The sequence below is a fragment of the Astyanax mexicanus genome, chromosome 6 (genome assembly GCF_023375975.1).
Source record: "Astyanax mexicanus isolate ESR-SI-001 chromosome 6, AstMex3_surface, whole genome shotgun sequence".
In the NCBI taxonomy this organism is placed as follows: domain Eukaryota; kingdom Metazoa; phylum Chordata; class Actinopteri; order Characiformes; family Acestrorhamphidae; genus Astyanax; species Astyanax mexicanus.
In genome coordinates this window covers 12640136-12712224 of record NC_064413.1, presented here as the reverse complement: position 1 = coordinate 12712224, position 72089 = coordinate 12640136, and the positions used below count along the sequence as shown (strand labels likewise).

Genomic DNA, 72089 nt, shown 5'->3' with positions numbered 1-72089 from the left:
TTGCACTGACTACAAATAGTAATGACGTAAGCAGATATTTATAACTGTGGTTGGCATGCATCTGAAATGTTCCTCATATTTTTAAAGAAATGCCATATTATTTTGCTGTATCCTCCTAATTAATTTAAATAATGTGATTGTAGGAAATGTTACTGTGAAAAATTTCTATTTTTATTTTTTTAATCACGTCACTTATAGCAGACATCAGGTATTGCTTGGTCTCTGAACGCAGAGGATATGTAATCGTATTTTATTAATTTCCCTGTATTTCATTTAATAACCATAAAAACATAAAGATGAAGGAAACAAATCTAAACACTAAAGGGCTTTCTTCAGATATAAGCCCCTCTTGCCTGCTTGCTCAGCCTCAGTCTCATAAGTATAGAACTGGGTAAAAATGGAAGGTAGAAAGACCTGTTTACCAAAAGTTAAGAATCTTATTTTAATGAAACAAACCTCTTATTGTCATAAAGTCCAGTATCACTTTATTTGGATGGTCCATTATAGATGCCTCATAGATGCTCAACCAACATTCAAATAACACTCAACTAGATGTCTACTTTACTTTTAGTTGAATGTAAATTATTCTTTAAAGAACCTAATTTTACACCTAACCTTAACTCCCATGAATCAACCCTAAACACTTCCTAACCAAAACCTTAGGCTAAACTCTAAGCCTAAAAATGTTAAGAATCGAGTTAGGGTTAGAGTTAAGTGTAGGGTTACATTGAATAGAGAATAATTTACTTTGCATTTAATAAACGTGCAGTTAAATGTTAGTTGAATGTTAGCTGAGCATTTATAAGGCACCTATAATAAGACCATCCCTAGGCTCTGTTGGCCTTACCTCTAAACTAAGGCATGATTACACAGCCCAGGATGCCCTCTTCACATACAGATTGCATAAATAATGCTTGACTTATAGGTGTCAGACATATGTCCACTGCAGTGGACAAAGGTTAATTGCCAGGTTTCAGGAGGTTATAACATATCAAATTTGTATTTAATCTCAATGTAATACAAGATTCGTAAAAAACAAAAATAAAGGGAGCATCTTTATTCATACCACTGTTTTTTGGAAGAAATCATACTTGGCGTAGTTTTTTCGAAAGAGCAGTTTGGTGTCACCATCTTGTGGCCAAGAGGACTGCACTTGGACCAGCACTTCGTGGTCCTCCAGGCAGCGCTCTGGAACACCAAAACAACCACATGATAAGTATATATTGCCACACATTGTTTTACAGTTCTAACAGTTAATAGAACATTTAAGGCTATACCAATAGAAACTGTTATTCTTACCCAGCCCCAGTGTAGGGTGCTGTTCAATAAGAGCCCAGTTCTCCTGGTCCGTGCAGTGAGCTGCCTGTACCACAATATGGCACACGTCCCTCACCGTCGTCCCTGACGACACCAACACTGACCGACTGCGAGTGTCCTCCCCGAGCACTCTCACCACCTACACAAACACACACGCAGAAAGAGCTGTGTAAAACTGTCAAACTATCACAGAGAATGAAGACAGCATAGCGATCCTTTATAAAGAAAACCTGTAAAAAGCAACAGCTCCACATGCTGACACGTTTTACTACCTACACTGTTAATCCACAACTCAAAAAAAATGAAGTGGACACATTAACATTAAAATAAAGATCTTTTAAATTGAATTAATCGTCTGTTGCCAATGACCGCTTCCTTTCTATTGGCTTATGGCCCAATCTATTTGCAAACTGGGTGTATCCCTGTTCCTGACACTCACTGTCAATGTGTATTAATTACCTTCAGACTACCTTAGCTAAACTTGAATTTTATATATTTTGATTACCTGCCTGATCTCTGTGTTGTAGGCTGTAAGAGCAAGCAACATTTTCTGAGCTGCTAACTCTGTGTGTCAATGTGCGTTACTGTTAACTCTATAGCAGTAAATACATCTTTGTTCAACTGACCATAAAATAAAAATTAAAGTAGAATTATAGTGCAAAGCATTTGAAATGTTACAAAAACATCAATGAAGTTAATTTACAATTTAGGCCTAAAAACTTTTTTAAGATTTAAGTCTCATTAACTCAAGTTGTCAGTGAACATTACTTAAAAAAGTAAGGTTCATACGACAACTTATTTAGAGTCGATAGATTGTCGTATTCTTTACAATACACAGCGACTTGTCTTCTTATCTGGGATCTTTTAGTGGGTGTGTTTTGCAAACTGCATGAACAGGAGCCTGACTGCAAAAAAACTCACACATTAGTACTAATGTGATGTGCACGCATTGGCTGTAGCTAGTTGCTGTTTTAACTTTAGGTCACAACACTTTTCACACAACAATATATAGCGTCACCGACTGGTTATTCAACTTGTCATGTAAACACCATACTGTGAGATTGAGGCCTAGGAATCTGATTTACAAATGCAATTAAAGTCAGTAATCAGATGACTCAGCACATGTAAACACTTACTCTGATTACTTTCGCTTGTCTCAGTCTAAGCATGATAACACACGTAACCAGACAGCTACTATTAAATCCTTTAAATTCAATTAAAATTTATATTTGCCAATAAAGTGTTTGGACCGAGAAAGTGCAGAGGAAAAAATCCGGCCATATATCATGCATTGTGAACCCGGCCTAAGAAAAACTGCTAAATATAGCAAAGGCCAAGTTTCTGAATGTATCACTGACAGGTTGTTAGGTACTGCAAAGAGTCTCAACATGAATCATACAGAACTCACAGCTTTCATCTGTCACTCCTCACCCCACTCCCTTGTTCCCCCTGAGATTTATGAGAGGTAAAAATGTGTCATCCTCACAGTGTAACATAATGTATGCTCACAAAAGAATATAAAGAGCTGGATTGACAGGAGGTGATTTTTCTTTCTGTCAATACTAGTTTTGGACGCCTTTTACCTGTGTATGAAAGCATAAAGGTTTATCTTTGCTTTGGTGATTTAGAGCAAAGAAGTACTTAATTAGTAATTGTATAAAGTTATTATTATTTATTTATTTATTTTTGTAGTAGTAGCAGTAGTAGCAGTAGCAGTAGTAGCAGCTGTAGTTGGTGAAAGATTTAATGGGGAAAGAGAGAAAGAAGAACCTCTTTTCAAACTTGATGAACCAGTATTACTGAGCTGTCAATCAAACATGCAGCCAAACCATCGCAGAACACACAAAGAGACAATTAGTCAAAACACACACCTGCACACACACACACACACGCTTAATCACACACACACTCACACACACACACACGTGTCTGTCTGAGTCTGAGTGCAACTTTTGTGTGAGACCAAGGTCGTATACAGATTTAATGCGTTTCTGGGTGTGTTTTTGTGCGCACAAAGAGAAGTGACGACAAAAACAATGCCCCCAGGGGTGTGTGTGTGTGTGTGTGGGTGAGTGGAACACTTTTGCTAAAATGCACCATCTCACTATTGTATTGCCGTTGGCAACCACCAACTAACTTAAACCAGCATGTGAAATATTTCCACACTGGCTGGGGCCACTGGCATTAAAAACCACTGTTTTAATACAACATTAAACAATACAAAAAACACAGACACAGCTAATATTTTAGCATCAAGCTAACATATGTTCCTTATATTTTATCTTCAGTAAAGAAAATCAGTACTTTATTTGCTTCAGTATTTTGAATGTGTTGTTTAATATCCATTCACCCATCCACACACACACACACAGAGGGTGTCAACATACCCACTCATCCAACCATCCCTCTATTCTTCCACCAACCCTTCCATTCTCTTACACATCCATTCACCTATCCAACCACTCAATCACTCATCCACTGTCAATTCACCCATACACCCACCCATTAATCAATCAATCAATCCACCCACACATCTATCTGTCCACCCACCAATCACCCCATCCATTCACCCACCCACCTATTTGAAAACTAAAAAATAAAGATGAGTACATCCACCTTCACACCACACTTACATGGGTGTCGTCACCAGAAGGTGTGGTATTTCCCACCAGGGAGCCAATCCGAACTGGGGAGTTGGAGGGACTGCAGAGCTCTGGGAACGGATTGGGTATCGATGGCATAGATGACGGCCTATATTGTCCTCTAGAGCTGCAGAATAGAAAAATAATAATAATTTAAAATAATTTAAAAATCAAAAAGACTCTTGGATTTACAGGAATAATTTAGCCAAAACCTAATTTTCTTATGTTCACCTCCTTTCAAATATAATGTATTAGGCTAGACATGCTGCCAGCCATTGCATTATGATTCAGTGATGATAGAAGAAGTACCTGTGATTGAACCTGATATCCAGGGGCATTGATCGGGGTGTGGTTGGATGAATGGGCATTGGAGCATTCTTGGTCAGAGACGTCTTGTCTCTGGGATTGGATTCAGACTCTGTGTCTTTAAAAACCTCCGTCCAGCGGCGGTCCACCTGCATGGCTATACAGACTCTACAGAGAGACAGAGATACTAATTATTAGTAATTGAGTTCCTCCTTCCTGTGAGGAGTTTAATTACTCATACCTCACTGCCATTAATACAAATTGTGCTATGAGGTTATGGGCAGCTATACATGTGCATTTGTTGGCAAGCTGAGCTGAACAGAATGAGTATCTGAAGTGAAAGGGTAATGTTGAGAAGTGTTAGGACTATTACAGTGGAGTGATATTACAGAATGTTTTTCAGTGACACTGGATCAGGGCTGATCCAGGTATATTTTAATAGACTATTTAAATCCAAATCCATTACAGAGCTTTAACCACCATCAGAGCACCATCTGGTGTCCTCAGTGTGCCATTACTGGACATACTTGCCCTGCTGAGAGTTCTCAGAAAGTAAACGAATGTGGACCAGGTATTAAAACATTATTTAATATCTGCAACTATATAAAAATATATCAGAGCTGAATGGTCAGGTAAGTCTAATTAAGAATAATTAAGATATTACACACACTTTACTTATCTAAAGTTGATATTTAGCATTGAGAGACTCAGATCAGATCATGTTGAAGCATAACTTGATCAGGACATCCCTAGAGTTCAGCAGTTTAATAAACTGCAAGGTGTAGAAATGTTATCCCAATGTAGTACATCTCTATCTTGTTTCCTTAAAGGTTCAGCCAAAGTTAACCTTTCAATGTGTCATACTTCCCTACACCTGAATACAGATCAAAACAAGAACAGCAAAGTCTGTGCCAGGAGCCACTCAGCAGTCACACCTTCCTGGAGTGTTTGTCATTAATCCCACACGACTACACTACGGAAAATCACACACGCCATGCAGACAGTCCAATCAGGCCAGGTGACTGAGCAGTGCACCAGGAAACTGGCACACACACATACACACACAGAAGTGCAGTCATGTGTCAACATGTCATCTCACAAACACACACACACACTGTGTGCCAGGCGGATGTTAACCGACACACTGACTGAAGGAAGAGGAAAACAAATCCAGCATCCTCTTCAGTCTTGTCTTATTATTCATAACAAGGTCATTAAAGGATCATGTCTGCCGTGTCAAACTGCTTTTTCTAAAATTAAACCAGTTTAAAGTGGTGCTTAGCTGCACATTTGCTCAAAATATGGATATACAGCACTGGAAAAAAAATTAAGAGACCACTACAGTTTCTCTGATAGGTATATGTTTGAGTAAAATGAACACTGTTGTTTTATGGACAACATTCCAAACACAAATATTGTAATTTAGAGCATTTATTTACAGAAAGTGAAAAATTGCAGAAAACATGCACAATTTTCAAACCTCAAATAATGCAGAAGAAAACAAGTTCATATTCATAAAGTTTAAAGAGTTCAGAAATCAATATCTGGTGGAATAACTCTGGTTTTTAATCACAGTTTTTCATGCATCTTGGCATGTTTTCCTCCACCAGTCTTACACACTGATTTTGGACTTTATACCACTCCTGCTGCAAATATTCAAGCAGTTCAGTTTGGTTTGATGGCTTGTGATCATCCATCTTCCTCTTTATTATATTCCAGAGGTTTTCAATTTGATAAAATCAAAGAAACTCATCATTTTTAAGTGTCTCTTATTTTTCCAGAGCTGTATATCTATCTTAAGCTAAAATTGTCAGCCGCAATTTACACTGTGTGTACCCTTTGTTCAGAGGAATGGACCAATAGACATGCTCCAAAATTACTTGTAATACTTGGATATACTATAACTTGGATATACTATGCACTTTTGTTATGACAATAAAAATATGTTTTCTGATGATTACTTCTACCACTGCCTAGTTCACACTACACTAATAATGTGACCTACTAAAAAACTTGCCGAACAATCACCTATGTGAGGCACACAGGCGGCAAACATCTAGCAGGTTTAATATCTAGACATCTAAAGTCAAGAGCAGCAGCTACTTACAGCCAATGGGATTGCATAGAAAGAACCATCTGTTCAACCAACGTATCTTCTGCATTGCATCACTAGTTCTCAAGTGCATTTAGCTCTGCCTTGTTCTTATTTAAAAACATGATTCTGGAGAGCAGTCAGATAAGTCTGAAATATTTCCCAAGATAAAAAATAATGTAATTGGTAACCCTGTGTCACCAATCATCATGTAGTGTGAAAGCTGCAATCCCGATCATGCTGCTTGCCACCAGCAGCCAGAGAGCAAAGTTGGCATTGCCCTCTTTAATCCTTACACGCACACACAAATTCCTATCCCTATACAACAAGAAAACATATCACAGTTACAGTTGATGCTAAAATGAGGTGGGTGGTTGCAGGTCAAAACAACATAAATTTGCCATTGCTTTTCTGAGAATGGGTAGATGGTGCTCCTAAGGTGATGTTGATCAGCACAGGCATCTGTTACCTGATGTTATTCCTTCTAGTGTGCTGGATAACCAGTGATCCTATATCAGAGAGTTCATATCAGAGGGTGCTACACAAACTATGTCTTTTTACTGCAGCTTCACTGATGCCAGGGAAAGGGAAAGAAATGATGCTAGATAGAAGTAAAAGTGCAGAAAACAAGTGGGTTCCTGTGCTAGGCTTAAAGCTACTGTTACCAACAGTAACTAACCAGCTTTACCATCTTCTTGTGTCTAGTGCCCTTTTCCTCAAAAAGCAAACTACTTTAGAATATAGCTAACCACACAACATGAAATTAAGGTACAAAAAATATGTTTTAGCTGAGGCACATTTTCTCCAGCCATATATTGGGTCATATTTTAGAAATCTATTGGTGAGTCATCAACTGTTCAGCTTGATTTAGGGCGTCAGTGTATCTTTGCTATCGCAACGACGGAAAAAGTACGCCAAGCATAGCTTGAAACATGCAAACGGCTTTAACTCTTTTAATTACTCATGGGAGAGTTTTGGGTGTAATATAAAATAAACCAATCACATCTCACTTGCCATTACCTTTAAGAGCAGGTGCACTCTGACTTTGGCAGATTTGTATTTTAACAGCACAGAGCTTCTGCACTTCTCAGCAGAGAAAACTGACCTGCTCGTTCACGCTGTGAAGATGGAGCAAGCAGGTCATTTTACACTTGCGTTGCCAAGGTAGCAATGAACGTCTGACTTGTGTCTAGGTTTTTTTCAGTCACCTGGGCTTCCTATAACCTGTGTTTTCCATTGTCAAGATAGTAATATGCCAGAACACACCTCACTTTCAGACCACAACACCCATCAGCGTAGATATATATTTGTTAGCTCCGTGTTTATTTTAATGGAGTAGGCAGGAGGTGTGAAAATAGACTGTTTGCAGGATGTAAAATAGCAAGGAGCACTGCCGTGTCATGTGCAGGATATGGAAAGCTCCACTGGTGTGATATTTCCCATAAAATGTTCCATACAAATCATACTGAACTGAACTGCTGCCAGACAATTCTTTGTAAAGGTCAGAGGTTTATCAGCTTAAACCTGGTAGACAGACAGACTGGAATCACAGGATGATGTCATTTAGTCTGAAGAGTAAACAGAAAGTGCTAGACACCTGAAGCCATTGTCCTGGAACAAAACTGATACTAGCCTGCCTGGAACAATGAGGGGTAACTATAGGTGCTGCTCAGATGGTAAAAAACGATCAGCAACTTCAAAGAGGATTATTCAGATCTTCTCACCTGAGAGGCTGTCTCAAAAACACAACACTGCTGACAACATAAGCATCATAAGCACATCATGACAAGTTCAGCAAGTTCTCCCTGGAGATAATGAATCAGAAGCTACACGATGACAGTGCTCAGGATGAAACTATATTTCTGTATATTGTCATTTTCGAGACTTTCTATTGGTCCATTCATCAAGAAATGTTGACTGTGTAAGGGATAGTTTGTGAGTTTCAAATTATGTAGTAAATAAAAATCGAGAGAAATGGAGATACTTGTTTTTCACTGGACATTGATGATATACGCTACAGTTTATTTGTCATTGTTTTGGGTGAAGTACAATAAGATTTACACTCCTGAAATCTGAGAATTTAAAATCAGTATAAAAAATAAATTAAACAAATCTAGGAACTTAAAATTAAAGACATTTTCAATAATTTAAAATTTGGGAATTTAAACTTGAATCTTTCAAATAAGATTTAGGAATTTAAAATATGTGCATTTAAAAACAAAAAATTTATGACCTAAAATGTCTAAAGATATAATAAACTGAATTCAGTTATTTTATCAATTTAATTATTTTCTAAATAATCATAAATTGACCCTCTAGGTTTAGAGATAGAGATGTGTGAGTGTTAAGAATCGTATGAATGAATATCCAAAGAATTGTTCAGTTTTTTCATCCATTTGAAGGTTATTCACTTTTGCACATTCTTATTACAGACTTATTACTTCTTTGGGGACCCAAAAAAGATATAAATAAAATAATAATATTAATAATAATAATAATAATAATAATAATAATAATAATAATAATAATAATAATATAGAAAACATCTCATTTACACCATATCTGTAGAAAACAGTTGCCTCAGAAATACCAATCAATTTCTCTCAAGTCACAGACAGGCATGGCAGGTAAGTTATACATAAAGAAAAAAACATTTCAAAATCTCTACACTAGCTTTCAGTCTTTCACACCAACAAAGTTAAAGATGAATTAAAAATTAAATGCTAATATTTAATAATAAGCATGATTTTACACAGTAAAGTGAACATACCGTCAGAGCTTCAGTTCTGAATTCACACTGCTGCTGTTGTGAGGAGGATCCTGTTTGTTGTGCGTGAGATCACTGGTTTCGCTTGCCGGGAGCACACCTTGCCTGTAGGGGCGGGGCTAAGGCACGGGCAGGTAAACCGGTGAGAAGTTCCGGTGACTGGCTGTCATCACAGGTATATGTGGAAGTCTGTAAACAAGTGTGCTGCGGGGGCGTGAAGAAAAGAGCTGAAAAAATACCAGGTAAACTCAGGGTAAGCAGTATATGAATGTAAGTAGGATATCAGATAAAGTGGAACACTTAATCTTTACTGCCAGTGTACTTTGAATTGTTTTTTTTTTTTCAGCCAAAAAAATTTCTTTTTGTTTCTAAATTCTGTTCTGTTCTAAATATTAGGCATTACACTAATATTCAATAACAAGCATGATAATGGACCGATTCACTTTTTTGCAAAAAGTATTTAATCCCTTCTAATAAACAAACACCCAAACACTAATATTTTAAAAGGTTGGACCCACTATTTTTGACCCACAAAAGCTTAAAATAGAATAAATCCCTTTTGGTTGCAGATGCATTATATAATATATATTTAAAAATATCCTAACCCGACATACTTTCTCAGGTGCACCCCTTAACATGATAGGACTCAGGTTTTTCAAATGGCATGTTTAAAAGGTCACCCACTGCATGATTTGAAGCTATGCTTCTTCATGTGAGGAGAATCTAACCGGGCACATCTTGCTTTGACACTGTCTAGTAGAGAGTAGAGTACAGTAGTACAGAGCACTTCATAACAGCACCCTTTTCTATTGGAAAGACAGAAGAAGACAGAGATGGGCACTCATTAACATGTTCTAGAGGGCACTTTATCATTATTTTTTATTAATATCAGTATATTTTTATCAAAGAAACTTTATTGTCAGACAAATGTAAGCTAAGTAAATATAAAAAGCACATTTTTAAGGGGCAAAAACAATCTAGCCTTGTGTAAAAAGTGTTCACAAAGCTGAGTTTAATTTTACTGGCCATAACCAGACCTGGCCTGATTACTGCCAGACCTATAGAATCAAGAAATCAAACATGAAGCAGCTAAAAGATCTCAAAAATAACACATAATGCCTTAATCTGAAGAAATAAAAAAACAGAAGAGAAAACAATTTCAACGATCATCTATCAGCCTGAAAAAGTGGCACAGTGAGCGTTATTATTTATATATACAAGAATTGTATTATTTAAAAATGGTGAAAACATGGAAAACTGGTCAACCTTCCCAGGAGTGGCTGGCCAAAATTTTCCAAAAGGGCATGGACAACTCACCCAAGACTGCAGGTCTCACTTGCCTTGATGATCCCCAGAAGGAGAATGTCTGGTTATCTGTTAATGACCTCATTCTCAGGTGTATTTGGGTTCTGCAACAGGACAATGATCAAAAGCTCACCAGCAAGTCCACCTCTGAACTGCTTTAAAAAACTAAAGGTTTTGGAGGGGCCAAGTCAAAATGTGACTGACATGCTGTGGGATGATCTTGAAAAGATTGTGCATTCCCGAAAACCCTCTAACACGGCAGTTGTTGCCGCCAAGAATGGCACAATCAAGTTATAAGGTTTAGGGGGCAAACATTTTCACACAGGGCTAGATTGGTTTGGATAGTTTTTTCCCTTTAATAAATAAGATCATTTTAAAAGTGATTTTAATATTTACTTAGGTTATCTTTATCCAATAATAAAGTTTGTTTGATAATCTGAAAAACATCAGTATGACAAAAAATCAAAAGCCAAAGAAATCTGTAAGGAGGCAAATATTTTTCATGTCACTGTAGTTGGGTTTGTTTGTCCAAATTCTGAATTATATCTGCCACAGGGAAGGCACATTAAACTTCACCAATTATCACTAGCCAGCAACACTTTCTGAGACCTTGTTAGATCAGAATTAAAAACTAAATCTGCTTTAAAATAATTGCCAGAATAAACATTTATAAAATGTTATGTACAGTAGTATGTTTTATGTTATTTGCCACAAAAGATTTATGCATAGTCATATGCAAAATTTCAACTCCCTTTTTAATAATTAAGTGCTCCATAGCAAACAAACTTAAATCTGGTTAATTCTTTAATAATTTAGCAGTTTCTGGTTAACTAAAATTATTTCAATGCTTCATAATGCTTTTATCAATTTACTAGATTGAGCAAAGAAACAGTTCCTGTGCATTTAAATGTATTTCTACTTAGAAATACAGCCACACATATAATTCTAATGTAAATAGTTGTTGTTTTTTTTATTTATGCATACTGCCCTTCAACAACTGTTACCTGAGATTGTGACTGATCATCCTGCCAGAGGCCACTACTGACTCAGTGATGATGTTGAGGGAAGCAGAGCTGTACAGACAGATGAGGGGTTTGGTTCTGAAATCCAGCTGTTCTCAACATGACTATAAACAAAGTAGCACATTAACAAGCTAGAAAAAAAACAAGAGGGAAGCCGTTCATGTTTTAGAGTTTTTAATTTAAATCAAATCCAGCAGTTTGTGGTGGGGCTGGGAAGGGAATGTTGGGTGGTCTGTGGTTGAGCTTGAGGTCGTGCTGCCACTGGACGTGGGGGTTAGAGTAGAGTCATGAACCGAGAGTCAGATTAACTTCTCTACTTTTACACTCTCATGCAAATTTTTACACCAGAAGCAGGTAAAAAGCATAATTTCCCATTTTCAAAATGAGGCAGAGGACAAAGAAAGATGGAGCCTGATCTTCCCAACCTGATACAGGTTACAATGCCACTTTTCCAACACACCAGGGCAAATTCACCGTTCCTTGTTTATATACTAGTGCAATAGAAAATGCCGCATGTCCATAACACTAGTGGCAGGTTTTTGTTAGGGTTATTGCCTATAACAGACAACATGGAGGAACCTTCATTTACACTGTTCTTTAAAAGAAAAAACAAAATGGAGAACAAGGAGAAAATACTTGAGCAGAAACTGAAAGCTGTGTGAGCCACCTTACAGGTTTGACGGGTGATTTAAAGGAAGGATATGTATATAAAAGGCACACCAGAGTCATCCTCAATTCAAGCAGACAGACAGAAACCTTCATACATGGACACGCACACAAACACATTCTCTTTCACATGCATACTATAAGTAAACATACACTCAAAATCATACAGTGTGTGCATCCGTCTCCCAAACACATTGTGAGGCAGCAAAGTCTAAACCCATATGGTGGAGGACTCAGAGGTGAGGGAGGTGGAAATGTATCAAGATCAGTCAAGGTTTAGGCTAAAGCTGCCTCCATGTGTGTCTCACTCTGACACATACATGCAGCCAGACACTCAGAGGCCGGTGGAATGGCTCATTTCTGGTTTTTGAGCTGGTTGGAGAGCCAGTCAAGCCCCTCGTAGAGGCCGTCGCCGCTGGTTGCACACGTGGCCTGGATGTACCAGTTGCGATGGCGCAGTGCGTGAAGGCCCAGTTTATCCGTGATCTCGGCAGCATTCATTGCATTGGGCAGGTCCTGGAGGAACAACCCGGCAAGACGGCATGATCAGACAATGCAGCATTTTTAAAAATAATTTAATTCTCTTAACTTGCAATACATTTCAAGGGATTTACAACGACTTATAGAATACATTACTTAAGCACCTTAAGTCATACCTGTCAAGTCTCCCGTTTTGGCCGGGAAACTACCGTATTTTACTCCTCTTTCCCGCCGTCCTCCCGTATTAGTATTTTCCCGTAAATTTCCCGTATTATACTAAATAAAAAAATATATAGGCCACAGGCGACAATGCACTGACCGCTGTGTGTCTCTTAACCAATCGTGGTGCCGGTTCAAGGAGAAAGTCCCGCCTTTCAGGAGAAACAGCCAATCAGCTAGCTGGTTTTGCGGAGCGCAGTTTAGTGTGCGGGAAGCCCCGCCCCTCCCCTCGCTGTGAGTTCAGGCAGCTAGTCGGAGCAGCTATCGTTAAAACTAATCTGGATATACGGAGATTTTTCTAAAAGAAAGGTAACTAACCATGTAAACTGTGATGAGATTGTTTCTGATAGCTGGTTAAAAAGACTCTTCTCTGAATCAAAACATAAATTAAACCCACTGTGTGTTTAATAAAATACAGCTTGTGACTCAGTTAGCTTAACTTTAGAATTAGCTAGATAGATATTCAGGGTTTGAGAAAAATCTACATATATATATATATATAATGCCCTGCCCTGATGTGCCTGATCAGCCAATAACTATCATTTCCAAACTCTATTAGTTCAGGGCTAGTTTTAGGGTTTGTTAGAATTTGTTTAAATCTCAAGTATTGTGGTGTAATGTATTATAATGTAATGTAAGGTATTATTTAGAAGGGGTAGAAGAGATGGTTGAGCTGGAGAGAGAGAAAATGTGAAGAGGGCTGAAATTAACTGAACTGATCAGGAGTGGACTGAACGATAGAAAGAAGTATTAATGAAAGATTATTAATTGTGTAGGCCCCTTAGGACTATTATTTACTTATGGAATATATCTGATCCATGTCCTTTTTGTAAATTTGTGCACCCTTCAATTTCAATTTTAAATCTATTAAATAAATAAATAAATATATATATATATATATATATATATATATATATATATATATATATATATATATATATAATATATATATATATATATATATATATATATATATATATATATATATATATATATATATATATATATATATATATACATATATATATTATTTTTATTTATTTTATTTTTTTCCCTCGTTTGGGCTGTTGGGGCGGTGGAAAAAATCCCTTATTTTTAAGTCCAAAACTTGACAGGTATGCCTTAAGTTTACATTTTTGCACCTAATATCAATATTTGAAGCTTGATAAAGGATATCACTGTCGTATCAGCAAATCTGTGCTATTAGTTGTACCATCAAATTGCATTACAAAGCTTTTAGAAAGCAAACAATGTAACGTCAGAGTGAACTATATACAATATAGGCTTTAACTATGCAACTGAAAGCTTTATCATAAATCTGTTTCTGAGTCTAAAGATATTCCACATATGTATTTTAGCGACATTCAATAAAGACCACCTATGTATCATGAAGCTGCTAACATCAAGAAAATTCAGTTTCTGTGAAAAAATAATATTACCAGCAGTTACCTGCGTTCAAGCTACGTTGTTTAAGTAACCACAGTACTATATCTTAGACAAACTGATGAAAATTAAAAATGTCACTTTTTGGTTTAGTAGACTTGTATAACTTGGGTTCTATTTTTGACCTATGCAAGTAGTCAGCATTGTAAGATCAGATGTATTAATGCATTTGCACTGGCATTAACTCAGGCCCTGCTGCCACATAAACCATAAATGATGGTGAACGTACAGTGAACTCAAAGTAGGAAACTTGTACATTCTAATTCAGATCAAATGACCATGATACAAATATTTATCCAAATTAATACCATATCTAAAAGCAGCTCTGATCTGGAATTATCCGATTTATTTTAGAGCCGTGTTGACGCACTTGATCTGTGCAATGTTAAGTAGAGACTTATCCAATATTAATTTCATTTAATCAATTATTTTAAATTATTTTAATAAATCTAATTCCCTTTTGATGAACCTGACACTAAACTATTTATTTATAAGTAAATAAATAAAAAAGTAAATATTCATGTCATACATGTGTGGAAAAAAAACGACTGCTTGGCTACATCACTCTATATTTCAAAAAGTTGTTGGTGAGTGGAAATATCAAAATGCTAAAAATACATCAACACAAAAGAAAAAATTCAACTGCTAAATGGCATTTAACTTGAAACTGAAAGAAACCTCGTTTCAACAAAGCTGTTATTCAAATTTTCCATTCTCCTTTAACTAGCACAGGCTACAGAATGTAACAATACTATATAAACAGATTTTATAAAACAACTTCTATAAAAATGTTAAAACCTATTATTTATATATTAATTATATATTTATATATTACAGACTTATACAAGAAGCATGTAAAACACTAGTTCATAACAAAGCACATTAGCATATTAGTGCCCTGCGTTTGAGACCTGCCTTTACAATGAAGCACAGAGAGGCCAGCAGAGGGTACTGTAGGGCCTGAGAGACCAGAAATATCTAATATTGGTGATTATACACATCCCAGAGAATGTGAAACTATCATCTATAAATAAAATTAAAAAAGACACAAGGATAATTTTAATGAACCAATACTAACAATAGTGCTTTTATAATAACGCTTCTTTCTGTTAATTAGCAAACTCTAATGCCTACCTGTTTGTTTGCAAAAATCAGGAGAACAGCATCACGGAGCTCATCTTCTGCCAACATTCTTGTTAACTCCTCCCTCGCTTCATTTACTCGTTCTCTGTCGTTGCTGTCCACTACAAAGATCAGGCCTGAGAGAGAAACATGCAGTAACATAATGCTTTACGACACACAAGCCATTTTTCACTGTTATAGAAAATCAGACAGCATAAAGGAGTTTTGCAATTAGAGCACTAGGCACTCAATCAAAAGGTTATGGTTTCTTGTCGTTAGATTGTTGAATTGCATAGTAGATTAACAGTTCCTCTGGGGTAAGTAAGCCAAGTCTTACACAAATCGTTCGCACTTACAAGACCTACGCTTTGAACAACAAAGTAAAAAAAATATTAATAAATAAATAAAAATCACTGTTGTTGTTGAAAAATCTTCCTGCCATGAGATGTTGGCGCACCCTGCTGGGCTGACATGTTCTCACGAGAAACTTAAGTATGTTATCCTTTTACAAGTAGATTTTTTTTTAGAAAAGCTGCTGGAGATGAGGGAAAAAAAATATGTATATATGTTTACAAAAACATTCTGGAAGCAAGTGGCCTTAGTGTGTATAGAATATGGAAAGTCAATTATGGTTTTATTTCTAAATTTAACCAAAAATTTATTTTAGATTCAGCGCATATATATATTACTGTTGCCTTAATATCTGAGTATGTAAATAAGTAATGAAATAAATAAATGAATGCATGTAAGAATGAATTATTGAATGAAAAAATAAATGACTACAATCTTTTAAAGACATCTGTAATACATTGACAGGTTTTCGCAATATATACAAGGTCTGAAACAGTCCCTGAAATATTTGATATATAATGTTCAGACAGTTACTGGAAAAACAGGAAGAAAAAAAGGAAGAAAACAGGCTGATAAACACATTAAGGCTTAAGGAGATCCTCTCCCACACAGTAAAGTAGTTCCTGCTTATAAAAGAAAACTACCTTGAGATCCTACCTTGTGTGTTCTGAAAGTAGTGCCTCCACAACGGTCTGATTTTGTCCTGACCACCGACATCCCATACTGTAAAACTGATGTTCTTATACTCTACTGTCTCAACATTAAAACCTGGAAATTAAGCACACATACACAAACCTGTTAAACCTAGACTGTTACCTAAAATAACACAGTGTTTTAAAATCTGCATATAAACTGCCTTAATATCACATTGAAAAACAATTAAAACGACTCCTGCCTTTACATATTGTTTTTCTACAAATACACTTCCCTCCTCCTTTCCATAAATCCTCAGTCCACACACACATACAACCACACCCAAGATAAGGTCAAGATAAAGACAAAAGCATACTGTGCACTGTACAGGAAATTCAAAGCAAACAAGGACATGGCAAGAGGAGTGTGTGTGAGGGTGTGTCTTTCAACTTGAACTTGGAACAAAGACACTGAATCTTTGTGTCTCTAACCAAGAGACGTAATGCACACAAAAGACAAAACAGCAAATGGAGAGTGTGAAAGGTGCACATATACGGTCAGAGGAAACTAAATCCAGCCTCAAAGCATCTAAGCAAGTGTGAGCGCATACCGATTGTGGGGATGGTGGTGACAATCTCTCCCAGCTTGAGTTTGTATAAAATGGTGGTCTTTCCAGCTGCGTCCAGCCCCACCATCAGAATTCTCATCTCCTTCTTCCCAAACAAACTTTTAAAAAGATTGGCAAAGACATTCCCCATCTTCTCAACTCTGAGTGACAAACATGGGAGACAGAGACAGAAACTGAAAATTATAATAGAGAACCACACTTATCCTCTCTTTTAGGGAGGAACACTAAGATCAATAAAACATTTATTTTGTAATAATTTGTATAATAAAATGGATTATTTTCAGAGTGAAAAATCCTTCCATAAATTGAAATAAGAAGACCACTGATATAATTATTAAATTGTGACAAATAAAATAAGAACTTAAACAAAACACAATCACTGTTTTCAACAGTCATACCGACATCATATCGACTCATTAACATAACTTTAACAGTAACTTTTCAGGAAATTATAAAATATGTTGAAGACAGAAAAAAAGACTTAATAAGATATTTACATATTGTAGAATATGTTTTAAATGCTCTATGCTCTAAATATTATTTTTCTATCTAAATTCATGGTTTTTAATGGCTGAGCCTAAAAACAGCTTTAAAAATTCATTATAAAAGGTCATTATAGTAAAAAATGTTGATTATAGAAATTTGTCAACTCTGACTACTGCCGACTAAATCGCTACTTTGTAACAGCATCGCACTACACAAGTGCAGAGCACAGAAATATACTGGGATAATGGGCTCAATCACTGTTTACAATCAACTTGCTCCGTGTCTCCAACAGTGCCCAATTGAAACAGATTATATATTTTCTCACTAAATATCAGCACGTTTCCCATTTAAACATCTTCTGGGCACCTAAATCCATGTACAGTTGTGTCTTATTTAAAAGCAATAAAAAGCTTGACAAAAATAATTGTTTCCTAATCGAAAAACTAATCATCAGATTCGTTAACTACCAATATAATAGCTGCAGCCCTAACACTAGAGGTGTGCCATATCAAATCTTACGCAATATTATCGCCCAAATGTTTAAATCATAATAATAAAAATAATAATAATTATTATTATTATTGAAATATAGTGATATTATTTTAGGACCATTAGATACAACTTTGTTTTTAGAAAGTTTGTAGCAAAAAGAAAATTAACGCTGTTCTCATTACTCAATAGATATCTACTAAAAACTATACATTATATCCTGGATATATGGAGTAGTTATTAATATCATTACACGCTGAATCATTGACTTCTATGACTGTCACTATAATGACATTATCAATTTATTGTAAAGTAAATTGAAGTTATCTCTATAATATTTGATAATCGTGATATCATCTATCGTGTTTATTTGTATGTTTGTTCACACATATAACAATGAACAGTGCTTCCAATAACTGTGAGTACATACAGTGTGAACTGTAGTAGGTAAAAAAATAATTAGAAATGTGTTGTCCTTGAAACGATATATTTGCTTTGTTATTCTATTATCATTATGTCAGTGGCATTTAACGTTCTTAAAATAACTATAATATTGTTAAGCGCAATAATGTATGGGACAATATATCGTCCAAAACACACACATTACAATAATACTGTTTAAGGCAAAGATGCAAAATTTCACGGACGTTGCGATAATATAATAGCATAACAAAACAAGCATTCACACCCTTTTAAAAATACAACAATTCTGTAATTAATCATAGTTTAAGACATACATACAGAAATTATTACATTAATTGATATTGTCATTTTAAGGCCATTAATGTTTACGAACAATCTGACAATATAAACTGATTGATAAAATGAATTGATTTGTTTTCCCTAACTTTACAGCACAATCTGAGCAAACTCACAAACTGAAGCTTCTATCCTAATAATATTAGATAAGTTATCTACCCTGGAATATAAACTTGAACTAACTAATATAACTTACCATATAGTTACTTGACAAGACATTATTAGTTAACTAAGCTCGAAATGTTCATACAAACTATAAAGCTAGCTATCAGCTTACCCTAGAAAACGCCCATATTCTTCACAGGACTCAGAACTTCAACATGACTCTAACAGCTAGCTAAGCTAAGCTAACCTAACCTAACGCTAGATGGGTTAACCCATTTATTTAGCTAACTAGCTTGCTAACTAAATCACTCCTCTACTGTTAGCAAGCTCACATTATTTAGACATGACAGTGTTTTTACTATTTAAGTTGTGGTTTTATTCGGGTAACGGGGTTGGTTAGAGTGAGAAACAGCTGGTTATCCAGGTGTTTTCTACTCTTAAAGCGCGTTAGCGAGCGAAACTAACTGTTACCATATTAGCATTAGCGGCTAACCTATCCACATAAACAGGCTGGAGCTAACCGGGCTAACTGAGAGCGCGGTACTGTATTCAGAGTGGAGAAAAAGTTACAGGAACAGAACTACAGAGTTAATAACAGACCCCACACTCGATAAAACCCCGCTGAACTGTATTTCAGAATAAATTTTACCTGGTTGGCGGAGTTTCTGGAGACTTCTCGGTCACTGCTGTCACGTCAAAATGGCTTTCAGAAGCCCCGCCCACCGCAAACACCCGCCCAATCACAGCGAGGAAATCCTCCTTATGCTGTCCATACACAACACGACTTTAAACAGACTCTGACTTTTAACAGACTGAAGTCTGACCCCCTCTCACATCTAAAGACTAGTCACAGACTTTTTACTCACAGACTAAGATTCTGCAAAGACTGGGGATCACTAACTGCAAAAACTGCAACTAGATTCTTTCTGAGATTATTTCCCATCAGGCTTCTGGTGGAGTTTACTTACAATACATGTTACATATTAAGTTACAAATATGTGTAAATCAATACTGTGATTTATCAGACACTCGCAGCTTCTGTCCCCATTAACAGTTTATTTTTCTGTCACACTGTTAGTTCTTGATATTTTTTAATAGAATACATTTTGTTTTCAACTCTGCCTATAAGCTATTTTCCGCCCCCCTTTTTTGCTACAGTCTTGTTTAAAAATCACAGTTTCACCACTATACATTTATTTTGTTTTAGGTAAAATTAAATGTGTATTTATTAAACTTAAAAAAAAAAACTCTGCACAATAAGACAAAGTAGTGCAAAATGAAATAATTAATAATAATAAATAATAAATAATAATAAATATAATGAATGACTTTAAAGTGCTACCTGTGTTTAAAATGCTGTTCATATTAAAGTAAGAAAAATATAAGGCATATAAACTGCGTTCTATGAAATGTGTTCTTCTTCAAATTGTTTGTAAACAGTCACGTGAAATATAGCTCTTCTATTGGTTGTTGACATTGTGCATGTCACTTTTTGAGTGAGCCAAGTCTCAAGACTTACGATAATACTAAACACATGTTGATTTACACTAAACGATTGAGATCATGCAATGCATATGCATTAAATGCATATGGATTTATCACACAACCAAACCAAATAACAGACGTGTTGTGTATACAAGTCAATTTTTTTTTTTAAATGAAGTGGTTTTTTTTTTCATTATATTAAAATGATATGTGTTGTACAATTATGGAAAAAAGTGTTAAACCAGAATATATTTTAAATTTTAGATTCTTCAAAGTATCACCTTGCTTAGATGACATCTTTGCACATGTGGCTGGATTTTCTGGTTATTCAAAGATGACAAGGTGGACAGGCAGTTTTCAGACGAGATCCTATTGCTTTGCCACGACTTATTAAGAAATGCGAACGGGACAATTAAGTCCTGGGCACAACTTAATTAGCTTGTGTCTACACTTTAATAAGCCATGGCCATGCATTATTATTATTATTTTTTTTTTATAATGTCACCTTAGGGGCTTTGTAGTTATTTAACCAGGCCCCTCACATGAAACAAAACTGGATAAAATGTAGAAAAATTATTTAAAGTGAAGGTTAATATTTGCAAATATTAGCAAAAATATGTTCATTAAGAATATATTTTTTTAAAAAGTACTGTTACAAAGTGTATGAAATTTAAACTATGCTGAAGACACAAATGACATGTTATATATAAATGGGGGGGGGGGTTCTTTGAACAATATTGAGAGATCAGCTATAAAATGTAATAAACAAAAATGTATGTTTCTTGTGAGGAAAAAGTCAGGACACCATTTGCTCTATTGGTATTTCACACTCTGGCTAAAATAAACTCAAACATTCCTATAACCATCTACCAGTCCCTGATATTAACCCAGTCCTCTTCTGCGTAAAAACGAGAACGTGCGAAAATAAAAGTCATGCCAAGCGTGACGGAGACGGTGAAGGCGTGTAAACGAAAGTTCGCCAGAGAAGCGTTATTTTTTTCATTATCGTTCATTATAGTTCAAACAACCTCACGAGCCAGATGTTTTACGCTTGCGGCCACATCTGGCCCACGAGCCGCCTAATGCCGAACTATGCTTTATAGGTTTCTTACCCCAGGCCCCACAGTACTTCAATGGGATTAAGTTTCAGGATTTGGCAATGTTTAAATGTTTAAATAGGTTCAAAAAAACAAATGCCTTCATTCATGGGGTGTCCTAATTTTTCACATGACTGTATTCTGATGCCTACTTAATAAAACAATTTTGGAAACTAGGAAATGAAGCTAAACAATCCAGTGTCTTAAACAGTAGAGATTTTACTGTACAGATGTAACATATTGATTTACAATCATATAGAAAACAAGAATAAGCTGAATAAAGAAAGGAAGAGAAAAAAGAAGGGAATGTAGTTTCAGTGTAAATTTAGGTAGTGTAGGTTTAGTTTAGGCTGCTAGTGTCGAGCAGGTATCAGATGCTCCTTCGTCATGTTCTTGCTTCTCCAGTTTTCCATCTCTGACCCTCCAGTCCCAGCAAGTGCTGTCATCTGGAACAGGGATGCACTGCAGCCACAGGCCAGACTCCAAAACCTCGAAATCTGGGGAGACCAGCTTCCCGTCCAGGGTGGCCAGGCTGAAGGTCCTCATGGAGATCTTTGAATCAATATGAAAACAGGGTTATTTTTTGCAGTACCTTGCTACAACTTTGCAGTGCTTAAAATTATTCATACCCTTGATAGTTCAGACATCGCCATGTGAATGACTAAGAGAAGGTCTAGAAGTGCCAATTTTGCATAATAATGCCACTCTGAACGAAGCTCTTACAGCATTACTATGCCACAAACACATTTAGCATAGCAACAACGCCAGCCATGACAAAGTAGCAGCAACAAAATTATGCGAGTAAAGATTAAAACAAAGAATTATAGTTGATGTAAATTATGTTATTGATTTCATAAACTGCAGTACATAGTCACAAACTTAAAACAAAAAAGTTAAATTCAGTAGATTTTATACTGTTTTTGACATGGTGTCCCAAACCACAGATAAGTACGCTAAATCGAGGGGGAAGCATGGGGGGGTGGTTGTGGATTGGTGGTGGTTACCTTTACCTACCTCAATAAATGACAATAATCACAATAATACAAGTTGGTATAATGTGAGGTATTTCTCACCTGTGCACTTATTCCTACAGCAACATGACCCAGCTTCACCTTCAACTTCTCTCTGATCCTGAGAGTCTCACCGCTCACATCCTCCACCCAGATATCCACCCCCAGACCTACACAACACACAAAAAATGCATCTACATCATTAACACTTTCTGAAATTCTGTACAGACATGCATATCAAATATCATCACAGATTTTACCCTCAAAGCAGCAGGAAGGTGGCTGATTCGTGGACACTGACCAGTCCACATTAAAGCTCTGCCCATCTGCCAGGCTACTGTATGAGGAGAACACCCCTGAGCTCAAATCATCTGACCAATCTGAGTTCTGTAAAAGATAAGAAAGAGTGAGTTAAAGTATAAATGATTCTGCATTGTGTCCAGCTTCTTAACTGTGGATGTGTGTTTGGTTTGGGCACCTTGTCGGTAAGCTCAGGTTCAGAAGAACAAGTGCTGCGGTGACAAGTGAGAGTTAATTTAGAGTTCTTTTTAGATACGTTCATCTTCTCTCCACCTGTAGAAAAAAAAGAGAAAAAGAGTAAGAGAGACAGAGAGAGAGAGAATAGGAATGAAGGCAGTTCACTTGTGCACATGGAAGTGATTGGAACACATGAATGCAATAAGTGAGTGAGTGAATACTTTTGGCAATATAACTGTGCTACCATAACTGTATCTGGTCCATGACAAGACACTCACTTGGTATTGTTGATGATACGGAATCTTCCTCTGTGTCTGATGAGTTGTCTTCTTCATGCTGAAGGTACAAACGATGTTTTGCTTTTGAGCCATAGAGAATCTGCAGGCGCTGGAATGGCTCCCATTCTTCCTCTGCCCAATCACTTCCCAGCTCCCTCAAACTGTCTAAATCACTCTCTAATTCTTCTTCAACGTCATCTCCTTCATTCTCACTTTCAGCCTCCTCCTCCACTGGGCTTCTTGTTTCCGCTTCATTTTCTTCTTTTAGGTCACAATTTGTATCATTCAGTTCTTTTTCTTCTTCTTCTTCTTCTTGATCTTTCTCCTCCTCATCAGATGGTATTTTTACTTTAGCGTAAATGTCACAGTCTTCTTTTTCTGCATGAACTTCTCTCTCATCTTCTGAAAATGAATGCTGTTTGTCTGTTATGGCCAGATCTTCCTCTGTTCCCCAGTATCTCTCCATCCACACTCTCATCTTATCTGTTTTCACCCCATCCATATCTCCATCTTTGTCCCACGCATTCTCCTCCTCTGATTCTTCTTTATCTGTATCAGTTTCATCCTCCTCTTCTGCTTTTTCTCTCCACATGCTGACCCACTGGATTCTGGGGTTCGAGGGCTGATCCTGACAGGGGGCTGCTATTGCAGGAACGGAGGATGGGATGTTCTGAGTTGTTGTATTCTTCTCAAAGCTCATTGGTTGGCAGTTATGGGGCTCAGGTGTGTCAGAAAGGTGAGTTAACACCAGATCAGAGATCTCACCCACTATGAATTAACATATGCAGCATATAAGAAAAACCAAACAAGTCTGTTAGCAAAATCAGACAATTTTAAACTACACAGGACAAGGCATCATTCAAATTACAAGCCATATTAATATATTCAGATTTTCAGATCTAATTAGGATTTCTTGATGGTTTACATTTATCTGATCTAGGACCACATATGAAAGTAACTCAAATCATATTTGAAAAACTTAAAATAATCAGATCTGCATCACACTAAAGGTCCTGTACATCAGGGGTTCTCAACCTTTTCTACCTTACGGCCCACCTGTTTACAACTTGAAAGCGTCAAGGCCCCCCTAATAAAAAAAAAAAAATATATATATATATATATATATATATATATATATATATATATATATAAATAATAATAATAATAATAAAATATCTAAAACAAACAGAGTATAATAAACTCTTGCTACCATAACTTTACCCTGAAATGGTGATTTAGGCTTTATAAATATAGTACATGAACTTCTTACTGGAAACATGTTTTAATATTGTGCTTTCTTTGTATTTTTACTTTTAAATATACACATAAGAGTAGCACGGTTTGACCAGGTAGCACAACTCGACAGAACACCTGATGTCTCGGCTCGCCATGTGGGCGTATCCGTGACGTTTTTTTTATTCAAATGAAGCAACAGGTTTAGTCAATCATAAGTTTCAGATTTTTAAATCAACCTCACTGTGATCTACAGTTATATAAATCCGTTTTCAGCTTCTCCTCAGTGGTTGAAAGGCAGCTGTTCTGTGTGTGTGAGGCTGGTGTGTGCCTCTCTCACACACAGCAGAACTTTTTGTCGGAGTGCGGGGCTGCACTCATGCAGCGGCTCTCTCTATTGAAATGAATAGGATGTGTTGTGCTGGTGGACGGTTAAAGGCTGAATAATGAAAGACATGAAAGAATGAAGATGTAGCTCTATGCCTGGAAGGGGTGTGTTTGTTTTGCTGTTGAGTTTAACTGTCGACAGTCATTCTCCAAAATACAAATACGTATACAGCACCTTTAATGCAACAACATCCAGATTTAAGTCTTATTGTTGGCCTGATATATTTTCAGATCCTCTCAACCTGCAAGATAGTATCACAACTAGAAATATCACGTACAAAGAGCTGACATTCATGCATTCTTTCCAAATAATTACTAATAAGCATCAAGACCTTCGGTAACAGCTTCTCACCAGCTTGGAGAGCTTTGGTGGTTTTCTCCAGCAGCTTTCTTGCCGAGTCTCTTTCTCTTGGCTCTTTTACCAATCCCCCTCTGATGACCTCACAAGTCAGGGGGTCACAGCCAGGAGGAATCTCCCACAGAGGAGCAGGTTCACTCACAATCTGCACATAATATATTCATAACAGACGCTCTTAAAGTTTGTAGCATGAAACCAGCCAAAGACACTTTTTAGAAAAGCTGCTAATGTCAATTTAACACGTAGAAGTAGAATTCTACACGTAGAAGTAGAATGCTAACTACCACAGCAGCTATTTTTTAAATCTGGATTACAGTACCAGTACGCCTTACTTTCAGGCAGAGCGGGTGTGTGTAGTATCTTGTCCAGGGCTGATGTCCACTGAGCATGTGCAGCAGCATGCAACAGCTGCTCCACACATCTGCTTTATTAGAGCGAGGATCACCTCGTGCCACCTCAGGGGACATGTGGCTCTCGGTTCCACGCAAGCCATTGCCTGAAACACAGATACACACATGAATTCCATAGATTTAGATGGTTTTGCAAAGGGCAGGATGCCTTGTGCACCTAAAAGCTTATTTACAGTCCCTTTATGTACAGAAATCAAGCAATGCATCTTTTAAAATTGGCATGAAGTTAAGCTATATACCCACTAGAGGGCAGTTCACAAAACTCAAATAAAAATCCTGAAATAAACAGCAGTGTAAATGGTGGAAAACAGTGGAAAATCTTCTGCAATAAATGCATGTTCTGTCAGTTGTGTTCATATGGCACCGGTCATGTTTTATTCAAAATATTGGCTACACTTCCTGTAAGACTTCCAGTGGTACTGCTCCATTTCCAACATGTCTGTTTTTTAGAACATTTTAGAACATTATTTAGAGTACAGAAGAGATTAGCCACTGGTTGAAACATGAATTAAGGCATCTATTTATGCAGAATGCCCTACCCTTTAAGAAAAAGAGCCAATCCGCTTGCTGATTGCACCATCTCAGGAGCATCAGTGTACTAGAGGGTAAAGCTTCCCATAAAATGGAGATCTGTGCAAGCACAGTAGCCAAAACTGGCCAAAATGGACATGTTTTTTTGTACATTATTGAGTAAAGCACTACAAACTATTCATTAGTATTTTTTACCATATTTTATCAATGACTTATCAAATATTTTTGAAACAATTTTGGGCTCTCCCCATTCAAATAGATGGGATGCTGGTTTAGTTATATTGCAGATGACTGCCCAGTGGTGCTGCAAACATGGCTGCGTAGTGGACAGACTTGCTTATTTGTATCCATATTTAATGTTGAGTATAAATGAGCCTTAAGGGTACAACGGATGTGCTAGTATCTTTTTGCTTATTTTCAGGGGCACTTTTATTAAAACAGCAGATGATATTTTCAACAAAGATTCAACGTCTACCAAGTAAAAGTAATTAAGCACGTTTAAAACTTAAACATTCTTGCTGTACGTAATGTGGCCACTATTATGCCACAGTCCCAAATTTTTCACTGAAGGCAAATCTCAATGAAGCAAGGAAACATGGGTACAGGACCACGTAGACATGCACCACAGAGAAAATCCCAGTTAAATAAATACGATAGAATGATGCTAAAATCTTAATGCTGAAATACTAAAGTTATCATTTTATTTTAGTAACAGTTTATATAATGAGACATCCTGGACTGAAAAAATGTACCTCTGAATGTCTTGTTGCTGCATCCAGTCTGGTCCAACATCTCAGACAAGCCAAAGTCACACAGGAAACACTCCATGCCGTCCTTTGAAAGCAAAACATTGTCCACTAGACACACACACACACACACACACACACACACACACACACACACAGAAAATGTTTATAAAGCTTAAAACTAGACACAAGGAAAGTGGGCAGTTCTACACTGCCTTGCCAAAAAAATGTTGGCACCAAAAAGAAAGGTCACACACTAATATTTTGTTAGACCGCTTTTAGATTCATTTTAATCACCAAAATCTTGCATTGATAATGAAAGAGTCTGACCCAAGAACCCAAACATTCTCAATGAGGTTAAGGTCTGGACTCTGTGGTGAACTATCCATGTGTGAAAATAATGATCTCGTGCTCCCTGAACTCTTTCACAATTCCAGCCCCATATGACTGTGCCATCAGGGAAGAAAAAATCCATTGATTGAATAACCTGGTCTATATTCAGTATATTCAGCTGACCTCATTCTTTCAGCACATACTGTTGCTGAACCTAGACCTGCAGACCAACTGCAGCAAACCCAGATAATTTACTTCAATTTCAGGTGGAGTCAGTGTATTTTGTACTGTACTAATGTGCAATGAACATGCTGTACCAGCAGCGGGTGCTGTTGCATCACTGCTGATTTCCAAACACTTGAATGAATGATAAAGCTTTAACAGTCCACATGTAAAAGAATAACTCTAAGGTTTTAGGTTTTCAAACCTGATATTGGTGCCGTCCTTCCCTGCACACTTCACTGCTACCAAAACATCAAACACCTGATTCATCTATGCAGTTCATTAACAAGCCTTTTCAGAGTTGAGTTGCAGGAAATCCATCAATATGTGCAGGGCAGGGGGACACCAGGACCAGGACCAAGGCAGAAAAACACTGTATAAAAACATGTAATAATGAATTTATGACGAAAATGAAAAGCATTTCTCTTTACCTTTAACATCCAGGTGAATGACTTGTCTGCTGTGCAGGTGCTCTAGAGCTTGCAGCACCTGACGGTGGTAATAAAGCGCCAGTGCTTCAGGAAGTACACCTTTTTCTTTCAATAACTGGGCAAGAGAACCTAACAGAGTAAGAAAGAGGAAGTTTAAATTGGACAGTTTACATTAAAAAAATATATGTAAATAAATCTGCTTAATTTAATGGTTGAATTGATTTAAAGTGGTTTGGTGTGAATTTGTGTGCAATGATAGTGGCAGGACACAGTGACTGCAAAGTCTATAACACGACTGTAGTTATCAAACGCAAACACAAAAACATAGGTCTATTTGGGTTATTTAAAGGATTCTGAAGATTTTCACATCAATTTTCTCATCAATTGAATGATTTAATTTACGTAACAAAACTTAATAATGCAGAATTAATAGAATGAGAAAAGGTGTCTGAATTATAATATAATGTCTTGTAGGTAGTGAGCAATAGTTAAATTATAATATTAATATTTAATTGCATTGTTTGCAGTGTACATTTACTAACCACTTTATGGTGCCTCATATTGATCTGCTGTTATATATAATTTATATCCGCCTCACTCATCATTGTTTTCCTACCACTAGTATAACCACATCATACACAGCATTGGGGGGTTGTTGGGGACTTTATCACATGTGGGGAAGTTTCAACCACATAGGCTAGATTTAAACTGGTCCACCATCCTAAATTCTGTTATTATTAAAGGCTAGAGGATGACCAACAAACCTTTAGAAACTGTGCAATTGCTGATACCAGTTTTTATTCAATTTTTTGTTATTGTACATTTTTATGTACAGTTACCAAAATCCACCTGTTTTAAGGTCCATGAAGAGGACAACATTGGGCCCCTCTCTTACTGCTCCATACATCTGGAGGACACGTGGGGAGTCCAGTCGGCTCCATGTCCCTACTTCCTCCCAGCTGAAACTACTCAGAGGAATCTGTAGGCAGCCAAGCACACAGTGTTAGAGAATATATACAGATAATCTCAGCAAAATGAATTAATACAGCAAATTACAAAATTAGTGTGTATAGCAAAAAGTTTGGATGTGGATGTCCTAAACCCTGAATTTGGTCCAGGATGCATTTTGAGTACATTTTATCCATTGAACATTAGCATAATTTACAATATCATTATATTTTGTGAACTATACAATGATTAGATACTTTGGTAACACTTTACTTGGATGGTCCATTTGATGGCCTCTTTGATGCTCAACTGACATTCAACGAACATTTAACTAAATGTCTATTAAATGCAACTTAAGTCAAAACATAACCTAACCCTACACCTAACCCTAACTTTAGCCCAAATTTTTAATCTAATGTAATGTTATGCACATATACAGCTTCTTTTTTGTTATAAATAAGGCCACAATAAACACATTAAATGAAAATGGAAAAAAGGGTGAGTTGTAAAACAGGAGGGTAGCAAAACACTATGTAAAAGCAGAGGTAGCTGAGAATCATGTCTATTAATGGCGCCACTCGATCAGATAAAGGCTAAAGTGTCATTAAAATTGTGGAGAGTGCACTACGTTGTTAGAAAGTAAGTTCCCAAAATAATGTAAACTTGAGCAAAGTGAGTTGATTTTACCTTTTTGGCAGCACAGGTAAATCCTGTTTGTTTGTCCCGGACACTGAAAACATCTCCATATGATCCGTTCTGTATGTGCCGAAGAAAGGAGTATTCCCGTCCCTCTCGATATGTTGAGTTTTTTGCCTGCAAAAACTAAAAGACAAGAATCCAAACCAATTTATCCAAACCAACCTGGCCACATGTGAAAAAGTATTTGCCCCCTAAACCTAATAACTTGGTTGTGCCAAACGTGTTACTTTTAAACCAGATGTAACGGGACACACACCTTCCACAAAGTCCACTGTATCATCAAGATTATTTGTGAAATGTAAGTGGGGACTTTTTGGTCAGCAGTGCTTTTTATTTTGGAACTCTCCAATGGAGACCATTTTCACTCAAATTCCTTCTTATTATTAAATCATTACCACTTGACCTCAACTGAGGCAAGTGAGACCTGCAGTTCATTAGATTTGGTTCTGGGTTCTTTTGTGACCTCCTGGATGAGTTGCCCATACCCTTCTGGAGTAATTTGGGTAGGCCGGCCATTTTTGGAAAGGTTCACCAGTGATATGTGTTTTTTCCATTTGTAAATAATAGCTCAAAGTGTTAGATAACACCTTTATAATATTTGACCTTTGCAACCTTTCCAGAAAATGTGGTTAATCACAGTTAATGCATTGGGAAATATATTTGTCTGATATTACAGTTTGTTTGATAATCAGAAAAAATGTATGTATGAAAAATGTTAGATGGGGGGGGTAATTTTTACTATAAATAGGCAGTTTATAGTAAAGAACAGTTTGGAAACTTGTCTATCAAACATGTTAACCATGTTAAGGTAACAATAGTCAACTATTCAAATTTCATACCTTTTGTGGGTGGAAGAGAAATCCTTCACTGACATTCAGCTTTTCAGGACCTCTGTCCTGTGCTGCCTCTTTCACCATCTCGCAGAAGAACCTTGAGAAGCTGTAGTGATCTGTATAGGTCACAACACCACGCAGATCATTCAGGGTGACTGTAGAGGAATCCTTACACTGAGGAGCATCTGAAACGATCTCCTTCTCTGGACCTCTACAGCAGGCCTCATCCCCATCACTGCTCTCAGTCCAAGCATTGTACAGGTCAATGGACATGTCTTCACTACTGCCGACAGGTGACGCGCAGCAGCGGCCTGTGCTGAAAGGGTCTTCACAGTCTGAGTCACAGCTCCGTACAACTGTGCAGTAGGAGGACTCAGAGCCGCAGTCTGCAGTGTAGCAAGAAGCTTCAGAACCTGAGTTTAAACTGGATGAGGCAGAGCCCCACTGGGCCTCGGATAGGCTGTCTATAGAGCCCAGGCTAACCTCAGCAGCGTTTGAGTCTAGGCTCCACTTCCAGTCTGCATACATGAATAGAGAGTCTGAGGATCCACAGGAATTGTCTGATCCAAAAACGGCTTCTGTGCTGTCTCCTGAGGGGTCAAAGCTCCAGTTGTTGCTCATGTTCTGCTCAAAAGAGTGTGATTCTTCTGTGTTACCAGTTACATCCTTCTTCTTTTTTACAATTTTGCAAAAAACATCTTTTTTAAGAACATCAAATGACATTTGTGGACCTTCTGCATACAGGCAAATAGAGTCACATTGCTGCATCATACTGCAACAAGTGGAGCCCTTGATGCTCTCAGCATAAATGTACACAGAGTCAGGGTCAGAATTTTGCCCAGCACAATCTGAGCCTCCGATACTCGAGTAAATGTCAGAACAGCAGCCCACTTCAAGCCTGTGGAGGCAGAGCCCTGCGGCACTAAATAAGGGACACTCTGGAAAATGGGTCCTCTGGTGGGGAAAATCTGGTGCCAAAGCAGAATGTTCTTCCAGGGATTCAAGCTCCGGCCTACACCTTCCCTGACCAGTACTCTGGGATCTGAAGGAGAAGCGTGTTGGTAAGAGACCGTCCTCTTGTTCAGGGTATCTAAGCGGTTGAGGCGTAAGAGATGCTCTTTTCTCCTTCTCTTCTTTCCCATGTTTTGACTTCTTCACTACTCTGTCCCTCGAGTGCCGTTGTCCTAGTGCCATCTCTTTTTCACCTTCAGTCCCCTCTCTATGCTCTTCATGGTGCATTCTGAAGGAGGGAGCTTCTGAAGAGCTTTAAATTGGAAATAAAACAAATATATTTAACATGTGAATACAGACATTTCAAATTAGCATTATTGGTCATTAACATTTAATCAAGAATATACCCCAAATGTAATTGAAATTTAGTGTAGTAAATATTGGCATTTAGTTGCTGTCACAATCAACAAACATTTAAAAAACATTTTTTAACTCTTAAACCGTTACAGTAGTTGTTCACTATATTTTCACTCTTGAGTGTGATGGCCTGTAAATGTTTTGTAACTTTTATTGGTCAATCTGATGATCTGTAATAGTTTACTTTCTTTTAGCTGTTAAGTGTGATGCTCTGTAATTGTTTTCTATCTTTTTATTGTTCAGTGTGATGCTCTGTAATTGTTTCTCATGTTTTAATTAGCGTGATGTTCTCTGCTTGTATCCTTGGCCTTTTTTTGTTTAGTGCAATGCTCTGCAATTGTTCTTGATTGTTCAGTGTGATGTTGAGCAAGTGCTTCTCATCTTTCTATTCTTTATTGTGATGCTCTGCAAATAATTTTTTTCTGCCTTTCAGTTGTTTAATATAAAGGTCTGTAATGCTGTCCTATCTTCCTTTGTCTCAGTGTGATGCTCTGGAAATATTTCCAATCTTCCTGCTGTTTGCTTTGATGCTTTTTAATGGTTTTCTATCTTTCTATTGTTAAATGTACTGCTCTGTAACTGTGTCCCATCTTTTCATTGTTCAGTTCAATACTCTGTACTTGTTTTCTTGATTTTTATTACTCAGTGTCATGCATTATAACTTTCTTCCTATCTTTCTATTATTGACTGTGATGGTTTGTATACACTTGTTTTTTTTTATTCAGTGTGATACTCTGTCATTATTTCTTCTCTTTCTATTATTCAGTGGAATACTCTGCAATTGTTTCCTTTCTTTTGTTGGTCAGAGTGATGCTTGGCAGTTATTAACTATCCTTCTGTAGCTTAACACGATTCTCTTTAATTATTTTTTATATTTTTATCCATTTTTTATCCCTAGTTTTAGTGTTATGCTCTGTAATAATTTGCTGTTTTTATTGTCCAGTGTGCTGCTCCCTTATTGTTTCTCCTGGATCTGGGAATAATTTCCCATTTCTATTGTTAAGTGTAACACTTTGTAAGTGTTTCATCATGAAAAAAATAAATAAATGAAAGAATAATAACTGTACAGAATATGTTATTTATACAGGTAATACACATGAGGCAGCTATAAGCCTTATTCTTTGCTGAACTATTATTGACTTTGTAATAAGAAGTCATAAAAAACAGAACCATTTCACAAGATAACTACTGTATATAATTTCAGTCAGTACTTTAGCATGTGTACCTTCTACTAAGAGGAGGCTGAAACATGCTGTGTTTTCCACTTGACGGCCTAAACTCTTGCCACTGCTCACCTGAAACAGAGAAAACAGAGAAAGAAATGATAAATATTACAGCTTTAACCACACCCTCCATCTACCTTCACCCCGACATCAGCCAGTTTTTATTTGTTACAAATAAACATCAAAAACACCAAACATAAGAAAGAAACAAGCAGAAAGCAGAACCGTAAAAGTCTCAAAGGAGAATCCCACCACGTACTGGCATTAATAATAACCTAATATTTTTTAACTTTGTCACCTATTTTTCTAGTCAGAATGATTACTATACATGCTACTACACATACTATAACCGCTATAACAAGACTGAACTACAGCTGAGATGTTCTTACCCTCTGTGTGAGCAGTAACAGTTGCCATGCCAGTCTCCTCAGTGACAGTCTGCTGCATTAGAGTCTCACTTTCCGTCTGGAACAGGGGGTCGTGACCTCCTCCTGTGCTGGAGCTGGACGTTGCCTCAAGAATATCGCTACTCGAGTGAAACATGGTGGGTATGGCCATTCCTCTGTTCTGGCTGCTATAGCAACAAGAAAGAAAAATACATACATACAAATGGACAAAAGTTTTGGGACACCTTTTAAAATCAAGGGGTCCTGTTTTTGCAGGGCAGAGAGGGGCAACCGTCTCTATAGAATAGAGAAGTGTTCCTGGAATTCAAGATTCTGGAATATGACTGTGAGGATCTGATTGCATTCAGTGTTAGGAGAGTGAATGAGGTCAAGATGTTGGATGACTGCCTCACCTCAACTTAAAGCTATTAGATGGACCGCCTTCACCTCTGTAGCCCACACTTGGGCGGAGGCATTTTGCCAAGTGGAGTCCTATTCAATTGGTACCATATTTTTCGCACTATAAGGCGCACCAGATTATAAAGCGCACTATTCATAGACGTCTATTTTGTGACGCTAACATAATGTGACGCTAGTAGGGACCTGTAAAACTAAGCTTAGTTAAGTAAACAAAACTGTAATCCTTAAAAAAGAAAAAAAAAAAAAAAAAAAAAAAAAAAAAAAAAAGGATTAGATTTCCATATTTCCACTAAGGCTCGGTGCAGCAGTACTAGCATTAGCATCTAACCTCTTTCGCTAACAGGGCGTAAATGCCAGCCAACAGAACAACACTGAGACATCCTGATTGATCCAGTAAGCCAGAGCAATATTAGCTAGTGGTTCGTCTCACGTAGCTTGTACAAACATTGTAATACGTAAATAATCACCTGTTAATTGGCGAAAGAGCTAGCACTTAGCAGTGCTAGTTGGGGTTAGCAGCAGGCTACAGGTCGATAATACTCACCTCTGAATGGCGCAAGAGCTAGTGCGCTTAGTGGCTGATGCTAATATGCTAATACTGCTCTAGTCTCAGTGCTAAACTAAACTTCATCCATCCATTCATCTTCTTCTGCTTCTACTGAATCTTTTTGGAGCCAATCAATAATCATTTTTCATGGCCTCACAAACTCCTCCCACACCCAAATTCTTGCCTCAGCAACAGCCAAAGCTGCAACACACTTGGCCCTTTGATACCCATCAGATGCCTTAAGAGTCCCACAAACCAACTAGACCTGATTGAACTCTTTCTTCAGCCTAACAGTCTCCCTTACCCATGGTATCCACCATCGGGTTCCAGGATTGCCACCACGACAGGCACAGACAACCTTTGGGATGCAGTCAAAGGTATGGGCTTGGGTCTGCCAAGTCTGTCCGGCATTTTCACCTGCCATCTGATTTAACTCAGCTAATCTAGCTGATCAGTTGACAGCTCAGCTCCTCTCTTCACCCGAGATTCCAAGACACATGGTTGCAAGTCTGACGACACAACTACAAAGTCAATCATTGAACTGCGGCCTAGGGTATCCTGATGCCATGTGCATTTATGGACACCTTTGTGCTCAAACATGATGTTCATTATAGATAAACTGTGACGAGCACAGAAATCCAACAACAAAACCCTGCTCTGGTTCAGATTGGAAAGACCGTTACTCCAAATCACACCCCTCTAGGTCTCACGGTCACTGCCAACATGGGCATTAAAGTCCCAAAGCAAAACAACCCCCAGGGGGAGCGCTTTCAAGCTCCCCCTCTAAGGACAACAAGAAATCTGTGTACTATGGACTGCTGTTCGGTGCATAGGCACAAACAACCGTCAGAGCACATTTCCTGACCCAAAGGAACAGGCAAGCAACCCTCTCCTCTACCTGAGAAAACCCCAATGTACAGGCGGCAAGCTAATAAACCCACTTCTGCCCTATGTCTCTCCCTGTTGGCAACTCCAGAGTAGAATAAAGTCCAGCCCCTCTTGAGAAGACAAGTTCCAGAGCCTACACATATATCTAGTTGGTACCTCTCAACCTCACACACCAGTTCAGGCTCCTTTCCTGCCAAAAAAGATTACATTCCATATTCCAAGAGCCAGTTTGAGCAGGCAAGGAAAAGCCCCCGCCTTTGGCCACCACCCGATCCACAATTCACTGAACCCCCATCACTGCCTCTCCCACAGGTTGTAAGCCCATGAGAGAGTGGACAAATGCTATTTTTTGGGCTGGGGCCGGCTGGGTCCCATGGGTGAAGACCTGACCACCAGGCGCTCGCCTTTTTGGGAAAATTAAAGTATTTTAAGTGCACTTTACAGTGCGAAAAATATGGTAATACTGTAAATCTCTCTAGGGACTAGACCAATAGTGTCACAATCACTGTCAGCAATAAGCACGTCTTAAAGTAGCTGAATGCATTTATTAGAAGGGGTGTCCACGAACATTTGAACACAGTGTATAGTGTACATATACATAGCAACAACAATTAGTAAGTCATACACATTTCAACACATAGTGAACAATTAATAAGGAATGAAGATGACAAATGCATTGCTCCCCCTCCATCCACTTTTACTCCCTTACATTGTGTCTTGCCCTCATGGCACTGCTAGGCCTGTGTGTGAATGGGGGCATGAGTGGTGGGGGTGATCTAGGCCAGCGTGTATTAATAGTAGCAAGAGATGTCGGTGCACACACAGCAATGCATGCCTCTTCAATCCCTCAGCTGCTTCAGTCACTCTCTTCTTTCCTAACACTCCAAACCCTCCCACCCACACATTTTCACCCCCTCAGTTAGTTAACAGATCTCTCCCTTTCGTACAAACACACTCCCCTAACCCTATCCTTCCAGACCCAGTCAGCTGTCCTACTCCCATTCTCTCTAACCCTTTCTTCCACTCTGTACTTCAGCCCTCCCCTCCTTGCTCAGATTTCTCCCTCAGTTTCTACCCTGTGACCCCGTACCAGCCTCCCCCACCAGCCATTTCTCGCATCAGATTCAACTACAATAACAGCCTCTCTCTGATTGTTAACAGCTCACTGGTTACAACGAAAAAGCCATTTTTCGTCTCCCCTTTGCAATGACCAATATGACGGACAGTCTAATCAGATGGCGGCACTGCGTGAACTTATGAAGCCAGTTTATTTTCGTCAGTGTAAACAGATTTCTTTCCTAATCAGAGTGAATATCTTCAGACTTATGATTTATGAACCTAAAGGCCAAAATTAAGTGTTTAAGTGGTTGGACTAATCTAATCCATGTCCTCAATCTCAATCTAAGAGAAATGTTTTCCATTATGCAGTATGTTCATGGGAAGTACAAAGTATAAGACTCACATACAAAATAACATTGTTGCAATTGTTAAAATAATAATAAAAAAAACCTTATTTTGATCATGCTTAAAAGCAGTCTATTTTGTATTTGTTTTGATCTTTACAGGGAAGCCTATTCATTTATATATATATATATATATATATATATATATATATTTGCAGTTTATATGCATTTAATTAATATTCTGCTTGTTAGTATTGTGGTAGGTTTGTGTAACATTACATAATTATGTTACAGTACTTAGTTCTTGTGGTTTTCAAATATTTAACGATGTTGTGAATATGTTGCAGTGGTATATTCTTAAAATAAATAAACTATTTTTCAGTGTTTTGTCATATCACCAACAATACTATGATCGCAAATTTTCAGAATGGGAAGTTCTATTCTGACGATATACACAGCAAAAGTTTAGACACTACACACACAAACACACTTTATTCAACAAAACAGAGAGTCCTCATGCCCTACATATTAAAATCTCACTTATTCTGAACTCTCTGTGATATATGGCACAAAACAACATGCAAAATAAGCAAGCACAAGCCAAGCAGACAGAACAGCAGACCAAATGAAAATTTCACAACTTGAGTGATTACGAAACACCCAAGTTGGTCATATACAGCACGGACATACCAGAGGAAAGAGCCAGGATGGTCAAGTCCTGCCTCTGAATGTCAGCTGTGCAGACAGTAGATTACTCTTCTCAGCTCACATAAACTTGGAAGACAGAACAGACAGAAACCTCCGTTCTTCTCTTGGTTTAAACACTATGGCCTTTAGCAGTGCATCTGAAAGAGCTTCAGCCTGTAGGAGCAAAAAAAAGCCGCACATGCACCCACGAGCTCCTGCTGGAACCAAATGCCGATGGCTTCCATCCAACCGGGAGTCAGTGTGTGTGTGTCAAACAGCCTGATTGGCCAACAGACTTCTTAGTCACAAAGTTCTCAAAATAAGCATGAATCAAAAGGACACCTTTGCGCTCATTATCACTATTTTACGCTCGGTTCAAGCTTCCGATCTATCTGTCCGTCACGCAGCAGATGGCCACTATCACCTTCCGTCCGTGGGCATGTAAAAGCCGACCCCAGATATTCCATCCATCCTAACCAGCATAACTCGCATACCTCAGTCTTACTCACCAATCACAACACAACACGCTGCATAGCAACCAATTGGGGTCTTTGTTTACCAAAACAGTTGTAAATGAATTCAGTGAGTCATCAGGTAAATGGTTTTAATTGGTTTTTATTTTCACCTTTCTGGTGCAATCAATCAACCAATCTATTTATAAACAAAGAAAAACAGCAGGAAAAACAAACAATTCAAATAAAAGATAAAATTTGAAAAATCAATCCAAGAATATTGCTTAAAAACTAAGGAACAGGTTCGCTTAAACAGCCAAGACTGATCAACATTTCTTGAACGCAGGCCCATCATGATAATTGCATAATTGTAAAATATATGAACATGATCGGAATAATTTCTTTTCATTTTCTCCCTGATTTGAAAGGTCAATTACTTCACCTACTCATTAGAAAAATCTATTGGAAAACTATACAAAATATTGTAAAACATGTAAATTGAGACGTATATTAGGCAAATAAAATTGGGGTAAAAGCCAAAAATATATATTTCTTAAGATAAGCAATCCCAAAATCCCAAAATGAGTGAGTAAGTCTTAAGTAAAATCAGATTATATGGGTTGAAATTTGGACACAAGAATCGGAATAACTTGACTGAAGGCTTTTTTTAACCCTTAAATTCAAATTACTTCAAATAAGGTTAAAATTCTAATAAGACTGATTAAGATCATTACTCCTAAAATAAGCAAAACAGTCCTACATGTATAATACTTAGTAAATAAATCTTATAAAAGAAAATAAAAAGATGTATTGACTTCAAATTGGATCATTTCACTTGTTAAGCTGTATTTTTTTTGTTTTGTTTTTTTGCAGTGAACACTAGTAATACCAAACACTAAGCCACAACCTCCACTTAAAGAGTCGGTAGCCAATGCGCAATAAAGGAATGCTCCAGATGCCCAGCTCCAATACACCAACTAACTAAAGCTTTTTATAATAAACATCACACTAGAAGTGATGTGAGAAAAGAGCACCATCTACCCACCGAGAGAGAGCAAGGCCAATTGTGTTCTCTCTGATTCCAGCTGCTGAAGGCAAGCTGGATGATCCGAGACTTGAACCAGCTATCCTCAGACAACAGTGTCAGCACCTTAACCCACCTATCCCACTCTGAGCCCAACCTCAATACTTTTTCCTTACCAATATAGTGATTATAATATTTTTCTTAGCAAAAAGAGCCCAAAGTGAATGAGCCAGTATACAGACTATGTTTAATAACAATGTTTGCATTCGATTTGTTTTGTTTACTGAAGATATTTAAACATGTAAAATCCAACTCTAATATCTGAATATTTTAAATTATTAAAAGCGTTTTAAAACGGAGTAATTGCATTATTGTACAACATCACTATGTCAGTGGCATAAAATGGTCTTAAAATGACATCATTTATCGCAATTATTTGTAGGACAATATATTTTCCAATAGAGCAGTCATCATGACAGGACTACACTATCATAATGATAGATTGATGGTAGATAGCCAGAACCACCGAGCAAAAAGCAACATCACGTCATCCCATAAAACTCACTGAAGGGTTCCTAAAAAAAAAAAAAAAATCCTGATTTCTTGAACAGACAGTCTGTGTAGTATAGGCATTTAAATAAATGAAAGGTAGCTCTGCAATTAAAATCTAGTCAGCCTTATCTTTCTTCACTTGGAGGATGTGATTGATGAAATGTATTAAAACTACGAAGCAAATAAAAATAAAAACAAATCACAAATTAATTTTAAACCCCACCACCCAACTGGTTCCAAGCAACAAGTCCATGCTGGTATTTGATGACATCCAGGTGCAAATTAAATTAAAATCCCAGGAAAGTCTAAAATTTAAGAAAAAAAAAAAAAACAGTCCTGATCAGAAAATGTAAAAATTTCAGCTTCCCTTCACTGATAAAGAGAAAGAAGGTCTTCAAAATTTGGGACAAAGCAAATCATACTTTCTCTTCCTAATGAAGTAATACAGACGTGCATTTAAAGAAAAACGAAAAACAACGTGGACCAAATTTAAGGCATCAACAGCCTAAATATATACGGCATATTTAAATTAGCAATAAAGATGCTATGAATAAACTGAAACTATTCAGTCTCTGGGTTTAAGTCACAGCTACCTAATGACTGAGCGTCACCAGAAAATACTAGCAGTGAAAATGACTAAAAGACAGGTAGTGTCATGGCTGGCTCTCCTGACTTAAAATCACCAGTATTAATGCAGGTGTTTTTTGGTAAGCTGCTCCTTTAGCCTGCTCTTACTTTTGGGAAAAAGTCAGTAATAAAAATAAAGGTTAAATGGTTGAGGACTGTGCTGGGTTAAGGTATACAATACATTCAGTTTGGTCTCAGTGACTTCAGTTATGATCTGAATCTGGGATTTCGCCCTCTCAATCAGACCCAATTATTGAACAACAGTCAGGTCACACATGTCCGCGTGTTGAAAAAAAAAAAGCCATCCCTTTACCTACATGGGTAAAAAGCACCACAGGTCCACAGGTTTGTACAACATTTTAGGAACAGTTGTGTAGTACTTCATCATATAAGGCATAACAAGCAGTAGCCAAATGCAGCATCTAACCTCAAAAAAAAAAAAAAAATCTTGGAGTGATTCAGATTGTGTAAAGTAGACATTGTGCCACTGTTTAAATGTCAGTTTTATATATATAAAAAAACACACTTCTTATGAGAGAATGTAAAACAAAAACAAAAATTTAAGTAAAAGTAGAATGATGTATAGTCCCTTGTCCCAATTTGGGTGCCAATATAACTGAACAGTGCTGTGGGTACCAAGTATAGCATGGAGAGAGATGCCGTCCTAAAGAGAGTTGTCCCACCAGGTGAGAGAAGTTGCTCTAGCGCAACCTTTAGCCTTAGGGTCGCAGACGTACCCCACAGGGCAACAGTGCTTCATGTCCTTACAACACACCGCCTAAAGAAAAATGATGAGAAAAAGAGATAAGGAGAAATATAAGCCAACAGCAACAAACAGTATAAGCAATTTACCTTCTTCAATGGGAAAGTCTATCTTTAATGTCACCTCAGTATCCAAGACAGAACATCTCTGCAAGACTAATTCTAGACTTAACAGAATTTAATAAAGCTGTACTTCAGTGGCTTTACTGCTCCATAATACCTGATAAATACCTGGTAAAAATCATACATAAGGCGCACCGGATTATAGACTGCACTGACAATGTGTGGAAAATTCAATTTTAAGCACGCCTTATAGTGCAAAAAATACAATGCATATGTGCAATTAGAAGCCTAAGTTAGAAATATGGTGCACAAAAGTAGCTAAATGAACACATTAGAAGGAGGTGTCTTTAGAATGTTAAAAAACATTGTGTTTTAAACATTCTGAAACAGTCTGGAACTAGTATGACTGTACATCACACATCATGAACTACAGCAGGGATGGGCAACTGGCGGCCCGGGGGCCGCACACGGCCCTCGTCATCACTCAGTGCGGCCCGCGAATAGATCAAAAATAATTTCATAGTTTCATAATTAAAAAAAAAAAAAAAAAAAAAACGTAATTCTACTTTTGACCGCTAGAGGGCGCTGCCAAACAACCACGAAAATTGACATTGACATCCAGTCCATTGTGAGCCAGCAGGCCAAACCACAGCTCTCTCATTAGCTTCAATAAATGTTGGGCCTCTGTGGTCTAGTTTTCTGCTATTATTGAATGAGCTATTTGCAATCAGTTTTTAAATCTTTTTTGTTCTTTGTTATAAATGAGTTCAAATGCCTTTTGCACTTTTATAAGCAAATGTTTTGTCCTTGTTGCTTATGAAGGACTTGTTATAATGAACTTATTTTACACAGAGGAACTACTGTATTTGCAATCAGTTTTTTAAGCAAACTTTTTGTTCTTTGATATGAAGGACTTCCTTTTTGCACTTTTTTTAAGCAAACGGTTTGCTTTTGCCGTATTAAAATGCATTAATATGCAGAAAATAGTTGTTGATAAATGTTGGTGCTGTAAACATACAGATATAAATTCATATAAAATTTGTTCTTATTGAAAATCATTTGTAGCGTTTTTCATATTCAATTATTTGAAGTGCGAGGTCATGTGGCCCTCCAATGGTCATGCTGAATAAAATGTGGCCCTCTCCATCATGGAAGTTGCCCATCCCTGAACTACAGTAATTATTTAAAGCATTCACAGAGTATTAAATTACCTGCTTAAAGGGACAGCAGGCCCATTCAGTGTCTGACAGTTTACAGCAGGTCTGAGACTCAGTGCAATGGCTTGTTGCATCACACATCACCTGCTCTTTAGTGTGCGTGTGCACAAGGGTAAGTGCAACAGTGTGTAAGGTGGACGTTCTAAGGCAGGTTCCAGCCTGCAGGTCGCAGGTGTAGCCCGCTGGACAGCAGTGCACGTGGTCATCACAACACACCGCCTGAAAACAAGACACAAACTCATGTAGTCATAGCTGTAATAAACAAAACCCGAACACACACTTGCAGAAAATTAATTCTGTACACGAACATGCACCTGACTAGTGAAGTACATTAGAAAAATAAACACACACCTGAACATGCGGGCAGCAGCCCCACTGTCCTGTAGTTAACCTGCAGCAGGTGCTACCTGTCGGGCACCTGGCAGTGGAGTCACACTGTACATCTGCCACCCCATGTGCAACCTCTGACCCCTGAGTAACTTTGGCCTCTTGCTTCTTGAACCATGGAATCTCCAGATGGCCCTTAAGGCAGGTGTTCTTTGTGGTGTCGCAGGTGTAGCTGTTAGGACAACAGTGATCGCCATCCCCACAGCACACAGCCTGCAGAGAGAAAGGAGTGAGCATGAGGATGAGACAAAAGTGTGAAAATTACCAACACTCCCCTTCTATACAGGCCAGTTTATGTTCATAATTACAGAGAAGAATAAAATATAATGGATGATGCCAATTTCTCCTTGTTACCATTTTTAAATGGTATTTGAATCCTGTGCTAAACTTTTTCATACAATCTTGTAATGCTTTTAAATTTAGTAAAGGAGTCACTGTATAGCTTCAGCCTGCAAAGATCCCTGGCTGCCCAAATCTGACTTTGGCTTGTAGTCAGCCCATAACTAGAACCTCCAAAAGGAAGAATGTAATAAAGTTAGAATCTCATTGAAAATTAAAATGTGAATTGTTTATTTAGCTAGAATTTCCTAATTATACTGGTGGATAATTCGACATGCTAGTGCTTTAATCTGGTAAGGGGTAAATAATGGCCAAACCTTTAGGAATTGTACAAGCGTACTAGTTGGTCTAATTGCCTTCCTGTTACGCAAAACATGTACGTGTTGGCAGGTCTGTCAATGCGCTACCTAGAGCCAAGATTCTTAAAGCGAGGTGATCACTAACTCTCTATGGGACAGATGGGATATTCCATTTCCAGTTCCTGTTATTTGAGGCGTCTTGCAAGATTTGTCTGCCCAAACGGACGACAACTCTGGCAGAAATCACATTTAAACACGCACATTCTACAGGTCACTGCAGGAGTCATGGCAAAAGTCATGGGGCACGATACCAATTCCTGTCCCATGACTTGTGGCATGTCACTGTAGTCTTCTTAACTCAAAAACTGTGGTAACCTACAGTTACTTGGATTTTGGGTGTGACTGATGTGTAAATCAAGAAGCCACTCCCATTGGTGTCATTAGTTTTTCATTAACAAACCAAACCATAAAATCTCACGTTCCCCTGTAAAATGAACCTTGTCTTAATAGGGATTTTGTTTGTGTTTAAATACTAAATCAAGATATTATTGTACTCTTTATAACATTATTAAAAGGTAATTATCAAGATCTAAAACATGTGTTTGTAAGTCTAACCTCAGGGAGAGGACAGCAACCCCACTTGTTGAATTTTTTCATGTAGCAGCAGGTATTGTCTCTTGGGCAGCTGGTTTGGGCATCGCATTTGTGTTTGGACTCCACATCTGCCACTGCTGATTCAGCAATAGCTTTAGCGTTAGCATTAGATTGCTGAGTCATACTCTGTAGCGCAGGCTGCTTCTTGAACCACAGCATGCTGGGGAGGAAGGGGTGATCACAGGATTCATGAATGATGTCACACTTGTAGCCCTGAGGACAGCAATGTTCATGATCATCACAGCAAACAGCCTGTCAAGAGAGCAAGAGAGTAAACAAAAACACTTAATGCAACACAGTTTGTACACAAAACCTGACAGTCATTTATTCTCTTCCCTAAAAACAGCTGATATAGAATGGAAAACTAGTTATTTCAATAATGAGAAATCAGTACAGGGAAATGATTAGGGCTGTAACAAAGCATGGGTGCACAATGCATCACGATGGAAAAATATTTAAATGTGCATCATGGGAACATATGATTTCATGCTCGGACGCAATCTGGCTAGTGCAGGCCAAAGAACCAGTGGGCGTAAGCAGACCAGTCGCAATAACCATGTTATCAACTTATCGTACGCTAATTTTTGTAAACCCGCTAATTTTAGCCGATGCTGATAACAGCCATTGGGTTTCCACATAAGTTTGTTTACTGCAATTTGTTTACTGCAGCTAGATTTTAGAGAGTATGTGTGTGTGTGTTAGCTGGTGAACATATTCGAGGCTAATATGACTTTCTGAAAACTAAACCGCTTTAGAGAAGAGCACATCAGCACGAATGAGCCAGTGTGTTGACTTTGTTTTAAAACAGTGGAAATGAATCAGAGATCTCATTTAAAGCACAACCATCCAGCACAATTTTCCGAGCTGAATATTTAATGTGAATATTGTTCCCCCAGAGAGATCCTGCCTTAAGCCTCACACAGTGAACATGTTTGTGTTCTTTGCTCGAAATGTGTCTGACAGTTACATTAAAAAATACATTTATAGCAGAAGCTCTGGCCTGCTGAGCTATCTGTGTCTAATAAAAAAAAAAATCTATATATTAATATATATTATATATATTAATCTATATGTCGAATTGTGAAGAAGTGCATCGTTACAACCATAGAAATGATACACTGTGAAGATCTACATTTCATGGCTATAAACAACAGCTGCTCCAAAAGAAAATGAAGGCGAGAGAGTGTCTGTGCTAGGTTAAAAGCTTCTAGTCAAATAACAGAACAGCATGCCACAGGACAGCAAAAAGAGCCTTGTAAAAAAATAATTAGAATGTTCCTGTTGCAGAAAAAAAAAAAAAAAAAAAAAAAACAAAGCTAAATTATGATATGCAGCTGATGTTAACTTTTATGGTGATGTATACAAGCCAAAGTAAAATGTATCATTTCTTTTAAAAAGTAGACAAGGAAGCAATAAAAGTAAGGGGAAAAAAAACACTGTTCTAAAATAGTAAAGTAACAATCTCACAAATTTATACATGTATAAGTAACAAAGTTAATTTGCAAATTAATTAAACATAACCAATATATAAAAAAGCTCAATGAAAGTCAGTTGTTTCAATGAAACACCTCAAACATAATTTTTAACTCTGAAAGTTTATTACTGTATGTATGTATGTATGTTACAAGAATAAACAAGAACTGAATTTTGTCACTAAATAAGTATTTTCTTTTACTGCATATGTGGCAAACCATACCTGTGGCAGGGGGCAGCAGGCCCAGGCCCCCGACTTCTGCCGACAGCACGTTGTTCCTGTTGGACAGGCTGAAGTCTCATCACACTGGTCATTCGCAGGAGGCAGGGATGTAGCAGGTGTCTTCCTTACCCAAGGCACTGATAGCTGCCCAGCAGTGCCACTGAAAGCACTGTCGCACGTGCCGGCAGCCACGTTACACACTGTATTGCGGGGACAACAGTGGAGATGGTCCTCACAGCACACAGCCTACGGAGAGAGAGAAAGAGGACCTAAATCACTCGTGTCACAGTTTTGCAGAGAAAACAAATCATTCTCCATTTTGCTGTAATGAACATGTTTGTGTGTGTACCTGTGGAAGAGGACAGCACCCCCAGGTCCCAGATTCCATTTTGCAGCAGGTTGCACCCTTGGGGCACGTTGTTGTAGGGTCACATTTTTCATTGGCGGGTTGTGGAACCCTGTTGATGGTTGGCTTTTTCTCAACCCAGCGGACCAGGGTCAAAAGGTCAGCAGAGGCAACACATGTGCTGCGTGCACACACTGTGCCCTGAGGACAGCAATGGATGTGGTCCTCACAACAGACCGCCTGGAACACACAAACATGAACCAAATGTATGAACTGAATGTATGGTGACACAAAAAAAAAAAAAAAAAACAGCCCAAATTTTACTTTTGGTATTATTTATTTAATCAAAGTCCTCTGATGATGTATTTATATTTTAATGTACCGTATTTTTTGCACTATAATTAGTATTAGTATTGTAAGGCATGCTTTCAATGAACATCTATTTTCTGATCATTTTTTATATATAAGGCACATTTTAATTTAGCAGGTCTCGCCACTGGGTGGTGGTGGGGTGGGGTAGCTAACTAAGTTTAGTAAAGCTAAGCTAGTAAAACAAGACTGTGATAAAAAAAAGACTTTCTTTTAAATTAAAACCAGCACTGCAGATTTCTCTCCTGAAATCTGTTTGGCTTTTGTTTATTTACAGTAAGCTTATATTCCTGCATTACTCCAGCATTAAGGCTGGAGCATTAGCATTAGTGGCTGCCCGCTCGACAGCCCTACGATGAGGAACCCTTAGTGTTCATGTAAGCCAGGGTGATATTAGCTAATGGTTTGTCCCACCAAGCTTGTTTTATCACGGTAAACACACAGGCTACATTCCAATATACTCCTTTAAGAACGTTGAAAGAGCTTGTGCGATTAGCAGGTATTGCTAGTGCTGCTCCAGCATTGCTTGTCGGGGTTAGCAGCAGGCTACAGGCCAATAATACTCACCGCTGAATGGGGAAATAGCAGTAAGCTGGTAAAGCTAATGGTACTTCAGCCCCAGTGCTGGACAACTAAACTGAAACTCCTGTATGACGCTGTACTTCAGCGGAGTGGCTTTACTGCTTCTTACATCCTGACAGGTAAAAATGTATACATAATGTGCACCGGATTAAAAGGCTCACTGACTATTTTTTAGAAAATACAGCGATTTTTTTAAAAGGATGTTTGCAGTAGCTCTAATACAGCACCATAAGCAGCACAGCAATTGCTTTCTTAAGAAAACCTACCAGGCCACTCTGATTTTAGAATGAATATATTTGGCTTTTCAGGGATGATTAGAGGCACACTTGTGCCATATACTTAAATATTTAGATTATTCCCCATTCAGAAATACTACTGCTTGCAATTTGAAAGAAAAAATCTTGCTGCTTTAACTTTAATACAAACTGATGGATAACCGGTATAACCAGTCATTGTTTTTCATAACTCTACATTCCTAACATAATTAACAGCAACTTAATCAGTCCTGAAATAGAACAGAGTGACACCACGAGACACATTAAACCAAGTAAATAGTGGACTTAATAAATTGTTCCTGCATTAAGATTAATAAATAAAGGATAAATACCCCTTAAACCCAAGTGTTATCAGCAACCATGTTTTTTTCACGCTTAAAATGTATTAAACCAATACATTTGGGAAAGTGATATAGTGGTTTTCACTATAGTGGTTTTCTCACCTCTGGTAGTGGACAGCAGGCCCAATCCCCATCTTTCGTCTTACAGCAGGTAGATCCACTTTCACATGCTACAGATTCGTTGCAGGGTACCGACTCCACTGCACACACAGAGGACAGACAAGATTACACACACAAGGATGTGTTCAGCAGATAACTGGTCACACTCATTAAGACCTGGGGTCTGTCCTTGTGCCAGGGCACAGTGATCTTTGGAGAAAAGCAGCAGGCATATTGCTTTACACATTGTACCCCTGTCCCCTTGCCACAGACTAGTAAGAAGGCATTATAAATTTACCTGTCACCTTCACACGGACAACAGGTGAGAGGTTGGTAGTCACTGGTTCAAGCACATTGGATGAGACACATTTACTGTGGGCAAGGTCACAGCTTGTGCCCTGTGGGCAGCAGTGCACATGATCAGAGCAGCACACAGCCTAGAGAAAAAAAGATAGAAAACACAATTAGAATTTACAGTACTTTGTGAGAGATCATTTGATCACTGATTATATATTTTTTTCATTATTTAAAGTGGCTGTCCATATTATTTTGTCTCTAAACTGTGGAGTGGAGAAGGGATGACATATTGTGTTTAATGGTACCAGTGTGCTGAAATGACCATTCCTGCTACACCTAATATATTTATTCTAAAAACTGGGGTGTCGGGTCTCTTTTCTCAAATGACCCGGAGTTCTTCTGGCCACATCATGCGTCTGTATGTACTTATGTCACACGTACAGACTCTAAAAGAGGATCCGGCTCAGTTTTACTGAAAGTGAGTGGCTAGTGGAGCAATGGAGACTTCAGAAGAGGAAACTTAGAGCTCAGTAGCTCATTCACTCATAGTGTTTGGTTGAAGTGAAGTTTCTGACTGAGTGTGCTCTCTCTCTCTCTCTCTCTCTCTCTCTGACTGGTCATAACCTGGAATTGGATTCTTTTGCTCTGAAATTAGACCACATCACACCCACCCAGTTTAAAATGATTCTTCCGCATGCTCGGTGCAATTACCCATTCTCACCAGAGAGGGCCCTAAACCCCAAAACTTGCAGACATCAGCTTTAAACGTATTTTTTTTTATGCTTCACGACCTTGTTTGCATAGATTTGCACTATAGCATTAAAGCACATTTGATGTGACATTTACATAAGCTGTTAGGTACTTCATATTTGAAAAAAACACACTTATGTTAAAAAAAATGAATCTTCAAATGGGGCTCTACAAGAGAGTGAAAGTTTAAGGGAACTGGAAAGGTAATAACAAATCGGAAAGAAAAAAGTTTCCTCTAAAAATAAAGTACTGTGTACATCGATCCAGTCTTTCACATTGACCCTGAAAATCTGCCCTCAAACAAAAAAAACTACAAGTCACAGATATTGCCACTACAGGGGCAATGTTTAACACACACAATAAAACAATTTAATTTTCAATGTAAATTGCTTATTTAGCGCAATAGTACATGAAATATTTTACATATAACAATCAATAAAATGGCATCTCAAATATCACTGATCTCAAATTCATGCTGAAGTGTATAAAATATACCACTTTAAGCAGCATTATGTAGATTATTTACCATAAAATAACAGCATCATATTCTTACTGGTTCTCTATTTGCAAGTATTACAAAGAATCCCCTCTTCATCATTACGGAATTATGCAGTTCTGGTGAATCGGTGTAAGGAAATTTTCTAAAACAGCATTAAAAAAAAAAGAAATTTGTGTTTGATAAATTATTTATTTGTTGTAAAAATGCTTCTAGGCTAAGTCTAATACCTTCTTGTAAAGCCTGTTAATGTTCTTTTTAAATGGAGCCACATTGGTAAGGAACATGTATTTGTGGGAGGAGCAGCAGAGCTGAGTATGTGGGTTACACCCATTAAAATTTTTTAAAGCCTATTTTTAAAAGCCTATTTTGCTGTTGCTGTTGACACTTGTTTTGAGCTTCTGCTACTCCCAGGTGTTGCCAGTCAAGTGCCTGATTGGCTTTTCATCGGCAGCACCTGTGAGCATGAGCCCTGCTACAGTGGTTAGTAGGTGTCTGCTCTAAGAATCTTCATGCCACGTTTGACTGATCTGGTTAGGACCCGTAAGATAGGGCAACTTTAAGCTGGTGTTCCACAAAACCAAGTTAAGGTATTGTTTAAAGTGAGTCCTGGTACCATTTCCAAATTTAAGGCCAAGTTCCATTTAACAGATGCTGCTGCTTTTCCAATTTTTTTATGGGCACAACCCACATTCTCAGCTCTGCTGCTCATTCCACAAATGCATGTTCCTTACAAATGTGGCTCCATTTGAAGGGGAAATTAACAGAATTTTCGACGGTATAATACTGATTGCTAGATTTTTTTTTTACAACAAAGAAATAAATCAACCAAACAACCTTTCTTTTTGTGCCACTTTTTTCATATAAAACTATTAACGCATGTAAGCAGGAATAGGTAAACAAAACTAAATACATTTTACAACACACACTGACTAAGTTTTGCATATCAAAAATTTTACAATAATTGTATTAAGAATTATCTGTTTATTATACTGTCAAAAGCCGTTTATGCCTTTTTATTCACCGCTTATGTTTAGTCTGTGAGTAGCGAGCATCTTCTCTACTTTTTGAGTGTACTGTATGTATTCTTTAGTGATTACTTTCTTTCTCCCTAATTTACACGGCCAATAAACTGACCCCCTCATTAGGACCCCCGTCACTAGTGATGCCCCAACACCAGAAGGGTGAAGACTAACACATGCCTCCTCTGATACATGTAAAGTCAACCACCACCTTATTTTTGAACTGCTTCTGATGCAGCATTGGAGGAAAGCGCAGCAACTCTGTTCCGATGCATCAGCTCACAGACACCTCGTGCTGATCAACATCACCCTTTGGAGTGATGAGGGGAGAGAGAGAGTGCCATCTACCCACCTAAAGAGAGCAAGACCACTCATGCTCTCTCAGGGCTCCAGTAGCTGATGGCTACAGTATTGAACAGGATTCTAACCAGCTATATCCTGATCATAGTGACAGCGCTTAGCCTGCTGGACCACTGAAAGCCCATGTGCTACTTCTATTACTTCTGTTATCTGTACCTGTCCACTTGCTCTGATCTAACACAATAGTATAAAGGTTGCAACTGACTAGCTAGTTAGCATGCTCTCCTGCACCAAGTTTTTAATCAGTGTGATCTAGAGCAGCAGCTGTAGTAACTAGTTTTAGTGATCAACTTTTTTGGTAGTTTTAGTAGTAGTTTTGGAGAACCATGTAGTTACAATGTCTATAGTAAAATATATTTTCTGAAAAATGGAATAAAATCTTAATTTCTAAAGCGCACGCAAGACTTACAGTTTATTCTGAAACAAATACCACTGTCAATCTTGTGTCATCACACCTGGATTATTGTAGTGCTTTTATCTGTTTTACCAAAAAGCTCAAATTACAGCATGCAGGGTGGACATTTCACAGTGAGAACCCAGACACACAGAGAGAGATTATATTACAGCTGTTTTCAGAAAGCGGCACTCCTGACTCAAATTGACATTGCTTACTAAGGTCACTCTGAATTGTTTGAAGGAGATCTTAACTCATTTTTAAATTCCTTTTTAGCTTTGTTGAACTGTACATCAGTAAAAAATCATTAGTAACATTCCTTTAAGTTAGCTGACAGGAATATGTTGGCTGCCCCTACTGAGCTCCACTTAAAAGTGGAAAGACAGCCTCTTTTTTATGGGCCTAATTTTGGAAAATCTCTTCCTGATGATCTGACAGCTCTGTTTGTAACTGCTCTGTATTTTACTGATGTTATTCAGTTTGTTGCATTATCAGTTTTGAATATTTGATGTTTTATTCACTCTGTTTGTAATGTATACTTTGTGATATTTTTAAGTTGCTATAAACTTATGAACTTAAGTCCACATTGCAAAAAACTGGCTAAAACAAATTAGCCATTAAACAAAAAAAACATGTATACCTTTGGCATTGGACAACATCCATAGCTCCCATTTCCTAGTGGGCAGCAGGTTGTGTCATCTGGACAGAAAGACACTTTATCTGGACAATCCACTGGAAAAAGAGAGACGGTATATGTAATCTCACATGGCACAGTGTTGCTCTCAGACATCAAAGCAAATGTTTTGGTTATTACACCTTTTAAATACCAAACCTTATTTACTTTTTACTTCCTTAGTTACTTATCTTTAAATAATACTACATGTCTACATTCAATACAATGGGATGTACAAATAGATAATTAAAAATCTGCTTATGTGGAAAAATATGTAAACAGGTACCGTATTGTCTGCACTATCAAGGCGCACTATCAATAAACCTCTATTTTCTGGTCTATTTTCATACAAAAGGCACACTGGCTTATAAAGTGCATTAAAGCAACACTAGTAAGGAACAGGGGTGTTGCCATGTTTTCCATCTAATTCAGCAGGTCTTGCCACTGGGTGAGATAAGCTTAGTACACAAAACTGGAATTCTTAAAATATATATATATATATTTCTTTTAAAGTCAAGCTAGATGTTAATTTACACAGATTTCTTTCCTGAACAAGTGAGTAAAGCTCTTCTATTTAATTACATTAAGCTTAGATTTCTAGATTCCCACTAAGGCTGGGTGCATCATTATTATCATATATTAGCTACACTAATGAACCCAGGGTGCTCCTGTAAGCAAGGAAAATATTAGCTAGTGGTTAAAAATATTAGCTAGCTTGTTTTAACACAGTCCAATATACTCGCCTCTGAAAGACAAAAGAGCTAGTGGTTAGCGTGGTTAGCGGCTAATGCCAACAATGCTCCAGCAGTGCTAGCCAGGGTTAGCTGCAGGCTACAGGCCAACAATACTCATCTCTGAACTGTGCAAGAGCTAGTGCGGCTAGCGGCGAATGCTAATACTGCTAGAGAACTAAACTGAAACTCTCTGAGTGGCTCCCAAAGTGCCTTTACTGCTCATTACAACCTGACTGGTAAAATTCATACATAACACGCACTAATTTTCGGAAAAATCAAAAGATATTAAGTGATTTTAAATGCCTTATAGCGCAAAAAATATGGTATATATATTATCACCTTTGTATCAAAATCTACATTTAAGATGGGTACACATAACCATATGCTTCGCTAATAGAAGCCTATGAAGCTCAGGGAATAAACACAAACAAGTAAAGAAGAGAATATAGATTTCATCTGCCATGTAATCTCCAGCAAATGTAACTGAGCTTATTAAATTAATGTCTTACCATCATTACTGTCAGCCAAGTCCAGTCCATTTGAATCTGGAAGGCCAGAAATTAATTTTATGTCATTAAAACACATAAAATATGAATATTACACTGGAATAAAAGGAAGTGACGTCATACCTTTTCTTGCTTTCCATTCTGCTCTCTTGTATGCAGGGAATTTTCTCCTCAGAGGGACGGAGCCAAGCATGGACGACACACACTTAGAGTGAGGTAGGTCACAGGTCGTGCCTTGTGGACAGCAGTGCATTTTGTCTTCACAGCACACAGCCTGTAGATTCAAATACAGGCACACACACACAGAAAGACAAATGATAAAGAGGCTGTGTTTTCACCACAAAACGCACTAATTAAACCAATCCTTATGTATTTCTGTATTGGTGATCTTTAATATAAACTGTAATCTACTGTCACTTTGCCCACTTATTGGTTTTGTGGTTTCTCACTTTGGTGCACAAATAGTTTTTGTTAGTACGTTCCTGAGTTCACTGAGATCAATTTCAAACAGCACTGTTTACTCTGAAAACAGAGGTGTGGTAGGGAACAGCATCCTGAAGGTTTTCCCAGCAAAGCCAAGAAACTTCAGGATTCCAATCAGAAACTTTGGCAATGCAGTAAAATAAAACAAATCCAAATTCTTGCTAATTTTTAATTAATATAACAAACTAACTACTTCTAACCTCATTTCCTTCTTCCTCTATCCCATTATTTCCCTTTGACCTCCTTTAGGCCCTGTCTAACAATGTTTTTACCTTTAACTTCTATTACTTTATGTACTTCACTACATTTACATAGAAAAACATTATTATCACCAGTGCAAATTTTAGACAGTGCACGTATATGTAACCGGTGTGACCTAGCAGCTTTTAACCTTTTATTAATGGGTATTTAAATGTAAATAAATAAAAAACAGTGTCAAAATAAGTAACGCAAAATGAACTAAAAATTTATTGTATTAAATCACCACAAAATAAAATCATGATTCATATTTTTAAATGCTGGTATTTCCTGTATTGTAGGGGAGACTAATAGTGTAGTGTGGTTTTGCAGGTGAGAGTGAGTAAGTAAGAGTGAGAGTGTGTGTGAGAGAGAGAGAGAGAAAAAGAGAGAGAGAGAGAGAGAGAGAGAGAGAGAGAGAGAGAGAGAGTGAGAGTGAGAGACACAGAGTAAGTGTTCAACACAGTGATGATGTGTTAACAGTTTGGATAAAAAAAATAATCCAGTGCATACATTAGGCATTGGGCAGCAGCCCCAGCTCCCATCAGGCAGCTGGCAGCAAGTGGTATCATCGGGACATTCTGACTCCTGGTCTGGACATACCACTGCCTGTAAGACAATGAAATGCACAATTCTGAGTAAAATAAACAAAATAAGCAGTCATAAAAACATCAGCTGCAGCTAGACAATAGATATAGCAGGATTTGCCAAGTTTTTTTTTTTTTTTTTTTTTTTTTTTTTTTACTATTTGGGACATTTTAATAGGTTAACTGTAATTCAATCTGAATAAGCACCAAATTAATGTGAACTTTACAACATGAAGAAGGAAAAAGGGACATGAGGGGAAAGGGAAATTGGACAAAAGCAGTGAGTGAGGTTTTCAGTGGCGGGATTATGACCTCATATGTAGTAACTTAATAATTAACTAGTGTAAGCTTAACAAAGAAGTGTGTGTGTGTGTGTGTGTTTTTGTGCGATACCTGAGGTAGACTGGGCTGCTTGATGGGAACTCTCATCACCCAGTCTAGCGTGTGTGTCTTGTTAACACATTTGGAATGTTCTAGATCACACAATGTTCCTTCATGACAGCAATGCAGATGATCTGAGCAGCACTCTGCCTGCAGACACACATAAAATAACAGAACAGAACAGGACAGAACTGTGAACACACATGTAACCATTAATAAATGAACACTTCATTACTGTTCATTATTGAAATGATAAAATGTAGTGAACAATATGCACATTTAAGCACACTCACATTGGGGAGTGGGCAGCATCCGTATCCTCCTGATGGGGTTTGGCAGCAGGTGTTTCCATCATCACACATTCCTCCATCAGGGCAGATAAGAGCACTGCACCCACTCAACACACACACCAACACCCACACACTCTTACGCATCTAAAAGAGAAAGAGGAAGGCGGTCAATGACAAAACTCCTGCTTTCGTTTTATTGTTTTATTCGTGTCCGTAGAATTCCACAACAATAACCTATCCTAAGCTTCAAAACCATCAGCATGAATGGTAGCAATGGTTGCTGCTGATGGTGTCGATGCTTTGACTTCAAAAACTGGGCTGCGGTTGGTAAGAACTTGGTAAAATGATATACAATCAGTGGTTAAGATTCAGTATATTTCACTTTACTGTGATCCTGTAAATGCAATTAATAAAAATTAAAAAGGGTTTAAACAAACACAAACTAAACTATGTCTGCCAGCAAAAAAATTGACTTTCAGTGTTTGACCAAACAACAGAAGAGACATTAAACATTTTTGAACCAACCAAAGAACAAGTTTATAAACCAATGAAACAGTAGCTTGCCCCCCCCACTGTACTGAAAAAACAGTAGTACCAGAGCCATTAAAATGAGTTAAATGTGTGTGTCAATTTTTGACCACCAGAGGCCCAAGGATCAGTGGACATAAGCAAAGAGCAGATAATGTCAGTCATTTTTCACTGAAGACAATCACAATAGTGTGGGTGTGGGTCGCAGACAAGTTTTGGCTCTACAGGGTTGACTCCCATGGGCCAGGAGAGACATCAGATCCTCCACCCAGCCTCACAAGCCAAAAGGAACAACAGATTTCCAAAAACATAGCGGAGCAAAAAGAAAGCAGTTTGAATTTTAAATGCGCACACACCTAGTGCTTGAAAAGGATTTTTTTCACTTACCTGGTTGACCATAAATCTGAGTCTATTAGGCAAGGCTTGCTTACTTTCATTCTTAATGTTTACATTGCAGCCCTGAAGATAGAGCACACTGCGTAAACTCCTTATCCTTAAATCAAACACACGCTTTTACCATCATATTTACATATGCTTGCTTGTGTGTGAGAAAGCCAGGTTAGGAGTCTGGCAGGAGCAAGAGTGTGTGTAGCTAGTGGGCAAACTTTACTTTATTATTAGTTTTGTTAATTTTCTTAAGGGAAATAAATTTGCATCCTCTACAAAGTACATTCTTTTTCACATTTATATTACTCTGTTTGTGTTTAATTTAATTAAAAAACCTTTGGCACATTTACGTATCGTACAGCTCAGGGATTCTGTAAAACGGGTTACTCTACTTCTATCATTAATGGCATACTGGTACTGCAATCAGCAGTTTTATGCACCTTCTTGTAAGTAATATTTCAGGTTCCATGTGTTTTGATTTTAAACAGATGCAAGGCATGGCAGTAGCGAAAAATAACAGGTGTCATAAACAGAGCTAGAAGTGTAACTTGTAAAACACTGTAAACAAGAGCTCAGCAGTAACAGTTTTTTTTTGTTTTTTTTATGGTTTAACACACTGATAAAAGCTGTTAAGTTCTGCAATATCAAGAAGATCAAGAGAATTGCTTGAGAACTGCGTATATGCAGGTAAGACAGGTAAGTCAAAAATAAAAAATACCAGGAGCCTGCATTAAAGTTAATCTGATTATAGAAAGACCATTCCACCATGTCAGACTGCTTTCACAGTCATAATTTAAAAAGTCTTACCTGCAACAAAACTCAATGTTTGTTCTATGCAACAGAATAGCTACACATGAACAAAGAAAAATATTTACCGAAGCCACAATGCAGTACTGTGCTGCTGTTACATTAATAACTCCCTCAATAACAATGCAGACAATTACAAGAATTAAACAGTTATGGATTGTATGCACTGTGCTACGAGAGTCATAATCCAACCCCTCTGCAGCACCCTCACTTTAAGAAATCTTAATACGTCAACCTCAGAATCCATTATTAACTTTGAATGAGGAATCAAATAAAAAAGAAAAATATATAAAACAAAAAACATGAAACACAGAGTGATTCATTCAATCATTTTAACTGCTACATCACATAAAGAACATAAATAAAAGATACTAAGAAAAAAATCTGGTCGAAACAAAACAAAATGAAAGATTTTGCTAAATACCGAATATGGATTTCACTTTTTCAACGCTGCATATTTTAAATAGCTTGTAGTGCTTTTCAGAGAGAACTTTCATTGTTCAGTACAAAAATTAATTTTCACTTACCGCTGCGAGTGTGTGATGATCTGGTTAGGTAAATGTGCTAGAAAATGTTACACATTCAGATGTAAAGCCAAACACGTGTCTTTTGTCCCTGAAAGAAAAAACATAATAAATTATTTTAATGAATAACATTTTATGGCATGGTGTTGCCATTTTTGGTAAGTACATTACATTATTTATTATGTTATTTTTTATATAACGTCACAAGACAAGTCTCTATTAAATAAAATGAGGGGGAAGAATCCTGTTCAACATTCTACCTGCAGGTGGAGTAATCTATTTACCAATATAAGCCACATGGGACACAATACCAGTAATTAATACGATTAATATAATGTTTCTATCATATTTAAATTTAAACACATTTACGAGAAAATAATAAAATATGTATATGTGCAACAATGTGTAATAAAACATATTGAGGTTTTAATTTACTTAAACAGTGTTTTTCATTTGTTGCCTCAGGACAACATGAATGCTTTAGAGAAAACATAATATACGTTACAATTATTAAAAGAGAGTTTGCTGGCTAGCTAACAAACCTCATTTTCTTTTTTTCAGAGCTTGAGTATTTTATGGTAAATCCTTCTCAGAAAAGCACGAGTTTGTGTACAAAGGGAAAGCCACAAACTGCATTTAGCTAACCTAGCAGCACAACCACGGACAAGAGGATTGATATTATTAACCCTAGCTATGTTAGCAAGCTAGCTAGTTTTTTTTTTTTTCCATTCTTTATAAAAAACACAATAGACAATTAGATGTCAGACACTAAACAACACATAGCTAGAAGTTACTTCTGTTAAATAAGCCGTAAAAAGTCCCTATTTGATGAATTAACTGATATAACAGTTGTGTAAACTATATTATTAACTAGGTTAACTAGTTAACCTGGGTAGGTAATCCTGCCCCAGCCTCGGGGTCTGGGTATAAAACCCCGGTTTCTGTTGTACTAATGTACAAGTAACATTATATCACCCCAGTCTTAACTCTCAGGGGAGTTAAAGAGGGTAAATAATTAAACACCCCTCTGCCCGCTGTTGTACAGAGACTCTCCTGCAGGCTGGCTAATCTCGGGTTGGCCATGTTTTGAACCGTTAGTTTACATGGCAGCGTTAGCCAGCCGCGCTCACTCAGAGCTGAATAAACACTGAGTTACAGCAGCAGCAGCAGCAGCAGCCCGGGTAACTAACATACAAACTACTGTAAAACCCTACTCACCAGAACACAGTCAGAGAAAACACTCACACACGATTTAAAACCATTTAACGCTAAAAGTCCTCAGAGCTGAACTGAACAGCTGAATCGTAGAAGTAGAAAGAAAAGCAGCTATCACGTGACTTACCCTGTCATGTGAGCGTGACTGTGACTAGTGACGCGCGTGCGCGTGTCGCCTAAAGATTTTGGATGCCCGTGATCTTATCATTTATCTTTAGCCTGTTTTATTAATGTTTAGTAGACTATATGTTAATATTTGTTCTAAAAAATAAATCTCAATTGTATGGAATGTATATTAATGTAAATATTATAATAATAATACGTGCTTAAACCTTCTGTTACTTTCAAATTTACTAATATATTTCAGTTTTAACCACAAGAAAATGATGTAATAAGTAAAATTATTTGCCAAGTTTGTCACATGCTATATTTGTTTGGTGACTATATATAGCCTTTAAAAAAACAAATCCCTTCCAATATGGAGAAACAGAGAAATATGCAGCATAAAATCTCATTCATTTACATGTGTCAGTGTGTTTGATAGTGGTTGAGAGTCACTGTCATGGTGAAAGATAATTTATTTAAAACATTGGATGGGGACCTCTTTATCACTTCAGAGACAGTAGAAGCATGAACATGTGATTTAAATCTTATGTTTAAATCTATAATCAGCTGATATGCCATTGGTACTGCTGTTGTTTTGTCTTTTATCTGATGTGTTCAAACATCGAACAGTGTGCAAGTTCCCCCATTAACCCATAACCTATACCCCAAAGCCAGCCCAGGCTTTTATGGGGCCCGAAGCAGAATATAATTTGGGGCCCCATACCACCACTTTATCACCAGATGCTTCATCATCCCATAGGCTTCTATCATTAGCATTATTTGTAATCAGCTTACATCATACAGGAAAGTGGGCCTCCTGGACTAGGGTTAAGAAACACTTGTCTAGTAGAAACAAGGCAATGACAGTTGGAACAAACCTCTCTTTTTGCACCGTTATCAAAGAACAGGACAGTTCAATGTTCAGGTTTGACTGACTGTTTCTTTGAGCCTCTATCTCCTGTGCTTCAAGGGAAGACCTTTTTTCAATATCTGATGAGTTCTGTCCATTTAACAAGACACAACAACAAATTGCTTAGTACATGCTGTAGGTTAATACTTCATTGTGCAAATCTGTACTGATTCTATGATTATTATTTATTGGTAATTACACTGGTGACCCACACCCATTTTTGGTAACACAATGTATTGCTGTTTGTGTTTCAAGATATGACATTAAATTTTTAGTCTAATCTGAATGGTGTGTTCAAAGTTTCATTTTTTCAGGCAAAACCAGTGTTTGTTTTAAATCACAATTCTTTTTTTAAATCACGTTTTACCGATAACTGGTAATGAGTCTTTCACATTTCTGTGGAGAAATTGTGTTCCTCTCTTTTTGCAGAACTGTTTTAATTCAACCACATTGGAGGGGTTTTGCAGAATGAACAGCCCGTTTAAGATCATCCACAGCATCTCATTTAGACTTTAACTAGGCCACTCCAAAACCTTCATTTAGTCACTCAGAAGTGAACTTGTTTGTGTGCTTTGGATCATTGTCCTGCTGCAGAACCCAAGTACACCTGAACTTGAGGTCACGAACAGATGGCCAGACATTGTCTTTTTAGCTTTGAGCTGCTTCATGTTATCAGACAGGTTCTATTTAAGTGATTTCTTGATTGTACAGATCTGGCAGTATTCAGGTCTGGTTGTGGTTTCTAAAATTAAACTCAACTTTCCAAAAAGAGTGATTACTCACATTTTAGGAATAAAGAATTTTATTTCATCCCTAATGAGTCTGTGTGCATAGCACATTTTAGTTCAAGCTTAAAGTACATACAGAATTGGTGTATCATATCAACAAAGCTGTTAATAAAAAATCATTCATATGAAGAAAAAATGTCATACTTAAAAAAAAAACAAAAAAAAAACGACTGTGACTCTCAGCAAAGCCAAGAGTCCATCTCGTTTAACGAGCAGTTTTCCAAATCTTGCTGTTGTTGTATGTGCTCATGTATCCCAGCACAGTTCCCCATCAAAGTTGGCAACAAAGAAAGCTCATAATGAGGGTTATAATGGGACATCCTTGATTCTGAGAACACTATCTTCCTCTTGCTGTTGGCCTGTAGAGGTCACATGGTGCGAGTGTTTTGATCTCTTGCCCCTGAAGACAGCAGTCTCCCCCCCATTCTCCCCCTCCTCTCTCTCCAGCCTCCCTCTCTTTACAAAGTGCTGGATTCTGGACTCCAGGCTCTCACAGCGTGGGCGCTCCAGCAGGGGGCGGTAGTTCTTCTGTCTTGAACCCTCCATGAGCCAGCAGTCCACAGAAGGGGATGCCTGAGGATCTGAGGATCACACACATATACATACTTTAAATTTCCTTCATCTTATAGGAAATTAAAATACATAAGCGAACAAATGTCAAGATGATCTTAGATCAGCTTACTAAAACTCCCTGAACTTTTTTTTTAAACCAATCAATATATAAAATGTAAACTTGAAATTGCTTGCATTTCATACATAAGCTGTTGCGTTTCAAATGAGTGCATTTTAGCTGCTGTTCCATGCAGGATTACTTGCAGACACTTGATGTAAATGCCCCTGTGCTGATTAGATAGTGCAAGTCTTGCTGTTTGATAAAATATCTACCCATCATGTCTGCAGATCGTTCTGAACCTGAGTTACGAGGCGAAGGATAGAGGGTTAGCTGCAATGCTAACAGCCAGACTAATGCTCCCCTCAAGTCCTTACGAGGTTAAAGGTCGTGATTATGACTTGACATGCGTTTGAGTGTTTTTTTTGGTGGGGTGAAAATGGACGGTATAAAGAAAATCCTTTTGTTTATCCTTTTGGTCTATTATCAATAAAAAACTGGAGGTTTATTTATTTTATCTACTCCAAGAGAATGAAGGGAAAAAGACACGCATTAGGCTAGTGATGTTTTTATCCCAGTATAACCGTGAAACATGCCAGACTTTTAAGTTTGTTCACGTATTGCTAGTGATTTTATTAGATAATAACAATCTGACATGTTGAAGTGTTGTAGCAATAACAGAAGTGTAAGCAGTTTACAATACGAACTGTCTGCATCAATTTGTTGACCCTTTTGTTACTGCCCCTAACTGGGAATTATGGGACTTACTTAAAAATCCCAGTTTCCCACTGGTAAATACGAGTTTGTAGTGGTATTCATGTGCTCTCATCTCGTAAATACAATATTTCTAACACGACTTGAAGGCAGCATTAGTCGTGTTAAAGCCATGATGTAACAGAGATAGCAGCCAGCCTCTGTAAGGTAGGAACAGTTAGCCCTGATGCTTACTGTTTTTCCGAGCTGAAATGCTTGCTGATAGTTGTAGGCAGGTTGATGGTACTGCTTTGGTTGGCTAGAGGAAGTTTTAGTGTTTAATGTGATGTGTATTATGACTATTCTAGATTATAAAGCTCAGAATATCAGCATATCATGTCATTGTTTGGTATGAATTACTCAGTCTTCCAAAAACTCACTGCATCACTACTAATAACCAGCCATTTTGCACCTACTTAAGTATTAAGAAAAAAGTGGTCCCAGTGGTTCAACACAGCAAGTCAATCTACTCTACACACCTGTAGCTGTGTTCTGCAGGTCCTGCATCATGCTGTTTAGAACCTGGGCCTTGACTGCAGTCTGTGTCCACTGTTGATACAGGCAACTGAGCACATGGCTCTCCTCTTCAGGCTCTTTATTCCATTTCAGCCCCTCAAAATGGCACTCATGCAACACGAGTGGGTAGTCTACTGCCATACTGCACAAACACACCACAAAAATACATCATACAACTGATCTGAGTAACACAAATTACAACATACAGTATGATCCATGTGAGAACTAACTCTATTGTAAATCGTAAAAAGACAAGGGACATTGCTAACTAACAACCTATCAAGTCTTAGTGCTGCTCAACTCTAATATACACTTTCAGATCAGAAGGTCTGCTCACCTGTACTGAGGCTTCCTGGGATTGTTTTCAACATCCAGAAGCTTATCTATGATCTCTGGAGCTTCCAGCTTCTGGCCAATGAGAAGCAGCACAGCCATCATGCAGCGAACCTGAAGACATTTTGGTTCAAACATTAGTGAGATGGGCAAAATCTAAATATTCTAAAAAAATTAAGTGCACCAAAGTCATGATACACATTTACAACATTACTCTCACTCACATTGCTCTCATTTAGCTCAGTGAAAGAAACTGAGAAATCCTGACTGACGTCCCTTCAGCTCATTTAGCTCCCAGTTACTTTAAAACACTGCACTCAGATTACTGCATGTGTTTTGTGTGTAGCGGTAGTGTTAGTCAACAACTGAAAAAGGCATGCGGTTCTCCTACATGTAAAACACAGACTTGTAGCAACAGTTACAGAGTTTCAGCTATTATGACATGTTTTCATTTTCCACTCAAGCAGAATTTTTTTTTTTTTTACCTGCTCAGTGTTGCCAGGTGGGCAATAACGCACATTAACGGTGTTTTGAGGACAGCAGATGTCAGTTTGATGACAGTAAGCTGCACTAGAGAAGCTGGTTTAGATGGACTATCGGTCTGAAGAGGGTGGTTGACCAGTTTGATTAAACTGGTTATAAGGATGGACTATCAATGTAACAAAATTGCTTCCCAAATTGAACTTGCTAATACGACTACACTGGTAAACAGCACCGGCTTATTGATAGTTACTGATTTAGTAATTTTCAAATCTTGACTCCATAATTCAAAGGATCCAGTGATATCCAGGGTAAACATGTAGTAACAGAGCAATAGAGAAAAGGCTGTGTGCTTGTGTGCTGACCTGGTGGTAGAGGAAAGCAAGTCCTTTGACCTCAAACACATAAAGCTGCAGGGGGTTAACTGGGCAGGGCTCACAGGGCTGGGCTGGTTGAACACTTGCAGACTGGATGGTCCTCTGGAACTGCAGCACTCCGTTGCCCACATCCATCTTACACAGGTTCCTGTAGTCATGTGTGCCCTCATACCTGCACAGAAAGCATTTACTGTTGAACAAAGGACAGGAGAAGCTAACGCTACTTATTTAAGGAGAACTCCGGTGTGAAATGAACTTTGGGTGTATTAGGACGTGATAAAAAGTTTGTACCTTTGTTAAATAGCCCACCTCTGCTCTCCCGCAGCTTTCTGATATCCAGTATTTTGTGCACTTTGCCCAAACCGGCTTTTAGACTGGTTGATACAGGGCATGCCTTTCCCCTGCAGATAATCCAGGCTCATAGTAGCTCCACACTTCATTGGTAGAATCAGGAGAGCTCTGACATTTAAAACAAGACATTTAGAACTTTAAAACTGCACAAGAAGTGTATTAAAAGCCACTGTTTACATCCCATAGCATAGGTGGGTCGCAATAAATCAACCATCAAGCACGAATGAATAGGTTGGATATTTGAGCAGATTGCAAAATTAATTCTTTGGAAATGCACAAATTCCAGCTTTTGCTGAAAATATCTGATTACTGTCGATATTAGAATGCAAAGAACCAACAACAAATTACATAAACATTGCTCAAAAAGTTTTACTATTCGTGCTTGATGGTTGATTAAATTAAATTTGAGACTTAAATTTAAGATGGCTGCGCCCTGAGATTTACCTACACTATGGGATGTAAACAGTGGCTTTTAATAGACTTCTTGTGCAGATTTATAGTTTTAAATGTCAGAGCTCTGCGGATTCTACCAATGAGGCGTGGAGCTACTTTGAGCCTGGTTAAAAAAAGTGTAAAAAGCGATTTATCTGCAGGGGCAAGGCATGCCCCGTATCACCAAGTCTAAAAGCCTGGTTGGGCAAAGTGCACAAAATACTGCTGCGGAAGAGCGGAGGTGGGCTATTCAATAAAGGTAAGTACTTTTTAATCATGTTTTTAAACACCCAATATCCATTTCACACTGGAGTTCTCCTTAAAATACAAAATAAGATAACTTTATCTCCTTCTCCACTGACCGTCTGGCTGCTGTAGCCATCAGCTCCACATCCAATTCTCCACGGGGAAAGTAGTACCGGTAGGTTCGATATACACAATCGAAGCGTGCACTGAAACCGGTCTCTGCTGGTGACCAGCAAAGCGCCCTGATGTCTGGGGGCAGAACCCTGTTCAGAATCTTTACGTAGGGAAGTTCTTCCTTGGGAGCATTACTTTTAGGATCAATGCCATCAGGAACAGTCACACCCAAACCACTGTACTGACAGGAGCGCAGGTCAATGGATATGACCTGAGAGAGAAATAGAGGAAGAGGGGGGGAGAGAGAGAGAGAGAGAGAGAGAGAGAGAGAGAAAGAGAGATTGAAATGAATGGCAATATGTATTTTCAAAAGTTAACAAAATATTGATTTAGAAAAACATATTTCTTAATGTACCTGTAGAGTGAATACATTAAGCACACAATGTAAAACACACGCAAAACATTATGACCACTCTCTAATACACCCACTATGTATTTTTATCCATATCCTTTCATATAAGAGCCCTTTGTAGTGTTATAATTACAGACTGTAATTGTTTTTCTATTTACTGTCCTTCTTCAATAACCAGGACCCCACAGTTCCACCCCCACAGTTCTCAGCACTGGTATGGTGGTGGTGGTGTGTTGGTTGGTGTTGTGCCGGCATGAGTGTCACTGCTGGACTGAGAATAGTCCACCAGCAGCATCCTGTGTGCACCGTCCTGTGAACACTAACGAAGGAATAGAGTGGATGACCAACACAAACTGTGCAGCAACAGATAAGCTACTGTCTCTCACTTTACATCTACAAGTTGGAGCAGATAGGTACAAGTGTTTAATAGAGTGAACACGGTGTTTAAAAACTACAGCAGTACAATGCAGTGGCAATCATATTCCCACGGAGGACTGGGAAAACACGTGCACACTACAACAGACATCTTACTTATCAATCTGGCAGGAATTATGTTGGAAAAATGTTATGCGTTTTTTAGAACACCAAGCCAGATTAGTTTGTTGGAGACAATGTGGATGATAAAACGCTAATCACTACTATATCTTCTGGGAATGCCCTGTTATTAATAAATACTGCAGAGACATATGCAATGCTTTGGAGAAGATATTAGATAATCCCACTGACTTTAGATTTGATGTTTCATACTTGAGAAACACTTCCATGGAAACACGGGGTGCTTGAAATAAATATTCATTATACGTGTTCTGGTAACCTAGGGCACAATCAGCTAGCGGTTTGTCCCATGCAGCTTGTTTAATTAGAGTAAACACACAGACTACAGTCCGATAATATTCAGCTCTGAACAGCCAAAGAAGTTAACAGCTGTGGTTAGTCTCAGTGCTTCACTAAAACTCCTTTATAACGCTGCACTTCAGCGAAGTTGCTTTACTGTTGCTTTATTACCTGACTGGCATAATTCATAAGGAACATTAGATTATAAGGCTCACTGAAAATTTTTGGGAACATTAAAGAATATTTAGTTAAATTAAAGAATTTTAAGTGTGCTTTATAGTGCAAAAAATACAGTATCCATTTCCTTTACAATGAACACTTAATTAATAAAAAAACGACAGCAGCACTGCTGCATCTGATCAACTTATACAGCACAACACACACTCCACACCACCACAATGTCAGTGCCCACCAAATAATAATAATAACAACAGGGTGAGCAGAGAAGCAGAATGACTAGTCATTATACAACTGAGATAATGCAGTTATAAGCTCAGTGGAGGTGAAACATATGTCATAGATGCAGGAATAAAGAGGTCACCATAAAGTTTATGTTACATTGGTGTACACATCTGTAGCAATGTGAATTGAGATAATGTAAAAAAAACTACTATCTGCAATACATATATCAATAACTGATTTTCTGTTGACATTTAAAGAATACACCCCTTTAAAAGTTTTCGAGAAAATACTGCTTTCCACTGTTGAAAGTAGTACAGTCTATTGTACAAGAAACAGTAAATAATCATAACCCTGTAAATAAAGAATTATTTATATGGTTGGTGAACTTTACCAAGCACAGGCAACTCCCAGCAGTCGTGTTCTACCTGTGAGTAGGCACTGACTCCTTTGTCTGTGCGGCCGCAGCGGTGGTAGTTAGAGCTCTGCCTATCCTGGATCAGCCTGGTCTTCAGAAGTGCCTCGAACAGCCGTGCCTCCACCGTGTTGTCAGTGTTCTCCTGCACAGCAAAACCCTGGTAATTCCAGCCCAAGTATGCCAGACGTATCGCCACATGCCGGCGTGGATGTACAGAGAAATCAAACACTCGCTCTGCTTTCTTTCCTTTCCTCCTGCTGCCTCCATTTTCCTGGATCTTTACTTCAGTAGGGACAGGATCAGTACACACTGTAGTCCTCTCCTCCTCCACTCCATCATTCTTTTGCCTCAGCTGAGCCTTCAGTCTCTCCACTTCTTCCTCAAGGGCCTTCACACGGGCCAGCAACGCATCCTCAGATACACTCATGGCACACCAACATGCACTGTAAAAGACAAAACTGTCACTGCACTGTGCACTGTCAAAATCATATCTCCAGATTTAAAAAGCTCCAAGAATCATATTTAGATTTATATTACAACATAGAACACATATCTGCATCTCTGATAACTCTGGTATTGGGCTGCATTAGCACCTATGGCACGAGGCAGCTTACACATTTGGAAAGGCACCATTAATGCTGAACAGCATAAAAGGGTTTTAGGAAAATGTATGCTTCTGTCCAAAATGAATTTGTTCATTCAGTAATGGCCTTGCATATTTCAGCAAGATAATGTTAAACCACATACTGCCTCTATTACAACAGCGTGGTGTTGCAGAAGACAACAACAGGTGCTGAATTGGCCTGCCTGCAGTCCAGATCAGAGAAAACCCCCAACGCATGATGACATGAAAAATGGTAGACATGGCTAGATCTAGTTGTACTATTGCTTAAAGGTACAATATATAGTTTTTCTTTAATAACCTGTAGAATAAATATTTACCAAATTGAATATGCCAGAAAACATACAACACTATATATTGTACTTTTAATCACACCACGTTAAGTCAAAAAGAATATGGAGTACATGGCGTACTGGTTATATAAACATCTGATACTGATTATTTTAAGTACATGACAGTTATGTCCATGGTTTGAATTAATAAATATAATCTTCTAATATTTAGACGCTGGGATAAAATGTGGTGTGATGGAAAAACTTTAACAGATTACATAAGGTCCCTTTATATTGTTATCATAGCAATCATTTTCATCTTATTTAAAAGTTTTTTTTTTTTGTAAAGGAATGGCCTGGGACAGGCGGTTGATTTTCTTTCTCTCTTTTCTTTTGTTTGACTTCAACTCTATAATATAGTATTAAAGAGCTGCTAGATTCATCGAAAATACAGCTCTTGATGTCATCCTGCGACTGTTGACTGACATTCAAATAAGCTGACGGTGAATCTCCAGACCTGAACCCCAATGAAAAACCCCTGAATCTAATCATGTAAGATGTACGTTGGTCAGAAGCCATCAAACAAAGCTGAACTGCTTGAATGTTTGAGCCAGCAGTGGAATAAGGTCACCCAAATCAGTGTGAACGACTTGTGGAGAGCATGCCAAGATGCTTAAAAGCTGTGATGACAAATTAGGGTAATTCTACCAAATATTGATTTCTGAACTCTTAAAACATTACCATTGATGTTTCTAAATGAATAGGGACTCGGTTTTAAAGCACTGTACCTTTTTCATTATTTTGTCCATATCTCATTTTCTGCAAATAAATGTTCTAAATAACAATAACTGCATTTGTAACTTTGTAGAAATCCCATCAGTAGTTTATAGAATAAAAACACAATATTTATTTTACTCAAACTTATACCTACAGACAGAAAAATCAGATTTTTCTTTCCAGAGCTGTATAATTGCTCACCAAAAATTACAGTAGATCAGGTCTGAATTAACACAGCTCAGTATACAGTACCAGTTCAAAAGTTTGGTCATAGCTGTTCTCATTTAATGCGTTTTCGTTCTTTTTATGATTTGAGAATATGTTTCATATATTTGAAGCTACATTTAGCTTTGAGGACAGTTTTCATGTCTTTAATATTAATATACAATGTAGAAAATAAATTAAATCAAGAAATAGAGAATAACATTGAAGGAGAAGCTGTGTTCAAACTTTTGCCTAGTAATATTTGAAATAAACACATTGGAGATAACATATATAAGATAAGAGCTATCCAAGCAGCACTTGTCTGCCCAGTTAGCTAACTGTTATTTCTTTCCCTTTTAAGGGATTTTTTAAGACAATCATATAATAAGTGAGCAATACAACAATGGTACAAATTATCTAAAACAAGACTAAGTTAAAAAATATATATATATATATTTATTTAACTAAATGTTTCGGTAGGAAAACAACACAAAGGCAGGTGTGTTTTGTAGAAATCAAAGCTATAATTATGTATATGTATGAATATGTATGAATAATGTAAATGTAAATTTGTGTATAGATTTACTTCAGCCTCTATGCTGCTTTCAGAATCACAGAGCTCTATTTACAGACCCACAGAGAAGAAGCTCCAGGTTCTGTAGTTAAAGCTTTACCTGCCTGCGCTCAGCCGCCGGGCTCTCCTCTCCGCTGCTGTTCTGATAAAGTTAATGAAAAAAAAAACACTGAATCTGAGAAAAAGACACGTTTTTACCTCAACACACACAGAGCATACAGGAAACGCGGAAATGACATTCCGGTCACACATATCAAAATAAAAGTCCCTCCCTTCTAACATCTCCACTGTTAACTATTTTGAACCTGATCCCGATAACAAAGAACATTAAATAAATGTTTATTTTTTTGGGTTGCATTCCTTCTTCTACTGACACAATGTATTTAGGGGAAAGTGCTAAATACATAAAATAAAATAAAATTAAATTAAATTAAATTAAATTAATTTAAATTAAAAGAATATACACATCTGGAAAAAATTAAGAGATCTCTTCAAAATATTCCGTTTCTCTAATTTAATTATTTATAGGTATTTGTTTGAGTAAAATAAACATTGTGGTTTTATTCTATAAACTACTGACAACATTTCTCTCTTGTAATTTAGAGAATTTATTTGCAGAAAATGAGAAATTATCAAATCTATCTATCTATCTATCTATCTATCTATCTATCTATCTATCTGTCTATCTATCTATCTATCTATCTATCTAACTCTTGTAACAAGGTTGTAAAAACACAACATAGTAATAACACAACAGTAATAGTACAATAGTAATATTGCACATTAAAATATATGTAATAACAGAACAGTAACAACAAAGTAAAAACACAATAACACTGCATTAACATAGTATGTACAGAGCAATAACATCAATAATGCTTTAGTAAGAACAAGGTAATAACACAATAATAATGCATTTAAAGTTCTCCTTTAAAAGAAAATCCAGCACAACCAAAATAGAGCTGTAGAATAGGCCGATCCCAAAACCCCAATTTTTTTTTACAAAAGCCCCAGGTGCTTACAAAGCTCCAGGTAAAGACTGTGCACCATATAATGAAGTGCTAACCTCTGCCACACAAAAACTTTCAAACCCATGAGAATTTAAATCAGCTCCCATGACCCTCCAGAGTAGATACAGCTCCATATTACTGTATCCTACTATAGTAATGAAATGTTCAGCTATAGTGTAATCATTATCTTAAAACAGCACAGTATTAAAGATTCAGTAAAACCTATTATTAAGCAGCTGAGCTGTTTAATGAACTGCACCAACAGTAACACTTCCTCAAACTCAGAAAGCTCCTGTGTTTCAGTAAAACATGTCACAACTATTTAAGATGTTTTTCTCTATCACCACAAAACAGCGAGCCACAGCAGAACAGGCAGATTTGCATAGTGCTCCCTATACAACATAACTGATACTAGATTACATGGGCAATTTTGTAAACAATAAGTGCCAAACAGGTTTAGTGAGAATAACCTGGCTGATTTAGAACTCTGTTTATTTACTTTTGTACATGTTTTGTTCGTTTTAATGCATAATAATTATAATAAAACTATAAAAAATAACCTTCAACTAAAAACATTTGGAGGATAGGGCTGGCTGAAACAGTGGTTGAACATTTATCAATTTACTGAAAAGCTCTGTTACAAGAGCTCTGTGACAAAGCTGGAAAGATCACAAACAGCTGTGTTGTGATGTGGGTGGGTGGGGCTGGCTCTCATCTGTCAGCCTGCTTAACAGTATATATTGTTCAACACATACATTATATATATATATATATATATATATATATATATATATACGTATATATATATATATATATATATACGTATATATATATATATATATATATATATATATATATATATATATATATATATATATATATATATATATACGTATATATATATATATTTTTATATATATATATATATATATATACGTATATATATATATACACTGCTTAAAAACATTAAGGGAACACTGAAATCACACATCAGGTCTCGATGAAAGAAGGATAAATGATGATAATATTTACTGATACAAATTGTGTGATTAGTTGAGAACAAAACGACACAACAACATTCAACATTCAATGAAAACCAGAATCATCAAACCATGGAGGACGGGACTCAAATCAAAGTAAAACATTAAAATCAGAAATTTTAATCTAAATTAATAATCAAATTTTAATCTAATCTAATTTCCATGTAAATTTTATAGTGAGCTCATAGTTTCTCAGCTAGTCACGATAATTAAGTTAGCAACTTCATATGATAAATGATTGTAATAACTTTTGCCACCCTCCATACTGCATTATTTAACCAGGCTTCCGTGAACTCAACAGCCTTAACCAAAGGTACTTTATTTTTTAAAAGGCATAATTGCATTATTTCACTATTATTGCTAAAAGAGGACAATCTTTTATTATTAATTATGCTTATGCTGTATTAGTGGCATAAAAAGCTTTGTAAATTATGATACAATAATTTATAGCAATAAATCCAGAAAGAATATTCCATCCATAAAAAAGTTATTGTGACATGCCTACTCTAGCTGTGTGTATGGTGCCTGATGATGGATTGTGTCCTGGACAGTTTGTGGTGCACCTTGGTGGGGCTGGAATGCAGTGATACATAAAGTCACAAAGGTTCTCAGTTGGATTCAGGTCTAATGAATGTAAGGGCCAGTCAATAGGATTAGTGTTCTCATCATCCAAGAACCACTTACATGCTCTGGACACATAAGACCAGTCATTGTCCTTCACCAAAACCAGGGCACCAGGAACCCAGGGCCTACTACACTACCGTAGGGTCTGACAATGTCTCTGAAGGTTTCATCTTGGTTCCTAACAGCACTCATGGTCTTGTTGGGTATGATGTGGAGGTTTATGTGATCCTCCAAAGATATGCCTCCCCAGACCAGTGGGGCAGGCTGGTTGATGTTGCAGATGGTATTCACCATGGCACTGTTCAGTGTGAACCTGCTCTCCTCTGTAAAGAGAATGTGCCAGTGCACCAGAGTTGGACCTGCTAATCCTGGTCTTCTATGTTGAAGTCTGTTTCTGACACCATTACCTCACCAAAGGTCACGTTTTTTATATGTAAAAAGGAGGTTTAGGCTTCTCCTGTTTCTACTCACACAAAAGAAGAAGATGATGCTCTACAGGGCAATGCACATTAGTGAATTGCTACTTTCCCTTATGACCAACAGGTCTCTGAGATCCTCTAACAAGGGTCTTTTGGTGGTCCCTAGAACTAAACTGAAACAAAAGGGAGATTGTGCCTTTGCTGTGTGTGCTCCTAAATGATGGAACAGTCTTCCTTTAGATATCAATCTCGCTGAATCTGCAGTACCATTTAAAAAAACGTTTAAAAACCCACTTTTACATTTTGGCTTTCGAGAGTGATCATGGGAAACTTTTGAGGTTTAAATGTGCAGTGTTTTATTTATTTTATCATTATTTATGTATTATGTTTTAATTGTTGTATTGTAAAGCACTTTTTGGCTCTGTCTTAGAAAAGTGCTATATAAATAAATAAATATAATATAATACAATACTGGTCCTGCT

At 37.5% G+C, this 72089-nt stretch overlaps 5 protein-coding genes across 8 annotated transcripts in view; all 5 read right to left on the bottom strand.

Annotated features, from left to right (window-relative positions):
• Positions 1-9249, bottom strand: part of grb7 (growth factor receptor bound protein 7) — a 20489-nt gene extending 11240 nt beyond the window's left edge. Inside the window, exons 1-5 of the mRNA XM_015602194.3 lie at positions 9128-9249; positions 4269-4433; positions 3951-4086; positions 1300-1456; positions 1067-1188 (exon numbers count right to left, since the gene is read on the bottom strand). Coding sequence (XP_015457680.3) covers positions 1067-1188; positions 1300-1456; positions 3951-4086; positions 4269-4420 — 567 coding nt within the window. The 5' untranslated portion in view covers positions 4421-4433; positions 9128-9249. The remainder of the gene's footprint in view (positions 1-1066; positions 1189-1299; positions 1457-3950; positions 4087-4268; positions 4434-9127) is intronic.
• Positions 9250-11608: 2359 nt separating this feature from the next.
• arf2b (ADP-ribosylation factor 2b) lies at positions 11609-19569 on the bottom strand. Its single transcript, XM_007236350.4, has 5 exons — positions 19482-19569; positions 16976-17133; positions 16390-16500; positions 15394-15518; positions 11609-12633 (listed from the first exon to the last, which is right to left on the bottom strand). Exons 2-5 carry the CDS (start codon positions 17121-17123, stop codon positions 12472-12474), a joined length of 546 nt encoding a protein of 181 aa, XP_007236412.2. The 5' UTR covers positions 17124-17133; positions 19482-19569; the 3' UTR covers positions 11609-12471.
• Positions 19570-21617: 2048 nt separating this feature from the next.
• On the bottom strand, positions 21618-37755 carry LOC103047161 (uncharacterized). Of its 2 annotated transcripts, none has more exons than XM_022673939.2 (15): positions 37236-37755; positions 33291-33475; positions 32904-32973; positions 30317-31574; positions 29466-29600; positions 28680-28809; positions 27831-27959; positions 26851-26955; positions 25490-25653; positions 25152-25302; positions 23180-23947; positions 22903-22997; positions 22685-22811; positions 22488-22594; positions 21618-21966 (listed from the first exon to the last, which is right to left on the bottom strand). In XM_022673939.2, the coding sequence occupies exons 2-15, from the start codon at positions 33457-33459 to the stop codon at positions 21760-21762; spliced, it is 3615 nt and encodes a 1204-aa protein (XP_022529660.2). In that variant the 5' UTR covers positions 33460-33475; positions 37236-37755; the 3' UTR covers positions 21618-21759. The 2 variants fall into 2 exon arrangements, with proteins under 2 accessions (XP_022529660.2, XP_022529661.2); XM_022673940.2 differs by having other exon boundaries at positions 33291-33472.
• Positions 37756-37827: 72 nt separating this feature from the next.
• On the bottom strand, positions 37828-58107 carry grnb (granulin b). Its single transcript, XM_007236347.4, has 16 exons — positions 57991-58107; positions 56776-56863; positions 54530-54670; positions 54249-54386; positions 53782-53877; positions 52672-52822; positions 52552-52587; positions 51276-51367; positions 47615-47753; positions 47320-47417; positions 45654-45890; positions 45305-45550; positions 43570-43860; positions 42281-42529; positions 41924-42148; positions 37828-40665 (listed from the first exon to the last, which is right to left on the bottom strand). Exons 3-16 carry the CDS (start codon positions 54668-54670, stop codon positions 40552-40554), a joined length of 2253 nt encoding a protein of 750 aa, XP_007236409.3. The 5' UTR covers positions 56776-56863; positions 57991-58107; the 3' UTR covers positions 37828-40551.
• Positions 58108-59786: 1679 nt separating this feature from the next.
• On the bottom strand, positions 59787-68773 carry pus3 (pseudouridylate synthase 3). 3 transcript variants are annotated; one of them, XM_015602195.3, is made up of 7 exons: positions 68713-68773; positions 66076-66508; positions 64005-64273; positions 62848-63031; positions 62007-62116; positions 61633-61811; positions 59787-60371 (listed from the first exon to the last, which is right to left on the bottom strand). In XM_015602195.3, the coding sequence occupies exons 1-7, from the start codon at positions 68751-68753 to the stop codon at positions 60097-60099; spliced, it is 1491 nt and encodes a 496-aa protein (XP_015457681.3). In that variant the 5' UTR covers positions 68754-68773; the 3' UTR covers positions 59787-60096. The 3 variants fall into 3 exon arrangements, with proteins under 3 accessions (XP_015457681.3, XP_007236408.3, XP_049336443.1); XM_007236346.4 differs by having other exon boundaries at positions 68615-68751; XM_049480486.1 differs by having other exon boundaries at positions 68619-68751.
• Positions 68774-72089: the final 3316 nt, after the last annotated feature.

Bases quoted from the DNA above. Each gene is read 5' to 3' on its own strand.
- arf2b (XM_007236350.4), bottom strand. From the start codon at position 17,123: ATGGGGAATGTCTTTGCCAATCTTTTTAAAAGTTTGTTTGGGAAGAAG. The intron at 15,519-16,389 runs GTAGGATCTCAA...TTTCTCTCTCAG, and splicing joins CTACTTTCAGAACACACAAG to GCCTGATCTTTGTAGTGGAC. The intron at 12,634-15,393 runs GTAGGCATTAGA...TTGTTCCTCCAG, and splicing joins TGATTTTTGCAAACAAACAG to GACCTGCCCAATGCAATGAA.
- LOC103047161 (XM_022673939.2), bottom strand. From the start codon at position 33,459: ATGGCCATACCCACCATGTTTCACTCGAGTAGCGATATTCTTGAGGCA. The intron at 28,810-29,465 runs GTAAAATCAACT...GGCTGCCTACAG, and splicing joins TTACCTGTGCTGCCAAAAAG to ATTCCTCTGAGTAGTTTCAG. The intron at 25,303-25,489 runs GTAAGGCGTACT...TATTATGTGCAG, and splicing joins CACACCCGCTCTGCCTGAAA to ATTGTGAGTGAACCTGCTCC.
- grnb (XM_007236347.4), bottom strand. From the start codon at position 54,670: ATGCGTAAGAGTGTGTGGGTGTTGGTGTGTGTGTTGAGTGGGTGCAGT. The intron at 51,368-52,551 runs GTAAGACATTAA...CTCTTTTTCCAG, and splicing joins CTTGGCTGACAGTAATGATG to TGGATTGTCCAGATAAAGTG. The intron at 45,891-47,319 runs GTGAGAAAACCA...TGTGTGTTCCAG, and splicing joins CCTGCTGTCCACTACCAGAG to GCGGTCTGTTGTGAGGACCA.
- pus3 (XM_015602195.3), bottom strand. From the start codon at position 68,753: ATGTCATTTCCGCGTTTCCTGTATGCTCTGTGTGTGTTGAG. The intron at 62,117-62,847 runs GTCAGCACACAA...AAATGTCTTCAG, and splicing joins TTGCTTTCCTCTACCACCAG to GTTCGCTGCATGATGGCTGT. The intron at 61,812-62,006 runs GTGAGCAGACCT...GTGTTTGTGCAG, and splicing joins CCCAGGAAGCCTCAGTACAG to TATGGCAGTAGACTACCCAC.